At 38.5% G+C, this 72,089-nt stretch overlaps 4 protein-coding genes across 10 annotated transcripts in view; 2 read left to right on the top strand and 2 right to left on the bottom strand.

The window, feature by feature from the left end:
- Positions 1 to 27,246: 27,246 nt before the first annotated feature.
- On the bottom strand, positions 27,247 to 28,140 carry NPQ6 (YCF20-like protein (DUF565)). Of its 2 annotated transcripts, none has more exons than XM_078579019.1 (3): positions 27,797 to 28,140; positions 27,604 to 27,654; positions 27,247 to 27,522 (listed from the first exon to the last, which is right to left on the bottom strand). In XM_078579019.1, exons 1-3 carry the CDS (start codon positions 28,133 to 28,135, stop codon positions 27,484 to 27,486), a joined length of 429 nt encoding a protein of 142 aa, XP_078435145.1. In that variant the 5' UTR covers positions 28,136 to 28,140; the 3' UTR covers positions 27,247 to 27,483. The 2 variants fall into 2 exon arrangements, with proteins under 2 accessions (XP_078435145.1, XP_078435146.1); XM_078579020.1 differs by having other exon boundaries at positions 27,247 to 27,498.
- A 3,350-nt stretch (positions 28,141 to 31,490) lies between these two features.
- LOC144705862 (uncharacterized) lies at positions 31,491 to 33,818 on the bottom strand. The gene is made up of 2 exons (XM_078578701.1): positions 32,867 to 33,818; positions 31,491 to 31,681 (listed from the first exon to the last, which is right to left on the bottom strand). The coding sequence occupies exon 1, from the start codon at positions 33,699 to 33,701 to the stop codon at positions 32,883 to 32,885; it is 819 nt and encodes a 272-aa protein (XP_078434827.1). The 5' UTR covers positions 33,702 to 33,818; the 3' UTR covers positions 31,491 to 31,681; positions 32,867 to 32,882.
- Positions 33,819 to 41,469: 7,651 nt separating this feature from the next.
- Positions 41,470 to 45,222, top strand: APO2 (APO RNA-binding protein (DUF794)). 5 transcript variants are annotated; one of them, XM_078578371.1, is made up of 6 exons: positions 41,470 to 41,556; positions 41,715 to 41,782; positions 41,891 to 42,081; positions 42,170 to 42,516; positions 43,547 to 44,384; positions 45,005 to 45,222. In XM_078578371.1, exons 3-5 carry the CDS (start codon positions 41,911 to 41,913, stop codon positions 44,379 to 44,381), a joined length of 1,353 nt encoding a protein of 450 aa, XP_078434497.1. In that variant the 5' UTR covers positions 41,470 to 41,556; positions 41,715 to 41,782; positions 41,891 to 41,910; the 3' UTR covers positions 44,382 to 44,384; positions 45,005 to 45,222. The 5 variants fall into 5 exon arrangements, with proteins under 5 accessions (XP_078434497.1, XP_078434496.1, XP_078434499.1 ...); XM_078578370.1 differs by having other exon boundaries at positions 41,475 to 41,626; XM_078578373.1 differs by having other exon boundaries at positions 41,479 to 41,636; positions 42,173 to 42,516.
- A 20,519-nt stretch (positions 45,223 to 65,741) lies between these two features.
- The window catches only part of LOC144705623 (2-isopropylmalate synthase A-like), a 12,881-nt gene continuing 6,533 nt past the window's right edge, over positions 65,742 to 72,089 (top strand). For both annotated transcript variants that reach the window (XR_013582068.1, XM_078578388.1), the window contains exons 1-9: positions 65,742 to 66,450; positions 67,139 to 67,352; positions 67,437 to 67,517; positions 67,615 to 67,704; positions 67,772 to 67,858; positions 68,063 to 68,163; positions 68,792 to 68,825; positions 68,898 to 68,972; positions 69,046 to 69,129. Coding sequence is in view for 1 of the 2 variants with exons in the window: in XM_078578388.1 (XP_078434514.1) it covers positions 65,804 to 66,450; positions 67,139 to 67,352; positions 67,437 to 67,517; positions 67,615 to 67,704; positions 67,772 to 67,858; positions 68,063 to 68,163; positions 68,792 to 68,825; positions 68,898 to 68,972; positions 69,046 to 69,129 (1,413 nt within the window). In the remaining variant the exon portion in view is untranslated. The remainder of the gene's footprint in view (positions 66,451 to 67,138; positions 67,353 to 67,436; positions 67,518 to 67,614; positions 67,705 to 67,771; positions 67,859 to 68,062; positions 68,164 to 68,791; positions 68,826 to 68,897; positions 68,973 to 69,045; positions 69,130 to 72,089) is intronic.

Here is a 72,089-nt window from a genome sequence, read left to right as displayed (position 1 = left end):
AAAATCCCTCCAAACATATCAGTATAGCTCCGATTCAAAGATGATTAAAGCTTTGAGATAAGTTCTTATTCTTGATTATTAATTTATCAATATGTTGTATCCTCGAATATGTATACCCCACAAATCTGGACTCAAACTGATCATATTTTTTTCATGCTTTTTATTTTTTAACTCTATTTTAATGATATAAACTTTCATTCACTGCAAACTTTGAGCAGTCTGCAATCCGATGCAGTCTGCTTTGTCAATGGGAGCCTGAAGTCATCCCACTGACGTGTCTAACATGTGAGAGGGATGGACAAAGATCTCCGCCAGCCAGACTAAACCCAAACGCCGCCCTCTTCAAATGTTAGAAGTGTTAAAAAGCCAAGTGTCCTCCAGGTGAGCCACGAAATGCATCCCTGTCATTTGTCACGACAATGTGGATGCATCTGATGACTCCCATATATTTGCATCAGGCCATTTCCTCAGCCCTGTTGTCATTGGAACACGCAACCACCATTGTCTTTTTATCTGATTCGAGTTTGAAGAGGACATCAGGAAGGCATGGAGCCGCACCACATGGACAATTAATTGATCCATCATGCATACATATTTCTGGATTGCAGAGCAAACGGGCAGCTCCCATGATCACTATCCACTCTCTATTCTAAAGTGCATTGGCTTCCTTGGCCAAAAATCAAATCTCTTCACACCCAATGCCCTTGAATCATTGGCCAGCACTGTAGGAACATTTATACATCTTGACAAAGACGTATATTTGTTCAATTACCTTGGATATGCACAAGTCTATGTTTAGATTGACCTATTGGAACCTCTTCACCCTATGATCCTCATTAGGAATGGAGAAGAGCTGATTCATCAGCCCATTGTGTACAAGAATTTACCACAAGTATGTAAACACTGCACTCTTCTTGAACACAGTGTCCACACATGTCGCCAAAGGGCAATGTAGGCTTCCTTGCTGACTACAATAGAGTTTTTTTCCCCTTACCTAAAATGAGTACATCATAGAGGCAAAGAACACTATCCAAGGGTGTCACTCTAATCACAGGTCGCCTCCCCCTACACGACCAAACCCTACGCCGCAGAGAGACGAGCGTGCTGCCCACCCTCATTCATGGCCTTGTCTCTGCCACACCTACATCTATAGCTCAATAGTGGCTGAAGAATTGTGCTACCAAGCGTCCCAAAACTCCCCCTCAGGCTAAAGATGTACCATCTACTACCTTCCCATTGGGCAAGGATAAAAAGAATAAGGTCCCAACATTGACCCCATCTATTTTTCCCTCTTGGAATCACTAGATGGGCATGATTTTACAGACCGCATCAAGATAGGGGAGAGTCGTTCTACCATTGGACGCACTCTGAGTCATTCGCCCCTTAGACCTTCTCGCCATTCATCCCCTCATACATCGCCATCCAGTGTTGTTAGCTCGTCATCCCCAACAACCCCTATATGTACTCCCTGCTCCCTCCCAACATCCCCCATCCTAACCACCTTCCTTATTCATCCACCGCCACATCCCCTCCTCGGCATCTAACACCCCTTCCTCCTTCCATCATCACACCCCCTAGCCACTCGACACTCCTTCCTCATCCATTCACCGTCATATCCCCTAACCACCCAACGCCCCTCCCCATCAATCCAACCCACTTTCCTCGTCCATTTCCTCGCCTGATTTTCACCCATCAGATATACCATTTGCTAGGGAAGAGCACTTAACCAATCGTCAAGCCTCTCTCCCTAGTGATGATACCTATGAGGATACTAGTTGTCTCACCTCCACGAGCCAGGAGGAGGATGTTGAATCCATAGCTAAGGATTCAGATACTGACAGAACCCTTCCACCTGGCCATTACTCGGATACCCTACACCCACGTCGCATCAAATAGCACCTGATCGTGGGTGCGCCATGTGAGCAGATAGTTTTATGATTCCAAGTGTAATCTAGAATTGTAGATGAATTGGCAACCCTCTCACTCAGTCACATCTCCTTTCACTCATCAATAAGTAAAAACTAGGAATAGTTGGGTGTATGGAGCGATGACTACATCATTTAATACCCAATCCATCATGATGACATTCAGAATGGACCATGTCTATTGTCATTATACTTCCGGATCATCCCGGACGAGAACGATGGATGAGACGGGACAAAATTTGTCCCGGCTGACGTCCATCATTTCCCCCGGGATGAAGGACAGGATGGTATCTCGTCCGGGACCGTCCCGTCCTACCTCTCTTGGACGAAGTTTCGGACCCTCCCAACTTTCCTGGATGAATTTTCGTCCCGTCCGGACAAAATTAGAGAGAATTTCACGCGGCCAGCCCTAGTATTGTCCTTCGAAAGAAATTCGGCGGGAGCACGAGTCGTACCCAGTACCTTGCAGAGACATCGGGTTGCCTTCTGAAAACCACCCTTGTCATCCTCCATCTCTGCGACTCGCCCCTTGCCTTATTCTTAGAATCTTCTTTCTTTTGGAAGTCGACGTCATCGTCTTCAACCTCGAGCGAGCTCGTGACAGAGAAACGAGGGCGCGCCACCGACAAGGTACCTATCTATCTATCGATCTTTCTATCGATCTTTCTATCAATCTTTCTATCTATCTTTCTATCTATGTATGTATCTATCTGTCGATCTACCTATCTATCGATATTTCTATGTAGCTATCTATCTACCTATCTATCGATATTTCTATCGATCTTTCTATCTATCTTTCTATCGATCTTTCTATCAATCTTTCTATCTATCTATGTATCTATCTGTCGATCTAGCTATCTATCGATCTTTCTATGTAGCTATCTATCTACCTATCTATCGATCTTTCTATCTATCTTTCTATCGATCTTTCCATCTATCTTTCTATCGATCTTTCTATCGATCTTTCTATCTAGCTATCTATCTATCTATGTATCTATCTGTCGATCTAGCTATCTATCGATCTTTCTATCAATCTTTCTATCTATCTTTCTATCTATCTATCTTTCTATCTATCTATCTAGCTATCTATATATCTAACAGTCAATCTAGCTATCTATCGATCATTCTATGTAGCAATCTATCAACCTATCTATCTATCTACCTATCTATCTACCTACCTATCTATCTATCTACCTATCTATCTATCTACCTGCCTATCTATCTACCTATCTATCTATCTATCTAGCTATCTATCTATCTAACAGTCGATCTAGCTATCTATCGACTGTTGGATAGATATCAAAATGGGGTAATCTAGTCGATCTCTCTCTCTCTTCCTCACTCTCTATTTCTTTATATTTCTGATTTTCTTTCTGGCAGCATCCCACCCTGAAATATTTACCATCAGTTTGATGTTTTCTCTCTCTCGTTCTCTCAATCTATAAATCCATCTAATCCATTCATCCATCTCTATCTCTCCCTATATATATATATACATATATATATATATATATATATATATTTCTCTAGATTACCAAGGTTATCCTTCGTAATTTATGGGCTAATTTTAATCCGTGTTACTTAGGGTTCTTGCTTATAGTGATATCTAACTTGTGAAATATCTTCTAAATATGTGCCATCACTCTCACTCACTCTCTCTTTTTGTGTTTGTAAAAATTTATCTTTATCTAACAAGATTAAAATAGATATTTTCGGAAAATACTTATCCATGACTAATTTAGTTTCAATGTCTATTGGCTAAAAATTGACTAATTTAATTGGAATATCAACAAATTAAGTGGAGACAACCCATTTCTATCCACCTCCCGTTCTGTGCATCTTTTCTCTGTTTCCCTCACCAACCAGCACCATATTTCTGTATGGAACACGGCGTTGTTTCAAAATATCAGTTTTTCTGGAACTCTAAAAATATAATTATCTCTGAATTTTTTCTTATTAAAAATTGTTTTCGCGGTTCAATAAAAGTTTGGCTTATGAAGGTTGGCGCAGGTGCAGGGCTTGGCTGCGTCGTCTCCTTTCTTCTAAGAAGCTCTGCTTGAATATTAAGTGTCTCGTACTTTTTCTCATTTTTACCTGTGTGCCCATTGCTTCCTCTCTCCTTTTCATACGCATGTGTATGGATAAATTTGTGTTAATATAGGAGAGATATATATAGTTTTGTTATCTATGATCTGCACATTTTTTATTTCATGAATCTCATAAATTATATAACCTTATGATGACTTCTGTAGTTTTGTGACACTCAAAAGTTGGATTATGAAATACACAATTGTATGTGACAAAGATTTCATTTATTCAATTGTATAACTTGTAACAAACATCTCTCCTTCTGTGTAGCTATTCTAGCTATCGATCTAGCTATCGATCTTTCTATGTATCGATCTAGCTATCGATCTCTCCTTATGAATGTTGATTGTTGTACACATCTATTACAGTCTCCATTTGTTTAATCATACTTCAGTGTGTCTTTAGTACGGTGTTCAAATTGCTATGTTTGTGGTTAATATGAACGAATATGTATTGTGATTAATTCTGCTATAGATATGGAGTCCACATCCGCTACCACGCCCTCGGAGTCTGCGGAGTGCTACGCGGTAGAGATCGATGACATGTGTCATCTCGAAGTGTTAGACGCAAGCGGTCAAAAGTTTTAGATCGATTTGTTGAACTCGGCCCAGACGAGTACCAATGTACGCTTTGTCAAGCGCAGAACCCCGCTCATAAGGTCATCATCAAGCGGAATAAGGATAGGAGCACGAATGTGTTCTGGAGACATATAGAGAAAGCGCATCGTAAATATCACGATGAACTGAAGGGCGTCCACACGAATCAGAGGAAGCTAATCCAATATGACTTTCTGTCACCCAAGCATTACTTACGCGGCATCACCAAGGAGCGTAAGAAGGAAGAGTTTGTCAGATTCATTTGTGACAATGATCTTCTATGGCGACTTATGAAGAAGAAGTCGTTCCGAAGATTATGGTTCTACGAGACGCAGTTGGTTGGCGACGTCCCTGGCCCTGATGCGGCGAAAGCTACGGCTTCTACCATGTATACAGAAGTCCGAGGGAAACTAGTAGAGATGTTTGCTGAAATTCATAGCGTCTCTCTGACAGTGGACGTGTGGACGTCAAGAAATAACCTCTCCCTTCTAGGTGTAACCGCCCATTGGATCGACGGCGATTGGAAGCTCTGTGATCTACTACTTGCTATCCGGCGGATCAAGGGATCCCATTGCGACACCAACTTGGCGAGGCTCGTCGTGGAGGTTGCATATGAGTATGGAATAGAGTCGAAGCTTTGTGCCATCACGACGGACAATGCGTCTAACAACAGAACCATGATGGCGTCAATTGTAGATAAGCTGAAGATTGTAAATCCACAATTCACTATGGATAGACATGTATCGTGCGTTGCACATGTTCTCAACCTTGTAGTCCATTCCGGACTGAGGATCATATGTAACCCTGAAGCACCAGAAATTAGCATAGTATGAGTTCGAGATCTTCAGCCATATGCTGCGTTCGTCATGGATGAACATATCGACTCGCAAGGCGACGAATTCAGTTCAACAACTTATGCACCCCTGGGAGTAGCCGTCTCACGCGTCAGAGCCATCGTCAACGCTATTCAAGGGTCCACGCAACAGATGGAGAAACATGTTGATATGTGCAAGATGTTTGAGCTTCTGAACTCGAACAAGATAAAAGTGGACTGCCCGACACTCTGGAACTCCACATTCAAGATGTTAGAGCGTGCTCTTGCGAAGAGGAAGGTACTCGACCATATGGTTGTGGGGTTTCTTTCCACATCGTGTAAGGACTACACGCTATGTCAGGAGGTCTGGGATTTAATTGAGGAATATCTCAGTATCTTAGGGCCACTGTGTGAAGGTTTTGACTACGTCTGTTCTGCTAAGAGATTGTCGATCACTGACATGACGTCATTGATCTCGGACCTGAAGTCCCAACTTGAGCAGGCTATGTATAGTGTCGGGGCTACCTTGGATGACAAGCGGAGGGAAGCATTGCGCTCGGCGTGTAGTACCATGTATAACAATTTGATGCAGTACGCAAAGGTCATTTGGGTCAATCACAAAGTGGCGACGGTGGGAACCCTGGATCCATTCTCCAAGATAGATGTCGTGCATCTGTCATATCGCGAAGGCGTGCTTTCCTACCTCGGCGGTCTTCTCGACAGTGCGTGTACAACGAGTGCAACTGGGTGTGATTCAAAGCAGGACGAGTCAGCTGGAAGACGCCATCCGGATAACTTTGTGTCCAACAAGCGACAATATACCCGTTCGTGCAAGTCTCGGCGCCCACGCGCAACGCCTCGGCAGGAGCTAGAAGGGTATCTGAATATCCCGTGCAGTGAGGAGGAAGACAGTCCACTAAGCTTGTGGAAGGATGTTGGAACTCGGTACTTCCCAAACTTGACGAAAATTGCATCCCAATTTCTGGCCGTAAGCCCCACAAGTGCACCAGTGGAGCGGTTATTTTCAATTGGTCGAGGCATCACCACGTACCGTAGAGGTCGCCAAGATGCAGAGTGCATAGAGACACTGATGATGCTCCATGCATGGTTCCGTTGCGTAGAGCAGTGCTCGTCTGACTCCGAGGATGACATTGATGATGATGACAGCTCTTCTGATGGTGAGTTACGTTAAAACATTTTTTGACCTTTTGTTTTTGCATGTTTTTTTTCTAACTCGCTCCTTTCCATGTGACAGCGTAAGAGCCGCAAAAAAGAAGGTGGCCCGCCCATTTACATCCCTCTCTATTTACAGTAAGTCATGCTTCTTACCCCATATATTTTGGTCTGAAATTTAGTTTAAATAACTTGGTGAAGTATTTTCCCCTAAACGAAGGGTGCATACTATTAGCCTGCTCCCAGGCTTAAGCGAAGGGTGCAAAAGGGCGTGTCTCTCTTGGAGATGAACTAGTACTGTCCAAACTGGGAAATTTGCGCTGATTTAATTATCATGACGTCTTCAGTATGCAAGTCATGCTCACCGGCCTAACAGTTCAACGTGTGAAATTGTTGGGAAAATAAATGAAACAGGAACAAGATTTCAGCTGCCAGTGTTTATTCTTATATCTTCTATGTTTCTGTTTAATGTGGTTTCTTCATTCCATCTAATTCTGTTCCTTTTTTCAAGTTTATTCTTTATGTTCGTTCGTTCCTTCTCTTCCTCTTCTCCCTCGCCCTTCTCGTTTCATGTTGTCCTCTCCATTTCTCCCCCTTTTTTTATTTTTCCTATTCTTCTTCGTCATTGCTGATATTTACTTGGACCGGTTCCTGAACCGGCCCAAACCCGCCCTTCTCACCTCTCTCAACGTTCATCGCCTGCTCATCGCCTACGTCGTCATCGCCGCCAAGCTCAACGACGACGCATGAGCTCAAAATCCCATTTTTTTTCTTTCTCTGATCATGTTTCTTGATCGTCTGATCTGGCTTGAGTAAGTTGTTGTTTAAATTTTTTGTTTTTTTTTTGGTTTTTGAAAGAGTGTTATGATTATGGTGGCCTGTGTTTGTGAATTCTTGTTGTCAGATCGTTTAACAATGGTTAGTTTATTATCCGAGTAATCTTTGATCATGGGTTTTCCAACGAGGCTTGAGTTAATTACCGTTTCAAATATTTTTTGTGATTGGTTTTTGGGTGGGCGTTTTGTTAATTGTTTTTTTAAAGAATGTTATTATTATAATTGCTTGAATATATTTTACTGAAAGAATGTTATTATTATGATGGGTTGAGTTTATTAATTATTATTGCATGCTTTTTTAACGAAGGTTAGTTGATTATTCAAGTAATCTTTGTCTAATTATGTTTCTTGATCCTCTGATCGCGGGTTTTCAAACCAGGCTTGAGTTAATTATCCTTTTTTGTGATGGGTTTTTAGGTGGGTGTTTATTAATTGCTTGATTTTTTAAGGACGGCTTAGCTGATTATCCGAGTAATTTTTCTCTAAATAGATTTTGTGATATTTTAGAAATGGGTTTTTGGGTGTTTACCACCATCAGGTTTTTGAACGATGCTCGAGTTAATCTTCCCGATAATCTTTCTTTAAATGCATCTCTGTATAATTTATGATGGGTTTTTGGGTGTTTATTTCTGTCAGGTTTTTTAAGGTTTTGTGTCTGTCATTTATGATGGGTTTTTGGCTGTTTATTTATGTCACGTTTTTTAAGGTTTTATTGCTGTCATTTATGATGGGTTTCTGGTTGTCTATTTCTGTAACGTTTTTTAAAGTTTTATTCTCGTCATTTATGATGGGTTTTTTGGTGTTTATTTCTTTCCTTACGACTTTGATTTGATTTCAGTTTGAACGGATTACATATGGGACATGTGAGACGGCCATCTCAACACGGACTACTTTTGCCCGAGGTGGATGGATGGGTGCATGAACTCTGCCTCAAGATTCTGTCCCAGCTTCTGAAAAAACACTCACTATTTCTGTTTCACCTTTGCTGTTACTGAAGCCTGTTTTTTGAACAATTAATTTGTGTTAATGTGGAAACTCAAAAGATATGGATACAAGTCATCAATGGCGCACAATATTCAAAATTTAAGCACTTCTATATAATGATTCAGATGTGGACTGCCATCACCACGATCAAAGTGTTGAATGTTGATAGTACCTGCTATAATGAATCAGTGAACTTAATTCAGAGCTGTGTATTAAAAATACATCTTTGACTGTTATGCATTTGACAATAATATTGATTGGAATTTGATTAATTCTAATGTAAAATATCATCGTCAAGGGTGGGCAATAATTGTGCATCTCTTGTTACCAGACCCTCATGCCAACTCACTAGGAAGTTGGTGTGCGCAGTATGAAATAAATGAATAATTAAAGAAGAAGCCAACAAAAAAAACTCCAAAGATATGGATCATGGTGCTGCTTTTTGTAAAAAATTCACAGTTCAAGATGGAAATCTCCAAGACAGAGTTGTTTTCTATTAAGACAGAAGTTTTTATCTCTTTTAAATAACTTGGGAATATAAGTATTTCAGATCCCCATAGAATACTCATAAATCATCATCATGATGTTATTTGAGAGCCATTGACAGGTGAAAGAACTGCTGGAAGGATTGATTTAGTCAAGTGTTTGTCATGCAGCAGCCAATGCTCCTTTCTTGTTTCATGTGTCAGTTGGTAACTTATTATACAGGGAATAAATGATCTCCCCATACCACGTGTGCAATGGTTCTAAGTATGATGAATATTTTCTACAATTTCTTCAATTAAGAAGCTATAATTAAGTATAGTTGTAAGGGCTTCATTTGTTACTGTCACATTTTTAGAACAGGGTGGAATTGTTTTCAATGAATGTATTTTGAATATTTTAAATAAACTCTGCCCTGGATTAAAATGATTTGAAGGTCATTCTCACAAAAAATAGAAAAATTAACTAAAAATTATCGTCCAATTCGGACGTCCACCGTCCGAGTACCCCGGACGAACGAACTTCCCACCCGATGGGATGAGATTCGTCATGTCCGGGGTACGTCGGACGATTTTTTCGTCCAACATTTCGTCCGCCCCCGTGCAGGGGACGAAAATTTTGTCCCGGGATGAAATCTTTGTCCCGTCCGCGTCCCAAAAGTATAATTGTCATTCCACGAATAACCTGTGGTTATTTTAGATCAAATATTATTCGTTGGCATTCCTTGCTAAAGGGACTCACTATGTTACCTTCGCAATATAGTACACCCACAGCCTTACACGCTCACAATAGTGTGTGTTGCATTAAAACCTAGTGAGGGAGTCCCTATGGGAGAAACTCACACAACATTTTCAGGACTGCCCTCGGCTAGTTGCTCGCCCATGGTTTATAGCTGGGGATTTCAACTGCATATGCGCAGTTAGTGAACGTCACGACAGATGATCCCCAAGAGAGAGGTATGTATACGCATTCAATTACGTTATAAACCATGCATCACGCATGGAACCACCTACTATAGGCAAGATTTGGACATGGTGCAATGAGCACCAGCCAGTCACGCATATGTACGAGCGTCTTGATCGTTGTTTCACAAAAAACATTGCCCTGATGCATTGCTTTATTATCCTTACACTTTTACCGGGATATTATTAGAATCATTCACCAATCCTCCTCCTCCCTGACACGACTGCAAGAGCCAATCGGCCTCCATTTCAATTCGAAGCCATGTGGCTCCAGCATGTGATATGTCCATATAGGATTTAAATGTCGTTGTTTTCATTCGGACTTAACCAACAATATTTATAAAAATTTCCACTTAAATACTCCATCATTAATGTAGGGCGAGTAAGGCGTCGCTCCAAAAAGAGGCAGAATTTTAATTTTAAAATTTTTCTCGAGCTTGAAATAAAGGAAATGAGTTTAAAAGCCATAAATATAAATTCGGGGATTTTTCTAAATTCTTAGTCAATTTATATAATTTCCTGTGATTTAAATTGAAGCAGAAATACAAACAAAAACACAAAAAAAAATTTAAAATACTTTTTTAATTTTAATTAACACCAGAAATCAGAAATAAATATTTTTTAGAATTTTCTGGAATTTAAATTACACCAAAAACCACGATACATATTAAAAATGAGAGTTAGATATTTTTTAGAATTTATGTTAGATGTTAAAATATCTAGAAATTTATTATATTAATTTAAGAGGGTTTTCCTAATTTTTTTGGAATTTTTAAATGTAGAAAATAGTTTTTTCTCATTTTCCTATTTTTTCCTATTTTTATATTTTTAAAATGCTAAAAATAGAGGAATTACTTGGTCCGGTGATCACTGGCAGCGGCGGCTGTGGCGGAGCAGCGGTGTGGCTGTGGTGGCAGCAGCAAAGCGGCGGCGCACGAGAGTAACGGTGGCAGTGGCGACGCAGAGTGGTGGCGGCAACAGAGCAATGGCGGCGACAGCGACTACGGTGAGCCAGATTGGGCTAGTGGGCTTGGGCTGGCCTGTTTAGGTGGCCTATTGGGTCAACCCAATTGGTTCAGCCCAGTTGGATCAGCCCAATGGGGTCAACCCCATTGGGACAGTCCAATTAGGTCAGCTCAATCGGGCTTGGCCAAATGGTCAAGACTTAGTCAATTTGGCTATGTCCTGCTCAAGGCTCTACTGTGCCTTGCAGTCACATATCCTGCCTGCATGCGGACTGGCAGGTAGAGGGGTATCCCTGCTGCACAAGTGACGCACAACACCGCACGGCAGCGCACGATAGTGGCAAGAGGGGAGCAAATGATTTTTTCAAAGGATAAAAGTGATTTTTTAATGTGATTTTTTCGGGATTCTAAATGGAAAAGATAGAGGATCTAGGGAGGGATAGGAATGGATTTTATAGAGAGAAATAAATGGGTTAAAGAGAAAAAAGGTCGAAATGAGAAGATAGAGAGAGAAAGTGAAGAAGGGGGTAGAGGGAGTTTGAGATGGCATTTGAAGGTGTGAATCAAGATTATTTTATGAAATTATGATTTAATCAAGTAGGGATATGGATGAAGGTCTAGAAAGAGAAAGCACTTATTCTAGAGAGAGAAAAGGTCAAAATGAGGAGGTAGAGAGAGAAAAGGAAGAGAGAGTGAGTAGTTTGAGGTAGAATTTAAAGGTACAAATGAAGAATATTTTTTATAAAAATTTTAGGGGAGTAACTAGAGATATAGAAAAGGGTATAGAGAGATAAAGGGCTGGTTTTAGAGAGAGAAAGTAGGGAAAATGAAATTTTAGAGTGAAAAAGTGATGGATTTTAAGGGTGAATGGAGGGATAGTGATGAGGAAAATATAAATCCAGGTTCCTAAAACCCTAACTCAAGTTTACTGAGCCCTCAATGCTTCCTCTCAAGTCTGAATCCTTATATTTTTCCAGCATCGGGCATTTTTCAATGCAAACAAGAGATGGATTAGGATAAAACTTCAATAAATTTACATTAAGCAGGTTGAACAACCTGGATTCTGAAAAATGCCTTGTCCTTCTGACCAGCCACTTGCTAGAGAAGGTCTAGAATAAGGTAAAATGAGGGAGGAAAAGTGTATGTATAAATTGAAAAAATTACTAAAATACCTCTTTGGGCATTTTCTATTCTCTTTTCTTGCCATTTTGCCTGTTTTTCTTTGTTGGTTGAGAGCTTCCCCTTGTAATATTTAACTTCTTTCTTTTAAAGATTTTTGAGAGCCCAATGGGCATGCTACATTGTGGCCTATCTACCTCAGACTTCTCTTTTGAAGGCACACAACACCTTTTGCTCCTTTTTAGCCCCTTTTGAGAATCACTTAACTCTCAAAAATTCTCCAACTCTTTAAGAATTACCATCTTCTTATTCCTGTAAATTTCTGCACGTGAAACAATAGAATACTCATCAGTACTAAATTGCTTGACTTCAAAGAAGTCAAGGAATTTAGAAAAAATAAACATAATGTGCAAAAATTAGAATTTATAGCTAGTGCATAAATATTTAGTTAATTCAAGTGACAACATGATAAATTCTAAATTAATAATACCAAAAACATCTAAAATTTATTCAAATATACATGCATTCATCATGTTATCAGCATGAAACTTTTCACAGCTTTGTGCACCATCAATGGCATGGGAACATCTCTACATCGCCTATGGAGAACTTCAGTTATCAACTGAATAATTTATAACTTCACCTAAAATGCTAGAGTAGACATGTATTTGGGGATGTGCACACACAGGTTGAGGAGCTCAAGACAGAGCTTACATCAACTGAGGGACAACTTCAAGGAACTTGGACTGATGTAGCAAGGTAGTGCAAGATTCTGATTAGCAAGCACCTTTGAGGATACCATGCGACGATAGGAGATATATTATCTCTAGAAATTGTGCATCCAATGGCTTCGAGAAGGTGATACAAATACATATTTCTTTCACACCTTAATTCATCATAGAGCTCAACCTAATTATACAACCCTATTATCGGTCTATAACTAGGATCCAGAACAGTTAGCGACAATTGGTGTCACGTACTTTCGTTCCCTTCTTACCTCATAGCCAACTGAGGTGACTGCGGATCCACTAGCCTCTTCTCACACTTGGTGACCGACCAGGAAAATATCATACTCACAGCCCTTCCTACACACGCAGAGATCAAGGAGGTGGTCTTCTCCTTTACTAGTAACAAGGCCCCAAGGCCATATGGGTTTTTCAGTTGAATTCTACATCGTTTGTTGGGATATAATAGTCACATATTTAATGCAAGCTATCAAGGAAATCTTTACACATAAACCCTTCCCTAGAAGTTGGAAATCTGCTTTTCTTGTGCTTATCCCAAAATTGGATAATCTAGTTTCTTTTCGAGACTTTCGACCTTTTAGTTTTTGTAATATATGCTACAAAGTTACATCCAAAACCATTAAAAACTGACTTGTGACCTTCCTTGATAGACTCATCTCTCTAGAGTAGTGTGGTTTTGTCAAAGTCGATAGATCCATAACAATTTCATGGTAGTCCACGAGTTAGCCAAGTCAATGGACACTCATATTTCGAGTTCGAATGTCATTATCGAACTTGATATGGAGAAGGCCTTTGATAGAGTCGAGTGAACTTTCATTACCATAGTGTTACGACGCTTTGGTTTCACCGATGCATTCATCGGTCTAGTTGATGCTTGTAATAGAGAGAATCATTTCTCTCTCTTGGTGGACAGAAACTCCATTAGTTTCTTCACTAGCACGTGAGGTCTATGGCAAGGTGACCCTATCCCACCCACCCTGTTCATATTGGTGGAGGAGGTCATTAGATGATCACTCGCACGAGCGATCGCTAGAGGCCTCATCTAACCATATTTTTTGGAAAGGGGTTGCCCGATTATCTCGCATTCTCTAATTGCATATGAAGTTATCATTTTCCTAAATGGCTCTAAAAAATCCATTAAGGAGCTTATGAGTGTACTTACAATGTCTGAACGAGCCTCTAGCCAGCTTGTCAACGTCTCAAAGAGTAGCTTTATGTCCACCACCATAAAACACTCACATATCATCTAGCATTCCACACAATACTCAGAGGATGTCTCCCTTTCGACTATTCTGGATATCTCATCTTTCTCGGCCCCGCACGAAATCATTATTTTGATACCTTGTTGGCCAAGCTGAGAAATAAACTAGATGGATGGAAACTTCACTTTCAATCCTATAGGGGTGCATCCAACTTATATGACACATTCTTATGAGCATCAAGTTTCATACCCTAGTGATACACTCATTGTCTCTCACTATTGAGAGCATATGTGTGCATTTCCTATGGTCAGATCACCTTAAAGGAGGCCATAGACACCATTGGGTCTCTTGGTAGAAAGTATGGTGATCGACGCTTGAGGGGGGTCTAGGGATCAGGTGCCTTCAAGATGTCCAAGACATGCTTTACAAGAAGTTTATGTGATGTATGCATACCACGAGCTTCCCATTGGGATGCTTCATATCGGCTAATACAACAAGTGTGCTTGTTGGGAGTCGGATATCAAGGGCCACAAAAGGTGGCATACTTGGTAGCGTTATTGGCTAGAGATATCAAATTTGACACGTTGGCACGTCAGCCAAGGCAAGATCAGTGCTTAGTATGATACTTGGCTCGCCGACACACCCTTTGCTCACCGCCCTAACTTTATCTGCCATTGCCTATGGTTAATCGTGGCATAGTTATTCATGGGGAACATGTGACTCCTATAGGAGGGACATGGTCTTTTGTTAAATTCATTATCGACGGCTATGGCTACTGCAATAGGGACCTCCCATATCACCCTATCTGGACACTCATGCTTGATGGAAATTTCTCATGTCGGTCCGCTTGGGATCACTTTCAAGAGAGATTCCCTGCCTAGACCTGGGGTCCACGCATTTGGCATCCAGCAATTATTACTCACTTCTTATTCTTCCTTTGTAGATTCATGCATCGTGGCCTCCCTACTAATGATTGAGTGACCTATATTGGACACGCACTTAGTTCGCGATGCCATTGTTGCCCAATCTCTCCTTAGGTTGAGACTATGAAATACCTTTTCTTCCATAGTGAGATTGCTATAGACTGTTGGCGCCAATTTACTCATCATTGGCGTCCGTTGTTACTCACTCATACTATGCTAACATTGATAGAGTATTTTGACAAGATCTTTATCTCGTCAACACGCCCTTATCTACAAATTACCATAGAATACTTCTTATGGGATCTATGGAAAGGGAAAAATTATTCTCATTTTGTACGCTCTACCATGAGACCACTAGATGTCATGTAATGCATCAAGCAATGGTTATGGAGAATGCACCACCTTGTACCATCCATTGCCCAATGCTTCACACTTACGTGCGATATACTTTTTACTAGGGGAATCCCGGTAGCTTTGACCCCCATCATCATTTGGCTACAAATTTTTCACCGGTACACACCGCCAATAGGCTTTCTAAAGCTCAATGTGGATGGTGCGGCCAAAGGAAACCTGGGCCCAATAGGTGGAGATTGTATCTTACGAGACCACACATGGAGTATCATTTTTGCTTTCTCAGGTTTCTATGGAGTGCAGACTAATACAATAGTCAAAGCTATGACAATACGTGATGGTTTGCTCCTCTACGAGAAGTAAAACCTTCACAGTATCATCTTAGAACCGGACTCACAGTTGTGGGTCAACATGCTCCATGCAAGCTCATGCTCCCAGTGGCATCTCTAGAGAGTATGGCCAGACATCATGTGGTATCACACACGCTTGACCAGTATTCATCATCAGTTGCGCAAGGGAAGCTAGACAACGGATGCCCTTGCCAACTATGTGATAAGCTATCACACCCCTTCTCTATATATCACTTGGCCGGACCTTCCTCGGGTGGCTCGCAGCTGCCATCAGGTTGAGAGCCTCAACTTGCCCGCTCTCTGCATACGTCCCATCGGGTCGAGTAGCATATTGCATGAAGCACTAGAGACGGGAGTGCGCGACCTCTCGCCCAATTGCTGTACCCTCTGTGCACCTCAACTATGATATCTAATGGTGTGAGGACAGCTCACACTCCATGCATCATCACCTCTAAGGGACACAAGAACGTTGTAGGCGCCTGCGGCCTTCTCCAAGAGTGGCATCGGTATCACTCTTATATCTTTTTCCTTTTGCAACATGGGTGTGGATTAATAGGGTTCGTGTGTAATTGGGACATTCACACTCGCTCCACACCTATAAACGCTTATAAACACTTCACTTAACATATAAAACTCCCCTAGGCACAGCTCGATCAGTCTATAAGCATAACCTTTTGGTTGGTCATACCCGACACTATTTTTGCCAATAAAAAATATAGTTAAATTAGAGTTCATAAGGGTTTTTTAATAACCTAATTCAATCCCACTCATAGATCATACCTTAGCCCCATAAATACACAACTCCCTTGCACCGTGAACCTCAAAAAATACTTAGCAATATAAATGATGGCATTAGACAATACAACACATAAAAATACACAACCACGACTTGAAAATACTTCTCAAACTCCCCCCAACCCAAGGCTTCCACGATGGAGCTTAATGTGTCCGCCTCCTTTCTCATCCACTAATGTGTCCTCAGATATTTTCTCTTACAAATACCTCTTCCACTTTAATGGTAAAATATTAGGTTTCTCTTTGTCTTAGTTTTTACGTATTATTTAAAATTTTCAAAATTTTCTAATACCTCAATAAAATTTGACTATTCATCTATACCTCAATTAATTTACAAATCCATTTAGAAAAACAATATAAATTTTCTACACTTTCCAATCAGTATTTCTAAGCTGGTCTGATCCTTGCATTCAAATAAAATAAATAATATTTTTCCCATAATATGTATCTCAATTTAAAACAAATTTTCCTTCTCAACATGGAAGTTCAATGAAACTACCAGTTCAGAAATATTTCAGTTGTTATTTTATTATTGTGGGTGAAGTGAATTATTGATATCAAACCAATCTACCTTAAGTTTCCGCTTTTTATCCATTAAGTTCTCTTGGAACATTATTAATCTCTAAATCTCTCTTAAATATTTCTTCATATGTGTAAACAGTTATAATGTATCATGTTTATTCTCTGTATTATAACACATAAAATTAGATTATAAATTAAAGTAACTTTAATTCAGAATTTTCCTCCGTGCTCAAAACTTAATGATTATACACATTCTTTATCGGCTTATTTCCTCTCAACTAACATCTAATTTACATCATTTTTTCCTAAATTTTTGGTCGTTTTTTCCTAAAGATTTGATATTCTTTTCATGGAGTTTCAACTGAAGGCTTATCTAAGGATAAAAAAATCCAATCTCAGAATAAAAGGAATTTCAATTTACAATTGATCAAGATAAAATATCAATAAAAAATAGAAGGATGACAACAACTGTTAAAACCCATTAAAAATGTTGGTGTTCTTTGATAACTATGATTCCTGCACACAAAAGTGAAACAATAATATGTATAGTCACTTTTAATGGTAAAAATTTTATGATTCACATTTCCTGAATGATATCTGTTTTTAAATAGAGATAATAGGAAGAGCTGAGAGATTATCTCTTAATATTGTGACATATTTTCTTGGGAGACATTATCTGTATCAGAGACAAATAGTGAATCTGTATGCAGGAACTCTTTTTCATTTTACCCTTGAATGGATTAATGACCATTTTATCTCATTCAACAAAATAGATTTAATCATTTTTAGCTTCACATCATGATTGCATGGTCAAGATGGGATCATCCACCTCTATGTAAGATGATGGATTCAAATCCCTCTCCATTGTAGTGGAAACTTTAGATAATATGTTCCTGATGATTTTACCACACATTATAAAAATCTATAATGATCAATTATACCTTGATAATCAATAACAAATTATAAAACCATGACTTGTAAAAGAATAAGAATTGTTATTCATGAGCAATGGTCTTCTCCACATGGAACAGATATTAGGGAATTAATTCTTTTAAGAACGATTAAGAATACGGTGGGAATGATGATCAGTATGGATATATGTGATAATTAATGTCAATAATTGGCCACGGTGGTTTGTGGAAGGATATGGATGGATGGATGTGAGTGATGCAGATGGAACTCAAGAACAAGATGATGATGTATCTGAAAGGAAAGTCATCTTAGATTATTCTATTCCTCCAAAATCAATAAAACTTTTGACAATGAGAGAGTTTTTACACTTCCCTTTCACCTTTTTCATTTGATACATGCTCAACACCACAAAAACACAATGGCTCTCTAAATCATTTTATTTCACTCCACCCAATAAAGTAGGAGAAATTCTGATGTAGGATGGCGGTGGGCGGAGACGATACAAATGACAGCAACGGGTCGTCGCAAGGGAGAGGAGGAGGATTTGCAGTCCTAGTGGCGGCGCGGCAGTAACGCGGCGGCGGCAAAGAAGGCAGGAGTGAACATGAAAAAAAAAATCTATTCCAAAATTCACCAACGTTTACGTCAAGGGAGGAGGGGGCCTTTTATAGCCTTCTCCCTTGAGACGTTTGGAATTACGATAAAAAAAAACCGAAAACTATTAAAAGGAAGAAAAGGAAATAAAAAAGGGATAAAAGGAAGTTTATCTCGTTAAGGGGGGGGGGGGGGTTCCCCTGTCGTTCCCCAACCAAATTCAAAGTTGATTTTTACATGGATACATGGGTCTACTTATAAATAAAAGGCTACGGAGGGAGAGAGGTAAATATAACATCAAATTTCAGGCCAAACTCCTCCTAGATTTCTAGATGTGGAAATTTGAAGTTATTCCCAGCCATTAGAATTTTTTTCCACATTGATCCATGTGTTAGATTACTAGTGTGTCACATAATTTTGAAAACTTAGAAAAGGGATAAAAGGAAGTTTATCTCGTTAAGGGGGGGGGGGGGGGGTTCCCCAATCGTTCCCCAACCAAATTCAAAGTTGATTTTTACATGGATACATGGGTCTACTTATAAATAAAAGGCTATGGAGGGAGAGAGGTAAATATAACATCAAATTTCAGGCCAAACTCCTCCTAGATTTCTAGATGTGGAAATTTGAAGTTATTCCCAGCCATTAGAATTTTTTCCCACATTGATCCATGCGTTAGATTACTAGCGTGTCACATAATTTTGAAAACTTAGAAAATACACAAAATTCCTTAAATAATTCAATAAAATATAATGCAATTCATAAAATACGTAAAATAATCCTCACTTAAAAAATATATCCAAATATAACAACATAAAGTATGAATATATATATCCACAATTAGAATTTATATATTAAATAATTCAATGTCATAAATATCTAAAATATTTATTAACAGAATTTAATAATCATTTCATTTATTAGTTTAATGTCATAAACTTATCAAAAAATTATTTTTCCACTGTCAGAAGATTATTCTATTGACAAATTCATAATTAAAATATATATTCATAACTGGTCAGCAATTTTACTTATAAAGTTAATTTCTTCAAATTCTAAATATATATATTCCGACATAAAATTTTATGAAATTTACAAATTTAGTGCCAAAAAATTCTAAAAATATATATTCCAACTTAAAAAAAGAAATTTAGAAATCTTCCGTCGTAAAATATAAAATATTTTCTTACATAGAAAAATATTTTATTTATGAATATCATGTTGGAAAAATCCCTAAAAATTAAAAATAAATCAATAAAAATGAGAACATAATTCTAAAAATATTTTTTAATAATTTTACGCTGGATAAGTCATATATATAATTTTTTTAGTTTAAATATACATTGATGCTTCATGGTAGGAATCGAATAAATTAGGGCGCTATCAATTATCCTCATCACATTCCATAGGTTTTGATACCTTTTATTTGTATTTGACATCAATCTTCAAGATGATATCAGATATATATATATATATATATATATATATATATATATATATATATATATATATATATATAAAGTTTGATATTTACTGCATATCTATTTAATGGGTATTGGATATCGTGATATCCACTAATGGTTTCTGTATACAAATATTTTTTTCAGCATCACCCGCTATACCAGAGTTATTGCCTCATCCACATGTGACATCTCCTTATGCCTATCTGACCATTAGCGCTTCCATTATTTTTTCTAGCAAGGCCTTCTGAAAAACACAAAAAAATACAATTAGGGATTTTAATGTCGGTCATTTGATCTTCTTAATAAATATTTAAAAATCAAGATTACACATGTCATTTTAGGTATCATCCTTACAGCTCCCAGTTTCAGGCCAACAGGTAGAACTCGTAAAATCAAAAGGGTAGAGTATAACTAATCATTTTCCCCTTTAGAAAGGTAAAGAATGATTGATGGACACATGATTTATTGAGTCCCTGACTTTGAGTCCTGGTAGGCATTGAGGTTGATGTTACCATTGGGGTAACCAGAAAGGCACAAGGGTTGGGCCCACTATGCTTTCACTTGGCATTAGCCCAAAGCCCTCATGTCCAGATTCCCTTTTTGCTTTATCTAGGATTGATTGTTTTGGCCATAATTCCTTTAATATAATGTATGCATTCCTTGACTTCTTCAGATATTCTTAAGGTATGCATTCTTTCTCTTCTTCGTATGTGTGCGTCCTTAAAACAAAGTGTTTGATCTACCTTATCATCACTTCCCATACATTCATTTTTCCTTACTCCTCTTCTTCTCCTTTCTAATTTTTCTCTAAAACCTATGAAAGTTTCATACACGCTTCGAAAGCCTTTAGAGACCTGCAAGGTCAAGAAAATAAAGAAATGTGGTGAAAATCAGTGGAATCTTTCATACACACTTTTAAAACCTTTTGTGACTATAAACGTCAGGAAAATAAGAGGTATATTTTTACAAGTATGGAAACCTAATAATGAAATGCCTTAGACAATATTGACAGTATGCATATATGATTGTGTCCATGTTACCTGCAATACTTTATCTGAATCAAAGATTAAAACATGCATGTTATCATTTTTATATATCATTTATCATGCATCATGTCATTCTGGAGCCAATTCTGAATCATTTTCTTAGTGATATATGGTGGACTATTTTTGCTAACCCCATTGGTTTCCAAGAAGCCAAGTTGTTGCATTCTAACATTTTTTGATTTTTAATGATTTTAAGGACTGTAGTGGTTATGGAGGACCAAGAATAAGTGAACAAATTATGCAGCCACCACAGGAATTATGTCCCCACCAGTGGGAGCAATCTCTTCGAGCCGGCATAGTGATAACATCCAATGAAGACAATAAACTGTGCTTGTATACTTGATTTTTCTATTTATTTTAGGTTTTCACTTGAATGAATAACCATTCAGGGTTGAAATATGAAAATTATAATGTATTTCCTAAGGTCTATTTTCATTATTTCATTGCTTACTAAGACTAACCCACTGGACATAGAGTCAAATAGATTTTTCTCATATCTTCTTGGTGTTTTAACTAAAATTCAAGACTAAGTTAAATTAAATGGTGATTTACACATGAATGGGAGAGAAAAAAAGAATCTCAAGCCATGGAACAGAACAGATAACCTAAGAAATGGCCCATACAATAAAACGATGCCCCACACAAAAGAGGTCCATTTTTTTAGCCTAATTAAGGTGTTTTAAGAGCTGGATCAAGTAAAGGCAAGAATTGGGGAACTAACCCAAAATTTGAATTTGGAAAGTCTCTCTCTAAAACTCTGCAATAAGGGACATGGATCCAGGATGGAGATTGATTCATCCTATCCCTCCACACATTTGGAGTCAAATAGCAGGGCTAGGAGAGATAAAACATGTATATTTAAACTCTTCCCTTCTCTCTTTTTTATCTTATATTGGATTTCTTCTCCCAAATTATTTTTTTTCACCTAATGTATCAGGCTTATTTGATCCATCCTTACTATACAAGAGTGTGGGAGAGAGAGTTAAATTTGATCTGGATTCTTGGAGAAAAAACACCACTCAGTTCTTGGGGGAAGTGATGATAAGGTTTGTGCAATCTCCTATTTTTCATTTAAATTTTCTCTTCATGTGCTGGAAACAAAAATTCTAGAGGATACTCTAGAAATAAAGCTTTCCAACACCACAAACCATGTGTAAAATTTCATTTCTAGCTCAAGTTATAGATAATTTATGACACACACGTCATCACTACTCACTTGTACCTACTACTACTCAATCGGACCACAATGCACGCATCCAGCGGTTGACCAGTTGCAGGCTAAACTCACATGTTGATCAGCAATACTGACAAACATATTTTTCTCACTTGGCCACTACTGAGTCAATTCTATCATCTCCAGCCAAACTAAACTAAGTAGAGCTGAACCAAACAAAAACAAAGGTATTTTATTTAGTATCTATTTTTTTAATTGGGAAGATTTCTAAAAGGTCATGAGATTTTCCTTAAAATCAAATAAAAGATATTATAATATAATAAGAAAAAATAAATATTTTTCATAAATTAGTGTGAAATAGTTTCCTTTCATATTCATTGAAATTAATACCTAGAAAAATATTACAAAATCCAAAAATAAATAAATAAAATATGAGGGAGGATGGGGAAAGCTTGGACCTACTTATCCCAATAAGACCCCAACAAGGTTCTACATGAAAGAGGTTACATATGATATTGCTGAGCTGAAAGGGTTATTTATGTGATTGTAGTATGTCATTTTGTCTCATCCCTAGTGAATCGAAGAGTTTGGAGGGATAGGTGACATAGAGAGGTCCCCAATTTTGATTCGCGTCCCATTAGCATTTTTTATCTGAGTCTGTTAGATATTTTCTTTTGGTTTGGATTCAGAAATGAAACATTTTTTTAGGTGATTTCTTCTTTTCTAATTTCATCAGTTCTTTGCCGCTCTTAAACTCGCGCTTGATCTAGATTTGTTTGTTATAATAAATAATAAGACTTCTAAATATATTGAAATACATTGCTTAACAAACCTTTTAATTTTTCATTGCTTCCTGTTTCTGGATTTTACCCTCATTTTGTATTGAGTGATGAATTTTTACAAATATTATTGCATTAATCTGAGCCTTAAAATGGCATAGTTTAACCTAGTTTGTGGTCTACCATGCAGAAAATTGACACATGTGATTATGTGCACGATAATTGTGTACCCTTTTTTGGTGTTCATAAGCATGGGTACCTAGTTTGCTAGGAAACTTCTTGACAATAGGTACAAATCTTCATGTATCAAGTGTATTGCTTGTGCCAAAAACTGATGCCCACATTATAGTTGAGCCTACAAGTGAATTCATGGGTGGGTTAGTTCACGAACCCAGAATCAAGCTCATGTCAACCCCATGTCCAAACTTGTTTCTGAGCTAGTACATGAGCCTATTTCCATGATGTGACAAAGTCCACATGCAACACATGCCGGAAGTCAGCACAGTGCATTAGCATGTACTCATGCCCACACGCAACCCAACCTACATGCATGACAAGTGCCTTTTCCATGACAAAGCACGTGCCAGCACTCATGCCTACCCCTTGCACTTTTTCTCTTGATTTATCTCACTTTTTATCTATGGTTCTAACTGATGGAAATATATGTGGTCGGCAACCCAATCACACATTTCATGTCGTGTTCCATGTTCATTAATAGAACATATTCATTATATGTGTGATGCTTATAATGAAGTCCATGAATACATGATCAGACTTAGTGAATTATGATGAGATCGTAATACGGAGATCACTAGTCTTAAAGCATGTGTTCTAAATATTCCTATTCAAAGGATACGCGAGAAGGACAGCGAAGTATCAGGATAGAATAGCACTATCTAGCCTCACTCATACGATGAGTAGGGCCGGTCTCATAGCCATTAGTGTGGAGACACTAAGGATAGAAAGTGGGTACTCTTTAGTGGAAAGAGTTCACTGAATCCATGAATGGTATTATACCAAAGTGTCAATCAAGTTGATTCATGTCACAATTGTGTAAGTGGTCCTTAGACCTAACACACCAAAGACGTCTTGTGGACAAACAGTTGTACTTTGACTATGACCAACGTGTCCCTAATCATGGGATTCTAAATAGTCTGAGTTCAGTGCATCGAGAAGTTCACGAAGGTGATCAAGTGGTCAAGATGGGATCACCCACCCTCAGTATAAGAGGTGACAGCTCAAGGAAGACGATGTGATGAAGTCCTTGGCCAAGGTAGTGAAATATCAGAGAAGAGTTCTCCGATGATTTTCAAAAATGCATCAGTACTAACTCGGATGACCAATTAGGGTTTGACAATTGGCCATACTCTAAGTCATCCAAGGAGCATCAAGTGGATGAGGGACTATATGTACACGGTAACTGATGACAAAGAGGTTCTACGAGTGAGTCGATACACACTCCTTTCTATCTTGTAGAGCAGAAGGTGTAGCTTGGTTCCCCACATGTTGGAGACTCAACCTATCGATTGGGTTAAATTGGTCTGATGTTGATTAATCTATATGATGATATAGTTTATTAATTTGGAAGGCCAATAAAGGTCATTGGGCCTTTGGAGTCATTAACTAGACTGATACATGGCCCTAGAGGGTCACACGCGAATGGTATTTTGGATGTCGGAAGATATACTTAAGTTTTGGGAGTTTTATGAAAAATACCCTCTCAGTATAAATATGAGAAGGCCCTGAATGAAATTCACCCAGGCAAAAATTGTTCAGGGGCCTTCCCCTTCTTCTCCTTTCTCCCCACACTTCCTCTCCATTCCCGATGCGATTGGGATGGCATAACGACGGTGACGGAGATTAAACGGGGCTCGTCAATGAGGATGAAGAGATCTGACGTGCCGAGGACCGCGTGGATATTTCTAGAGGCTGAACACTTGAGCATCTCAACTCATCTCGCTCGGAGACCCAAGAAATCACAGATGCGATCCGTCCCGAGGTACTTCATTTCAATGGTTTTATTGATACCGTACAATTTTGCTTAAGTCTTCCGTTGTGTATCATTTTGATTTCTTCATCCAGATATAGGCCTCTAGAACCCAACATGAACCAAGATTATTCTTTATTTTATTAAACAAGATTTCATTTTTTAACTCTATCTCCCTATGGATTGAGTCTTCATTCATTCTATACCTGTTTTTTTATAAATTATGGTGAATTAAACATTTATTATATAGTTTTTTTAACAACCACATTTTAACCCCTAACTATTTGGTGTACATGAGAAAAAATTTTAGAATGGCATAAAGACATGGATAAAATGACTTTGGTCAATGAGAGTTAACTCTACTACCAGACGGTAGACTGAAACCTTGTGGTATGATACATTATAACATCAGAATGCATCCTTGCAATATCACATTTCTCATCATTTGATGAGTATTTCTATACGAATGAAATGGAATAAAAATCTATCTAATTCTATATAGTTTCAGATATCTGGAGAACGCTTTAAGTGTGAGTAAATTATGTAGTGAAAATATTTCCTAAAAATCCCTAGTATTTAACTACTAATGGTAAAGGTATCCATGGAATGCAGATAGGGAGCAAGAAATAACACATTATTCAATTACAAGTTTGGAATATTCCCTAATAATGTTTTGGAAATTTTCCCATGATTGAGACTCAGTATCAAGCTATCATAGTTCATTAATTAAGGCCGATAAACTAAAAATAATTTCCCTTTGATATTTCTCATTTCTGTTATGGAAAACAAGGCTTCTGCATATAGGTTGATTCCACATGTATTAACAAGGCCATCATAGAATGTGATACATATAATATTTTCCACCTAGATCCGTTTTGGAGCATTAATCTATTGACAAAAAATGCAAATACTTTATCTCAATCTCAATAAAATTTCATTAACAATTTAAATCATCTCAGACTCCAAATTTTATAAACTCATATCAATAAAATTAATATTAATAATTTTATTTAGTATAAGTACAATGTTAATTATCACACACCATTTGAAATCTTAATATATGTCTGAATCCATTGCTTATGTGTTAATTTATCCTATCCCTCGTCAATGTATGTGTGCCTATATTAATTTATTAGTTCTTTTTAGTTCTTTGTGCCCATTTATTTGGAAACTTAAGTTATTAGTTCTTTTTAGATCTTGTTGCCTATATTAATCAACTCTATGGAAATAAAAAAGTGTCTCTCCTCCCAACATATTCTGCTGGTGCTAAGCAGTGATGTTGCATAGTAATAAGTGTGTATTAGTGACATTTTGTTCATAAATTCATTTTTGAATTGGAGTGCTTCTAAAATACTATTATTGGTTTTTCACGTATTGAATGAAGTTTTTGTTTATTGTTTTATTCTGCTTTATATGGAAATTGAATTATCTTCATAGAGTTCTAAGTTTCAAGAGAATCATCACTTTGCTTCATAATATTAGAGGCCTGGGTTGGCTCTAAATAAACCCTCAGTAACTGACATGTGTCCTTAGTGAATTATGGTTGATTCCTTTGTAATAAGAGTGTAGCAAGAAAAAAAAAAATAATAATAATGGTTATCTATCATTCCCTGAACCGAATTAAAGAGCCTCAGATTCTCTCCCCCAACTCTCATTTCCATCAGTTCTCAAAACATAGATATCTTCCTATTTATAATAACATATCTATATTCCCTTCATTTTTTTGATCCATCAAAATCTTTCATGAAATGTCACTGAAATTTCCATAGTTAGGACTTGAATTCATTTCATGGATCTCAGAAAAAGGTATAAGAACTAAAAAAAGTTTTACATTGATTCTGTAAGTAGAGGTTATTGATCTCTTTTGAGATTGATCTCCAAAGAGAATGATAAATACCAGATCCCACATCCTAGAGAGAGATTCCATTCCAGAGCAATAAAGGAATATGTGGGGTTGTTCATTCATAAGGTCCTGAACAAACCTCCTAGAAATATTTGTACAGTATTTTAAATTCAAAAATGAAAGGAAAATATCAAAACTTTATAAACTGTTTATATGCCCTACTTTCCTAGAAACTAATCTCGACGTCACCTTCTTGAAGTCCTACTTGGCATCCAGACTTGTCCAGCACACCTTCTCGACAAAATCAATTCGTAGCTTACAAATAAATACTTGTGAAGAGAACCTCCCAGTGGCTAACTATTTTAGTTTGTAGGTAGCTTCAAAATGTTTCATAATTTAAATGCCCAAACAATTAATCACGGGGTGCTCATAATTACATGGTTCACATACACCCATTTCCATAGCTTTGTTACGAGGTGATATTTTTTCAATCTCTCTACAGATAATCATTATAAAAAATTAAAATACTATAATATGTGAGGAAATTTTGAGTTTTTTTCCTCTTAACCATTCAAGGGAATTTCTCATTCAAGGCACTGTTGTGGAGCTCAGTAATATTCTTTTATTTTTTAATTCTTGAGGAATTTTTATTCAATACATTTAAACCAAAGTAAAAACTTTTGTTTATATTTTGCACTAAATTTGGGACTAAACTTGGGTGGTGTGCCTCCTTAGCTAAGTGGGAGCCGGCTTATTTTTTTGTTATGAAAAAAAAGGGAGCCTGCTTCTCTTGGGCTTCATCATGGATTAGAGCTTTTCATCTCAACTTGTGGGAGCTCTTTCCAATTCATTCACTAAGAGCTACGCACCTGGTTGGACAAACAAAACAAGCCCTACTTGAGATCAGAAGATGATCTCCATCCAATTTTCTTCCCCTTGTTCAAAAAATGCTGAGAAACATTTGGGATTCAAACCTGTTCCTTCCAATCCAAGAGCAAGCATCCAGCCCAAAACTCTAAGAAACTCTATCCACAGAAGATGGGTACACAGGAAAAAAGAGGAAGCACCCATGAATCAGATTCAGCTGGCGAGCTTGAAGGCGTCGATGAAGAGGCCATAGGTGAAACCCATCTTGAAATTATTCAGGAGAGCAAGAGGGAAAGTCACCTTGGGCCGGCTGTAATAGAACCGGGTCAAGTACTCGGTCACCAGCACGCAAACAACAGCAGCAATCACATCGTTAACTCCCAAAGCGCCGAAGGACAAAGAGATAGTCTGGGCAACGTAGAAGCCGCCGAGAAGAGAGATACCCCCGTACAAGGCGCGCCTGGAAGGGCTCTTGAAGTAGTTCTTTGATATTTCCGGTACGAGCCGGACTATGTCAACGAGCCGCCGCGGCGCGCCGCCGTCGGTTTGACTGGCTCGCACAGTGAGAAGTGGCTTGGGACGCGGCAGCCGGGGAGAGAGCCGGGCGGCGGCGCCGCCGGGTATCGCCAAAGACGCCATCTTGGGAAGAACTTGGAGGCCAAACAGATGTGTGGTGGGGTGAAGGAAAGTTGGTGAAGGCCAATCGTAGCTTGCCACGTGGAGGGCTCTGGTGGGGACATCGGACGGCTGAGATCTGACAGCTGGCCAGGCTCGTTGGAAGACAAGGGAAGTGGGGAACGAATAATGAGAAAATGCATTTTTTGACATAACATTTATTTCTCCAAAAGTCTATTTAAGATAAAGTTTGGGTCTTTGCTAAAAACTGGGAGTGGGCTCGGACCCTCAAACCTAGACATGGTCGTTCTGTTCGCTTTGTGCGAATTGGTGCGAATTGTGTGTTCTGTTCGGATTTCCAAACAGAACAAAATCAAATTCGCACAGAACATCGCACAGACCCGTGTGCAGTTCGCTATGTGCGAATTTGGAGCACAGTGCGAATTTTGTTCGGGTTGTGCGAATTTTGTTCGAATTGTGCGAATGTGCGAATTTGTGCGAATTTTGTTCGAATTGTGCGAATGTGAGAATGTGCGAATTGTGCGAATTTTGTTCGGATTATGCGAATTGTTCGAACATCCGTTCTTATTTATGCACAAAAAAGAACAAAACAACAAACAGACCCCTGTGTGGTTCTTTTGTGCGAATTTTTTGTTCGTTTGAAAAGAACAGAACAGAACTACCGTGTCTACTCAAACCCTAATAGTAATTGCTCTGGTGGGAAGGTCGGATGGCTAAGATCTGTCGTGTGCCCCAGGCGGGGATCGTTGGAAGAAGACGGGTTGGTTGATGGGTGTCAGCCGGAGTATTGGAAGAGAAATTCCGGATTTGGAGGAACCTGAATTTTAGATTAGGGTTATGTCTTTGCTAAAAACCGTGATTGGACTGGGACCCTCAAACCCTAACAGTAATTGCTCTTATTTGTATATCTGTAGAGATTCCTTGCTAATTGCTGCTGATATCTGCCGCGTAACTGCTAGCCGGGCTTGTTGGAAGTCGATGGGTTTGGTTGATGGGTGTCAGCGGCAGTACTGGAGGAGAAACTCCGGATTTGGAGAAACCCAAATTTAGATATGGTTTAGGTCTTTGCTAAAAACCCGGATTGGACTGGGACCCTCAAACCCTAATAGTAATTACTCTTAGTTGTATATCTCTCTAAATTCCTTGGTATTTGTGGTTGATTGCTTACCCATGAATGACAGAGTGCTTTGCACAGGTTTTAATTATTCCACGATTTTATTTAGGGAACTCTCTTATCCTAGTATTTTATGAAATGTTCTGTCCAGAAACCCTAGGCATATTGAATAAGGACATTTTATACATGTACAAATATTTATGCATTGAGAAGTGTCCTACTTTTCTCTTTTTATAAGGTGGAGAAGATTACTGTTTACTATGCTGAGATGTTTTGGGCATAAATCTTAATCCACGGGAACGATCCCTTGATGTCCCGTAGAGTGAAAGAGTTGATTTAGATATTTAAATCTTATTTTACCTTTAAATGTGTTCTCATGTATAATGTATTACCTTTATTAATCTATTCATATCAATACTGAGAGATTCGTACCTAATCATAGAAAACTATTTTAATCCAAAAGCTTAGTGAAAGTCCTTAACTTCTTAGTGCAATACTAAAAAACCAGCCACCAAGTGATGGATATTTCAAATTACGAGCACTTGGGATGGCTAACAATGTATTTATTAGTCGTAACACATCAGACCTCCTAATGGGCAACGATAGAAGTTCACTCTGTATGATTTTAATAGAATATCACCTTATCTGTAAACATAAAAACATAAATATTAAAATCATTTAGATGTAAAATCTAAATTTCACTGTTTCCCTCTTATGGTTCTGTTGAGGAAAATATTAGTTTTGAATTTTCAATGTTTTTAACTTTTTTCTTCATTCATATACATTGAATGAATACAGGTGACATAATATAAACTATTAATCGCTAATTATATCTATTTTATGTCTAGTAATTTGTAATTTTGGCCTAGAATTCAAATTTTAATTTTTATGCAAACAATAAATGTTAATACTGATTTGAAAAAAAGGATATCAATCTCAATGATTACTTATTCTGATTAATTTTAAGGACTAATTTTACAAGCCATAACAATGGATCATACTTTCCTCCACTTTATAGTCAAATTTTAGAATGAAACTTGTAGAAAGTATTATCATATTTGAAGTTGGCATCCTATTTTGAGCATATTCTTGAGAATATTTTTATGGATAATATTTTTGTGTATTTAAATAATAATGTAGACCTTGCAAATTGCCAAAAAGGGAAAAGGCTGGTAACTGAAAACTATGAGCTAGGCAGTGTAAATATTTGGATTTATAAGGTAACATGTGGGTCATTAGGCTGACACATGGCCTAAAAGTGACCGATACACAATGGGTAGTTACAGAAAACTCACGACCCAATGGTCACTATTGCCATGTAGTTGCAGTTGAGGGTGCTGAGTTTTCCTAGTATCTTGACATAGATCTATTTATAACATTTTCTAAAAGAAATTTCTCTTTGATTTCTGAATAAATTAAATTTATGATGAGTAAAATATCGCATTTCATCATGCTGGGGTTTATTTCAAACGTATAAAAGTATCATAAATGTATGTATTTCGCTACATGATATTTGAAGATAATTCATACTTTTATGAATGATTGTCCAAAAAAATATCAGGTTAAAAAAATTCATTACTATTTCAATGATCCATGGTCAAAAACTTTCCAGAACCTGCCTCAAAATCAAAAACTCTGTTAGTCTATTATTTGTGTGTTATCATAATTATTCTCCATCTATAAGACTTCTGCACATGATATCTATTTTTGTTGTGGATTGAATTCAAATATCTGCGGCTTGAAAGAAATATCCAAGCTATTCTATTTGGATAGTTTGATATTCATCTTGTGGGTCCTTCCAATAAGAATATTTAGAGTACAAGTTTAAACATTAGAGATCGTAGTATTATGATCTTATCATAATATACTACGTCATCTCATGCGTTCATGGACTTCGTGATAAGCAACATTCTCACAACAAAATGAATATATCGTATGAAATATGTGATTTTCTTTTTGGATGTATATCCAATGTCAGAGACCTTCGCCAATCAGGCAGACATGAAGATATTAATTTTCTAAAACTTAAGAGGACTTCTGAAAATGGAACAATATTTTCTCATCATGAAAATGCAGATTATTCTTGTAATATTTGTACATATGCTACACCCTCGCAGAAGGTGATTATAAAAATCCATATTTATTACAGTCACCAACATGAATAAAAACTCAAAAGGAATTTCATGCGCAAACTCTTTTTTTCAAAAGCAGGTAATCAAGTTAACGGTATCTAAAAAGCCAATAAACTGATAAAATTGTCATTCCAAAACAAATTGAGTTCCAAAAAAACTCCAAAAGACTGTCTCTATTACACCATCACAAACTCAAAATACTTACAGCAGGCGAAATATTTCCTTTCCAAAACTTTTTCTAATCCAGAAATAGATGCCCATGATTCATCCTTCCAACTAGCAGATCCCAGACATTTTCTCTTCCTAAAAGAGCGACAAAAAAATGTTATCTTTTCTCTCCCCCAGAAAGAAAAGAACCATTAACCCACCTGTAAGTGACCACCCACCCAAATTTAACTCTCAAAAAAAAAATCTCTAACATTCTCTCCCACAAAAAAAGCAAAAAAAAAGGTTATCTTTCCTCTCCCCCAGAAGGATAAGAACCATTAACCCACCAGTAAGTTACCACCCACCCAAATCTAACTCTTTCTCAAAACAAAAAAAGAAGATCTCTCAACGCAGCGAGACAAACAGACGTACACACGACTAGATGTTAGGTCATGGAGGATACTTAGTAGGGTTTAAGCTAACTAATGGGCCCGAGGCCTTGTACTCTGTAATAGCCTAACCCTAGGAGATATTAATAAAAATAACTACTTCAGGCCCAACATGGGCCGCCTAACTTCCCACTAAGGGCCCATTAAGGGCCCATTAGTGTAGGCCTAGTAGGGCCCATATATTAGGCCCAGTAGGGCCCATATATTAGGCCCAGTAGGGCCTAATATATGTTGGGCCTGACCACAGTCAGGCCCAACTCTCCAACGGCTGAAACCCAGCCGTTGGAGAGTCTAGCTGCTTTAAAAGCAGCTGGACCTCTCTGTTTCAAACAGTCATATATTCAAAATATATGACCGTTGGAAACAGGGAATATTCCTTAGGAATATTCCCTTTCTAACAAGTGAAGTTTTTCTTATATAAAAGGGGGCCCAGTTCAGCAATAAAAATTATTCCTTCTTGCCCCAAATTCTTCTCTCTTCTTTTTTCTCTTTCCATTAATCACACTAGACATGCTTGTTCAGTTCCTTTTGTGTGAATTCATGAGAATTCTTCGTTCTGTTCAGTTTTCCGAACAGAACAATATCAAATTCGAACAGATCATCGCACTGACCTTGTGCAGTTCTATTGTTCGCTTTGCGCAATTTTTGTTCTAATTTTGTTCGAATGTGCAAACTTTGTTCGTTTTTGTACAAAAAAAGAACATAGCAAAGAACAAAGCCCTATGCAGTTCTTTTGTACGAATTTTTTATTCGTTTTTGCACAAAAAAAGAACATAACAAAGAACAAAACAGAACAACCATGTCTAATGGCGAACGGACACAAGAGAGAGGAACGCAGCAACATGTTAAACCCATCAAAGAGCAGAAGAACAGAGATGAACACACAACTCACAGAAACCCATCAAAGATCAGATGTAGGGATCGGCAGAGCTAGCATCGCTCTTCCCATTATCACCACCCATGCTAGGAGGGTCTTGCTGCCGGTGTAGCTGCTGCGGCTGCTGCTGCTGCTGCTGGTGGAGCTGCAGCCCATGAAAAACCTGCGAAGAAATCCCAGCAAACCCACCATCGGCAGCGCCCAAGAACTGCCCCACAAACCTCACAAGAAACCCCACAATCTGCGCTTGCGCCTGGCAAGCCTCCAAATGCATCTGCATCATCCTCTTCTCGTGCTCCATCTGCAAACCCATCAATCTCTCCCTCCACTCCATCTCCTCCTCCTCCCTTCTCCACCTCCTCTCCGCCGTCTCCTCCTCTTCCCTCTCCCTCTTGCACCGCCCCTCTTCCCTGCCCAGGAGGGCCTGACCCAGATCGGCGGAGAACCCGCCCCCCTCGTCGCCGTCCGATGCTTGATCGACGACGGAGATGGGTTCGGGGTCGTCGCCGAAGACGAGCTTGTAGCGGAGGAAATTGGGCCAGAGGGTGTCGCCGGAGGGCCAGTCGAAGGAGGGGGAGTGGGATGGGGAAGAGGGGAGGCGGATCTTCTGCTTGACGCCGAGGAATTGGTGGCGCATGTTCTGGATTTTGATGGAGACGTCGCGCCAGGACCAGCGGAAGGGGAAGGCGAGGGGGTCGCGGAGGTGGTGAAGGGAGTTGACGCGATCGGCGATGGGCTGGAACTTGCTCTCTCTGGTTTTCAGCGTGGAAAGAACGCCGGAGGCCGCCATGGCCGAGTACTCTTCGATCAGCGCCGCCTCCTCCTCCTCCGTCCACTTCTTCCTCTTCATCCTCCCCCTCCGATTGCTGAAGATCGATCGATTCCCAGCTCGGAAGTTGGTCTTTTTAGCGGCCTGATTCGCGGCAGTCGCTCAAGATCGATCCTTTTTTTCATTAAGCCTGTTTGCAGGATTGGACGTTTAAGAACCTGCTAGCTGGACTTAACCGGAAGTAAATTATTAAATATTTATTTAGTATTTTATTATTAAATATGGATTCCCGTTGGTCTTTTTAGTGGTCTGATTCTCAGTTTTGCTTACCCTGATCCTATTTGTTGATTAGGACCTGGCTAGCCGGGTTTAGGCCCGAGGATCGAGCCAGACCTGGAGCGGTAGTAAATTATTAAATATTTATTTAATAATTGGTTTGATTCCCAGCTCAGAAGTTAATTATAAAATATCGATTCCCAGCTTGGGGGTAGGTCTTTTTAGTGGTCAGATTCACAGTTTTGCTTGCCCTGATCCTTTTGTTTCTTTTGTTCATTAGGACCCGGCTAGCCAGACCAAACCAGAACCGTAGGTCTTCCATTTTAGCATGGTTTAGGTCCAGCTTTAGGTCCAAGGGTCGAGTCGGACCAGGACCGAAAGTAAATTATTAAATATTTATTTAATAATTTATTATTAAATATTGATTCCCAACTCGGGAGTTGGTCTTTTTAGTGGTCTGATTCACAGATTTGCTTGCCCTGATCCTTTTGTTCCATCTGTTCATGAGGACCCGGAAAGCCAAACTGAACTAGAATCGTAGGTCCTCCATTTTAGTGTGGTTTAGGCCTGAGGGTTGGAGCCAGACCAGGACCGGAAGTAAATTATTAAATATTTATTTAATAATTTATTATTAAATATCGATTCCCAGCTCAAAAGTAAATTATTAAATATTGATTCCCAGCTCGGGATTTGGTCTTTTCAGTGGTCTGATTCACAATTTTGCTTGCCCTGATCCTTTTTGTTTAAATTGTTGATTAGGACCCGGCTAGCCGGACCGAACCAGAACCGTAGGTCCTCCATTTTAGTGTGGTTTAGGTCCAAGGGTTGAGTCAGACTAGGACCGGAAGTAAATTATTAAATATTTATTTAATATTTTTTTGATTCAGAAAAATATTAAATGCAACTCGCAGAGAGCTTTGTATTGTGCTTAGCATAGCTATGACACCTTCGGCCGTCTCCGGACACCCACTTGAGGAAGAGGATTTCCTCTTCAAAACCAGGCTACAAGAACCCATCAAAACCTCAATCTTTATTGAGTGTTTCTTCCTTCCCTATTTATCTTGACAATTATCCATGAAGAAAGGGAGGTGTTGAGGGATAAAGACCTAGAGAGGGAGATAGAGGGAGAGAGGGAAAGAAGGGAAGGGAGGGGATGGGGCATTCGTTTCTAGAAGTTCTAAAGATGGCTATATTGATAATCAACATAACCGTCAACATAAATATCTTACTTTTACTTTGACATTGACTAGTCAACCTTACTAGAACAGGATCAGACCAAGACTAGACTAGAACCAAACAAGAATGTTAAGGAATTGGACCAAAATTTAGTAAATGTTTTGGTCTTTGCTAAAAACCATGAGCATACCGAGACTCTCAAACCCTGCCTGTTAGCCTATTCAAATAAATGTACAATATTAATCATTTGAGCGGGTTTTTTTTGAGAATCTCCACCAACTTCCCCTTGTTGACAAAAATGATTTGTATTGTGCATAAGGTCTTAGATATGGATGATAAGAACATCCAAAAATTTTCAACAAAGAATATTTAGGTCTAATTTTAAGTAGTACTTCATATGATGATTTATTTGAAGAATAGATGTCATTTTATTTATGAGATATGCAACAGATTCTACAACCCCATCCCATAATTTATTGGACATCCTAGCTTGATGAGTTAAATAAGAGTTTTTTCTACGAAGTGTCTATATTTTCTATCTAAAATTATATTTTGTTCTCAGGTGTGTAGACAAGACGATGGATAAAAAATTGAGATGAAAAATTCTATAAAATGAAGAGGATATATACTAAAATCATCAATAAAAAATCATAAAATGAAAACTCATAATGTGATTAAGTGGGTGACAATCCCCACAAATGAGAATGAATACCTAGAGGGATTCATTTGAACTGTGATGTGTAAGAGAATGGAATTTTATGAGACTTAGTTCTACATGATTCAAAACATATAATGATTGATTTAGAATTTTTAATGAAGAAAACTATTGATAAATCTGTTGGAAACATATGTGGCCTGAAAGAAAAGTGGATCTTCCACTTATCTTTCAATATTCATTAAGATAACATACTCCTTAATATGTAATTACTAAGTTATCATGATAAGATGATAATACAGTAATTACATGTCTTTACACATGTATTCTGAATATTATTATAGGAATGAAACTCGAGAAGGACATTGAAATATTCAAAAAGATCAACATTGGTGTGGACATATTAAGAGATGGTGAGTTCTCTTTGGGGAAAGAGGTTACATAATTAATCCATATGGATCATTGAAGGGTATTACATCTAACATCAATCAGGTGGATTCATGCCATGATTGTGTAAGTGGTCCTTAGAACTAACACACTAATGATACCTTTTGAATGTGACCTATGTTTCCTAATCATGGGATTCTAAACTTTCTTAGCTTGGATGTTGCAAAAAACACACAAAGGTAATTGTATGGTCAACATCAGGCTATCCGTCCTTGATACTAGAGGATACAGACTCAAGGAAGAAGATGGAATTAAATCCCAAGCCATGTTAGTGTAAATATCAGAGAATGTGTTCTCTGATGGTTTCGCCATGATCAGTACTAAATAGAATGAATGGTGAGTGCTAATAAAATGAAATATTGAATCATGTCACATAGTCATATCACCAATGAAATCATATAACGAATGAAATATAATTTAATAATTGAAATAATTCGAAATTCTTGTAAATAAACATAACTTTCATGCTTTAAAATTCAAGAAATAATTATTTAAAAAGTTTAAGTAATTTATAGAATTTAATTGAAGCCCATAATAATTTACCTCCTGAATTATTCCCTTCAATAAATCTTAAAATTATAATTTATCAATCTCAAATAATTTTAATGATTTATTTTCAGATTATAAAATACTTTTTCAAAATTTTCAGATTTTTTCCGCAATTTTTTTTTTCCTTAAATAATTTATTTCTAAATTACGTAATTTAATAAATTACATACAAAGTATATAATTATATTATGTGCATATACACTCTCCAAAATGCGGAGTGTAGTGGTAGTGCCCCCCTTTACACTTGGAGAAGTGTGGGATCCAAGTTGAAGTCCCGGCCATCAATTTGAATTTAAATAAAGGTTTTTTGGAATTGATGCAATCCGACCCGATCTATTTGGATCCAACCTGGTCAAGCCGACTAACCCGGCTGACCCTAATCCGATCCACTTGGTACGGTTGACCCCGTTGACCTAGTTGACATGGTCGACCTGATCTGATTAGGTCGGACCCAGTCCTGGGCCATGTGGGAGCTGCCTGACATATGTGTGCCCATCCCATGATAGCAGCCAGTGTGAGCCGCTACCAATTACCAGTGGTTATCAACACTCCTATGCAACGGGTGCTAGCGGCTGCAAGGGGCGCATTCTCGATCACGTGTAGGGCTGCAGCAATTGTGTGTTGCCACTACGTGTGGCTCCATGAGCCTATCACCAGCACTATGGTTAGCGCTACCACTGGTGTTGGTCTGCCTCCCAATGTTGTGGGTGACATTGTTGTTGGCCATCGCTGGTGCTACAAAATGCCCAGTTGGCATTCAAAATCAAAATTGTGGACGTCGTCTTGGGCATTTTTTTTTCTTTTTTAATCATGGCTCAAATTGGCTCTTAATGTTAGGTTCTGGTTGATTGAATGATGGAAAAAACTTTTCATGCAACAGAAGCATTGATTGATTACAAATCGATCTCTAAAATATTATGCATCTCATGTACCTTATGGGGAACTTGTTCCACCCTTTAGTTTCTAATTTTGAGATTGTTCTGAATTTATTCATCTGCCTGACCTTGAGAAGTATCAATTTTAACCCAATCGATAAGTCAAGTTTCTAGCTCATGGGGTGCCAAGATACACGTCTTGATCTAGAAGATACTGAATAGTGTTCAAACTCTCTCATGGAACATTTACCATCATCGGTTACCATATATGTATAATCCTTCATCCGTGCAAAACTCTCAAATGACTTAGGGTATGGTTGATTGTCAAACCCTAATACTTCATTCAATTGGTACTAATGTGTGACGAGGATCATTGGAGAATGCCTTCTCCATTATCCCCACTACCTTGGCCTAGGATTTAGTTGCATTGTCTTCCTTGAGTCAATCTCTTGCGATACCAAGGGCGGATGAACCCGTCATGACTACTCAATCGCCTTTGGAGGCTTATAACTATATCTGAGTTATGACTTGTTTGAATCCCATGGTTAGAGACTCATAGGCTATAGTCAATACATTGGTGTCCATCCGTGAGATGTCTTTGGTATCTCAAGATTAATGGATCACTTATATAACTGCGACTTGAATCAACATGATTGACATTTAGGTATAATACCATTGAGGGATCCATACATATGAATTTAGTGAACTTTCTCCAAAGAGCTCCCACCATCTATCTATGTTATCTCCACATTAACGACTAGAGGATCAACCATACTTATTGTATAATTAGGACCATATAGTGCTATTATATTTGGATAATTCAATGTCCATTTCGACGATCCATTGAATCAGAATATTTAGAATGCATGTTTAAATATTAGTGATCATTGTATTATGATGCCTTCATAATTCAGCAGGTCATTGCACGTATTCATGGACTTCATTATCAACATCATTCATGAATAATAATGAGTCTCTAGCCATGAGAAATTTGGGACTCTCGCATGGAAGAAGGATTATATGTACATGATAACCAATGATGGTAAAGTTTCCATGAGAAAGTAGACATCTCGTTTATATCTTCGCATGCACAGGGTGTAGCACAGGATCGAATATCAATTTTTTTACATCCAACATATAAATAGAAATATTTTAAAATAATTTATCATTTTAATGGGAAATATATAAATGAACATATACATACAATGTTTGAGTATAGATGATATTTATTAATGTAATTCACCAATGTTTAATTAATTTACACTTATTTTTTTAGTAATAGTTCATAATTAATCCAGCCTGGCCCAAAATGAGCCCGTAGTGTGGCCCAATATATGTTAGTTTATGTATTTATTACAGGGAGAATAGAACATAATGTTTTTTCACTTTGTATTTCTTTAAAACCATTTATATTTTTAATTTTTTTTCTTTTTTCCATATTTAGCGATGGATTTTTTTCCATATTTGATACCAATTTGGTACAGATTTCAATATCCGATATTTGAATATCAGATTTCAATGTCAGTTATTGGATACAATGTTCATATATCTATATTTAAATATAAGATATTAGATCTGATATTTGATACTGACATCTGCCATTTTCAGAACCCTACAACAACCCTCCTGATATCCAGTGCTGGATGGATATTTGATATCCATCTGATATAAGGTACCTGATATTGTTTCATGTCATCCAAATATTGGATATCAGTTGATTGATATCATATATCAGGTTGATAGCGAAAGGCCTAACACTACTTTGCACTCTATAAGTTTGCAACTCAACATATCAATTGTGTTGAATCAATTTATGATTGATTAATCTATATGTTGATAATATTAATTAATAAGGTTGGTCACTAATGTTATCAGACCGTTAGAGTTATGAACCGGGCTGAAAAATGGAGGTCACAAGCATAAAATACAAGAAGTTTTCTACATGAATTTAATTTCAAAAAATCCATAAGATACAATAAAAAGATGAAAATTAGAAATTTATTCTAAAATCATAAGAAATCATTTTAAGATTTGATAACATGCCTTTTTAATAATGCAATGATATGCATTATTTATGTAAAATTAGTGCAATAAATGATCTGTGGGTGTCTACTTTAAGACTTATTATACATTGTAGAAGTATTGCCACATAACTTTTCCTTTGTGAGGGCCAATATTTTGAAATTCTAAGCAAGCTATGTGATAGGCCATCACAGCTGCCTATCACAACTCACCACAACCTACTTTCTTACTACCCAACTATTCTTTTATCTATATTGTTTCATTTAGTCTCTTTATTCTTCATCTTTTCCACATTGAACCTAAAAATATTTCTAAAAGTGACACTGTACGGCAGGTCTGGAAGGCAATGGAGCTGCCTAACAAATTCTTGAAAAGGTATATGGCCCCTTGGGCATTCCATCCTTATTTTCTATTCTTCAACATTCCCTCTGTATCTAGGAAATCCCAACAAGCAATTTATCTTCCTCTACCATTTGAAGCCTTCCCAGATTCTCATTGAACCTTTGCCAACCTGAAGGACTGTTTCTTCCATAAGAAAATTTGTAGAATCCTACCTAGATTTCTGAGCCAAGCCCAAGCTGTAAAAGACAAGTAGATGAATGCTACCTAATACTGTATACGAAACCAGGAGGTTAAACATATATCCTCTAATTCAATCTTTTATGCTTCACGGACATAGGACAATGACCTAATGTAAGGGCTGACCAGCTATATTCCATAGAGATGGGTTATGATGTATTTTAATGCATCATGCTTTAGAAAGATAAATTATTTTGATTTTATCAGGTAGCTATAAACCATGACTTTATTTTGACTGGTGTTTCACTCTATCCGGATTTTACTTGAGGGGTGAAAGTTGTGGCAAACCTTGACCTAATTTAGGTAAATGTCCCTCTATGGCTTAATGTTCTAACTTCTCTAACTACTCTCTACACAGTATTTTGGAAAATTTTCAATTGTGATTAAAATTAATGAAATATATGTTTGACCACTATCTAGCAGACCCTAATATTAAAAAGTTTTGACAACCTCTGTCCTTCTTTCAACTTACTTTCTAAACTTGCAAAATTGTCAAACATGACATAAAAAATAAATGGGATGCTTACACTTCCAGGCCATAAAAAATCCATGCGTAGATTGAGAGATAGACATCTAGAGACAAAAATAGATGGATAGATGGATGGAGGGATGAATGGATAGATAGATAAGTAGATAGATAGATATATAGAGGTGATAGAAGACAATGAAGGTATTTTTGGGAGATGCCGTGTCACAATGTTAATGTCACTGTCACATCTTCGTCACGTCTGGACTTGCCGACCCGTAAGTATAGTGCACGTTTGCCTAGGATGGGACGGGAGGAAGATCATCCTATCCTACGTCCGAATTTTTAGAAGTTTGTCCCATCCCTAATATTTTAGTCCATGTCCTGTCCCATCCAAGACATTCTCGTCCTGTTCCATGTCGGGGACGAAGTAGTGCATTAGGGCACTTGGAATTTGACACGTGGCAAAACACTTGTCGATACATGACTCTCGCAGGACGCAGAAGCCCTCCAAGTTCCCGAATGGGACGGTTATTTTGTCCATGGACGAAACAAAAAAAAATGAAATCAACCCGTCCGAGGACGGGTGGACGATTCAACGTCCCGTCAATCGTAGAAACTCCGAGGCAGGATGATTTTTGCATCTATGAACGAAATTACCGTCCTGTCAGCGTCCATGCACTATACCCGTAAGTTATTGCCGAACATAATTAATTAAAATGATAAGTCGAATTTAACTCATATGAATAGAATCAAAATGATTATTTAATGATACGATTTAATTTATAAAGACAAATTTGCAACGGATAGACGAAAGGTGAGTGTCTTATCCCGCGCGGAGTTTCCTCACCTTCAACTGAAGATTTACACTTCGCCGCTTCCGCACGATCGGTAATTTAGTCTTGTCAATTTGTTCTGGCGATTGATCCGAAGATCCTGTATCCGATTCTTGGTCTGTTAGGTCTCTTGCTGTGAGAATCCAACGCAACATCGAATCGCGTTACGAAGTGTTCGACTCCTGATTGATTTTTTTGTTGTCTGATTTTCAGGAAATTCGCAGGTTTTCACCAGCTGTAATTCTCAGGTTTTTGCGAAAAGAGGTTACGCGAACCCTACTGTACGCGATTTTAACCCGATTCATCCTTTTTTCTGATATTTCCAGACACTCTGTGACAATTTGGGGCAACTCCAGTGCCACCGGCTTAGTGTTTAGTTTATTCTTCAGGAAGGAACAATGCGCAGTCGATGATTAGTCTTCCGAATATTAGCCCAGGACCGCGAAAAATGGGCACCGTTTTTGTTCCTTGTTCTTCTAGCCTTCATCCGTCTATGAGACTTGATTCAAGAGCAAGATCGAGTTCTCTCGTCCATGGCCTCCGTGACGGAGCACAGTTATCTTCCTCTAGTTGCATCTCTGTAAGTCTTCAATCGAATAACTGTACAGGCAAGGAAATCTCAAAATTCGTCAACTCTCATTTATTTGATTGGTACATATCGCGATTAGCAGGGAAATTCGTTGCATAATCGAAGATCTTCAAGCTCCCATTGGAGATTCAGGGATTCTTCTTCGTTGATTATTAAATGTTGCTACCCTCAAAACTCTGATTTCCCTCGGTACTACTCGAAGAGAGAGAAGAAACCGTTTCCAATTCCTGTGTTGGAGCTGAGGCGCAACGCTAGAGAACGACAGAAAAGATTTCAGGGGAAGAACAGGAAGCCATTGCCGCCTCCCAAAAACGGGATGCTTGTTCCTAGCTTGATTCCTGTGGCCTATGAAGTGTATAATGCTAGAATCCTGCTCATCAACAACTTGAAACGGCTGTTGAAGGCGATCCCTGTCCACGCATGCAGGTAAATTAACCTTTTTTTGTGGGTAATATTTCTTATTCTTGATTTTTTTATATTCATATTTATCCTGGACTTCAAATTTCTTGTCTAACTGCTTAAGATTTTCTCCTTTCCTCGATGTGTTAACTTTCACCTTCTTAGTTAAGGATACCTCAGAATTCTAGGTTTGTCTATCTTTATCTCCTTGTAATCTTTAAAACTTATTTTCATCGTGTCCCAAAACTTCCATGTTTCAGCCGATTTTTTCCTCTCTTGTTCAACATTTAGAGCTGTTTTTTCTTCTTTTTAAAGTTTGTAATACCCAAGCTTTGCCCATCTTTCACTTCGGCTCGAGTTTCCTCATGTTAAATTCGCTCTTATTTCCTGTTATTATTAATATTATCTTCATCTTTTATATTTTTTTTGGGTTTTATTCTGTTCTACCCTATCTTCTCAAGCTCAAGATTATCGCCCTTTGCCATTCTTATCCTCAATTCCATATCCCCTTAGGATCCTTCAGATTCCGTGTTTAACCTACTCTTCCATGACCAGGTTTAATTTACCATTTTGAATATTGCAAAATCATATCTTCCAGTTCTTATATCCTGCTTAACATATGTCGATCACCAACCATCTTCTGCCTTATTATATCATCCAATTTCATTTTTTCCCAAAAAAACTCAAATTTCATAGTTTTAAAATTTGAATTCGGTTTATATCCTACAATTCTGGAGTATGTTTATATCCAAAATTTGAATTCGGTTCAAGTCACGGTTATTTAGAAACCTTAACTGGTGATCTCGGCTGTTTCCCTTTGGTCGATGAAGCTTATCCCCCATCGTTGAACTGGCCGACCTTTACCTCTGTTATTTTGGGGTCATATCTTGCATTCAAATTTGAATTTTGTTCAAGTCAGGATCATTTAGGGACCTTAGCTGGTGATCTGGGCTGTTTCCCTCAATGATGAAGCTTATCCCCCGTCGTCTCACTGGCTGATCTTTACCTCCATTACTTTGGGATCATATCTAGTATTCAGAGTTTGCCCCGTCCGCAGGCACTGCAACGAGGTGCACGTGGGGTCGGAGGGCCACCCGTTCCGCACTTGCCACGGCTGGCGGGCCGAGGCCCGGCGTGGCGAGCACGAGTGGACCACGGACGCCAAGGTGGAGGACCTCCTCGTCCCGATAGAGGCGTACCACCTGGTCGACCGGCTCGGGAAGCGACTCACCCACGACGAGCGCTTCGCCGTGCCACGGGTCCCGGCCCTGGTTGAGCTCTGTGTCCAGGCCGGGCTCGAGCTACCGGGCCTGCCTACCAAGCGCCGGAGAAAGCCCGTTATCTGGATGGGCCGTGCGGAGTTCATTGACGCTGACGAGGACGATCTGCCAGACGAGCCGGACCCGGGTCCGGAATGGCCAGTCCTGGCCGAGCTGCCGGACGGGGAGGCCGGGCCGCCTGGGTCAGAGGAGGAGACGGTCCGGCTGGCGGAGGAGGCGCTGGCGGCATGGGATGTGGTCCGGGACGGTGCGGACCGGCTGATGCGGAGGTATGCAGTGAGGGTGTGCGGGTACTGCCCGGAGGTGCACATTGGGCCGGGCGGGCACCGGGCGAGGAATTGTGGGGCGCTGAAGCACCAGCAGCGGAACGGGCAGCACGGGTGGCAGGCAGCGGTGCTGGACGACCTTGTGCCGCCACGGTACGTGTGGCACGTGCCGGGGGGCTTTGAGGGCAGGCTGGAGAGAGAGCTGCGGAGCTTCTACGGGCAGGCGCCAGCTGTGGTGGAGCTTTGCGCGCAGGCGGGCGCCGCCGTGCCGGACCGGTACCGGCCCACCATGCGCCTCGACGTCGGCATCCCCTCTTCCCTTGGTGAAGCCGAGAAGGCCATTTGACCGGTAAGACCGTTTCTTTCTTTCTTTTTTAATTATTATGACTAGGTAATGATTCATATCTATATGTATGTATATATATATATATATATCCTCTAGGTGGTGGGGATCGATCGGAAAGACCGATTGATTGATCATGGATCTTTTTGCATGATCCAATATATCAACTTTTTAGTGTCCAGTCAGATCTGATTGCAATGATCATGATGAGATGGCTTAGATCAGATCTGGACAAATTAGTTGATGATCTGGACTGCCAGCTGGCATTTTCTCGTCTTACATCGTATTGATGATCTTTGATTCATATCCTCTTATCTTGTATGGGCCTTATTGTCTTACATCGTGTCATCTCTCATCAGTCATCCCTTGTTTTGCCATCGCGGTTCGTCACTCGCCCTCTCATATTGTACTGTCGTCTCAAACTCATCTCATATTGTGCTGTGTCTCACGTCATACCATCTCATATCATAATATCACATATCGTACTTGTGTCTAATATCATACCATCTCAGATCGTACTATCTCACTAAGTAATGTATCAAATTGTACTGTGTACCATCTGGTGTTGCAGTGTATCTCATATTGTAGTATTTCATGTAACACGATCTCATCTCGTAATTTCGCAGATCTGATCGCAATGCCTCAGGATCGGATCAGATGGGTCGTAATTATGATGAGATGACTCAGATCGTTAAGGGGGGACCAATCAGTTGATGATCTGCATAACGGCCAGTTCGATGTATCACAATATTTGGGTATGATTGGATCTCCTTCCTTTTCTTTTGGCTCGATCTATCTCAACTTTCATGGCGTCCCTAGTATCTCATCCCTGTATTCTGTCTCATATCTCATCTCCTATCTTGTCTCAAATTTGTGCGGAAATTCATATAGCACATGGCACAAATTCGCACGAATGATTGCAAATTGTAGAGAGAGAGTGGTCAGTCGCATAGAGAGGAGAGAAGAGTAAGAGAGAGAAGAACATTAGCGAGAGAGAGGAGTGAGAAAGGAGCGGACGAGAGAGAAGAGGGATAGAGAGATGGGAGTGAACTAGATCGGAGAGAAAGAGAGAGGAGCACGTGTTTAGATCTTGTATGTTGGCTGACACATATCTTACTCTATATTATGGCAAGTAAATATGATTTTAGAAGGATTGGTATGAAGCCATTATTCATTGATGGGTAGTTTTGTAATATGACATGCCCATATGGATCTATAAGTAATGGTTGTAGCAAGGGTTTGACATTTTGAACTGGGGACCGGTCGGACCGGACCGAACCGGGACCGCCGGTCCACCATTTTAGGGTGGACCGGCCGTTCGGGCCGGATCCAGTCCGATGGTCAAACCCTGCTTCCCCCTCCACCCATCGTGTTCCCCTGCCTGGTCGCGTCCCCCCCCCTATCTTTCCCTTGCTTTCTCTCTCTCTCCGTCTCTCGCTTTCTCTCTCGTGCTCTTTTTTACACCCGCTCTCTCCCGTTCTCTCTCTCTCTCTCACACGCTCTCTCTCTCGCGTTCTCTCTCTCTCTCTCACTCTCGCTCTCCCGTTCTGTCCCGCATGCTCCCTCTCTCTCTCTCTCAAGTTCTCTCTCTCTCACCTGTTCTCTCTTTCTCTCTCCTGTTCTCTCTCTCTCTCTCTATCGCACTCTCTCTCTCTCTATCGCACTCTCTCTCTCTCCCGTTCTCTCTATCCCGTTCTCTCTCTCTCTCTTTCTCTCGCACACGCTCTCTCTCGCACTCTCTCTCTCCCGTTCTCGCTCTCTCTTTCTCCTGTTCTCTCTCTCTCTCTCTCTCCCGTTCTCTCTCTCTCGCACACTTTCTTCTCACTCTCCCAATCTCTCTCGCGCGCTCGCTCTCTCTCCCTCTCACGTTCTCTCTCCCACTCTTTGAGTCCCTCTTTCTTGCTCTCAATCTTGAGTGTTTAGTTTAACCTTGTTTTTTTTTGGGTTAATAACACGAAATATCCCAAACTTTTTCAAAAATCTGAGATGTAACCTAAACTTTTTTTTTTGGCACGGAATATCCCAAACTCTCCAAGTCGACGCCGACATATCCCGGTGATGACGTGGAATCCATCGTGGCTGCCAGGTGGATTTCCGGCCAGATTTTGACCTGGCGGAATCCACCTGGCAGCCACAATAGATTCCACGTCATAACGGGGATTCCACCTGCCAGGTGTTTTCCGATAAGAGAGAGAGAGGCATTCTAGAGAGAAAAAGAGAGGCATTCTAGAGAGCGAGAGGCATTCTAGAGAAAGAAAGGGAGAGAGAGAGGCATTCTAGAGAGAGAAAGAGATGCATTCTAGAGAGAGGAAGAGAGGCATTCTAGAGAGAGAAAGAGTGGCATTCTAGAGAGAGAGGCTTTCTAGAGAGAGAGAGAAAGGGAGAGTGAGGCGTTCTAGAGAGACCCGACCGAATCGAATCGCACGGGAGAGAGAGGAGGCGCAGAAACAGAGACATAGACAGAGAGAGAGGGGAAGGTTATCAGCGATAGTCTTAGATGTTGGAGAGAGGAGAGAGAGACGTGGAATCCATCATGGCTGCCAGGTGGATTCCGCCAGGTCAAAATCTGGTCGGAAATCCACCTGGCAGCCACGATGGATTCCACATCATCACCGGGATATGTTGGCGTCGACTTAGAGAGTCTGGGATATACCGTGCCAAAAAAAAGTTTAGGTTATATCTCAGATTTTTGAAAAAGTTTGGGATATTTCGTGCTATTAACCCTTTTTTTTTCTCTCCTCCAACTCTGTCAAGTTTGTTTCATTGTATTTCAAGGTATGTTAGGTTTCTCCACTCTACACTCTACTTTGTCAAGTTTTGTTCATTTCTTTTAGGCTTCTTCTCTTTTTATTTTATTCTTCTTTTCATCATCCGTTCTTCTTTTGCTTTCTTTTTCTCCTCGTTTTTATTATTCTTGTCTTCTTATTTTATTCTTCTTTCTTCTTCTTTCCATTTTCTTTCCATCTTCTTTCGTTCTTATTTTATTCTTCTTATTCTTCTCCTTTTCAAGTCTTCTTTTATTTTTTCTTCTTCGTTACCTTTTTCCTACTATTTCCTTCTTCCTCTTTCTCCTGATTTTCTTATTTCTCATTATGTTTCTCTACCTTCTTCCTTTTGATCTTCCTTTCTTGTTCTTTAATTCTTCTTCTATTGTTCAATTATTCTTCTTTCAACCTTCTTTTCTTCTTCTATTTTCATTTTATTCTTCTTTTCATTTTTCAAGATGGGCTTCATAAGTGACTTTGAAACAAACTTTCCCTTTGATGAGAAGTCCATACCATTTTTTTATCCTGACTTTTTGTTCTTCGACTTTGACTAGTCAACATGACAGGACCGGAACCGGACCGGGACCGGACGAGACCGGACCGGAACTGGACCGATCCTTAGGTAAGGTTTAGGTCCTTATTATAAGTACGGACCGGACTGGGACCGTCAAACCCTATTTGTAGCCCTTGAATCAAATAGTACGTGATACCCTCCACTCCCCATCTGCATCAGAGGAACTAATCCCATCTGCTTTGTTTTATAAGAGTCACTCCCATCCCTCTAGAAAAGATGGATTCCGGTATGCTTATGTAATAATGTCATTTCAATCACAAGTGTGAGAGAGAGAACGCTAAAGGGAGAGGAGAGAGAGAGAGAGGTAGATGATATAAGGGGGGATAGAAAGCTAGAGGTAGAGGAGAGAGAGGGAGAGAGAAGTGAACAAGAGAAGAGCTAGTGAAAGAAAGAGAGGTACAAAGAGAGATGGAGGGGGGAGAGAGGAAGAGAGAGTTGCGAGTGAGAGAGAAAGATAGAGGGAGATGAGAGAGAGAGGCTGGGAAAGGAGCGAACAAGAGAAAGCTAGAGGGCAATGGACGAGCGAGATAGAAAGTGAGGGAGAGGAGTGAGAGAGATAGAGAGTGAGGGTGAGAAGAGAAGAGCAAAAGAGAAAGAGAATGAATAATCAAGAGAGAGAGGGAGAAGAATGAAAATTTTAATTTATATATTTTAAAAATATACAAATATAATTGCACATTGGCACCACACTGTCTCTGTGCGGTGTGCAGCATGATTTTTGGTGTGTGTTCAATGTCCAGTTCAAAATTTGAACCAAACTTCACATCACACCAAAATTGTACAAGTGGCATGAATTGCACCACTATAGAAGCATGGTACTGCTTCTAAATTTATTTCGTTGATTTATTTGTAGATTTATTTCCTTTTAGCAAGTTATCCCTCAATCATATATTGCCTTTTACCAAATTATTTAGCCAGGGGGGATGTTCCCATGACATTGGTTCGCATTCCACACCCTTAGGTCAGATATTCCCAAGAGAGGATCAAGGGACTAGCCTTAGTATAAAAATATTAGTGAAATATTTGTCTTCTATTCCGTTCACTAGTAACTCCAATACTTGGTCATAGACCAAATACCTATGTCTTAGTTAGTAAATTTTGAATGACAAGTTCATCCTCCTCAGGTTATACCTTAAATATATAAACCAATGGCTCAATTCTCTATTTATCCTTTGACAGGTGACTGATTTATGTGCTTGGGCTCAACAAAGCATAATGTTCTCAGTTTTCCTAATGAATCTAAGAACACAATATACAATGAAAACATATTTTTCACGCAGTCCAAAATACATGTAATAAATTGGAGAAGACTTTGAGAAAGAGGATACACAAATAAATAGATTTGGGTTGAGTGTCTAATGAGGATTAGTACAAAAAATATTCACACCCTGCAATATTCTTGGTCTCTATTAATGTGGGCAACAAGTACTCCCACACAATATATTTTCTAAGTTAGATAAGGTATTGTCTCATTCAGAAGGGGAAGGCTATTTCTAGTATCAATACCAATTCTGATAAGTTTGAACTGTTGATCTTGTTGAGATGCTCTAGCATTTTTGCGAGAGGAATTTGAACTCCATGACCTTAAATATTGAAGATTTATTCCCTTTGATATGACTTAATGTTTTTTTCTCTATTTCCATGATTTGAGTGGAGTTTGTTGGCACTCAATAGGTGTTTTAAGACAGTTGAGACCTAAGATGATTAGAGACTTACATGTAATTTGGATTTTTATTTAGTTAGATATTTAGCTTATCAAGATTAAAATAATTTAATATCTACATAACTTGAAATTTATGTAATACAAGAATTGGACACAATATTGTGAGTGTGTTTGATTAATGAAACAAGTGAGACTCTGTTTTAATTAGGTTCTATTCATATGGCATAATAATTTGTCAAATTTTCATTCTGTCATTAGCTTTTTTTATCAAATAATAATTTCATCAAAAAATATTTTATGCGAGGTGAATTTTCACAACTAGTAAAAATAAGATTAATACATAAATTAAAAATATTAATACTATTGAACATTGACTCTTAGTTTACCCACAAGGTCCAAAAAAGCCATAGCTTAGTTCGTTTTCATAATATTATTACATCCAAATAAAATCTTCTAAATATTAATCATTACATCCAAAAAAAGTTTGACTTTAAATAAATTTGATCTGATTGGATCAAGACCATGAGCCTAATCAATAATGGATTAACTCAATTTCTTAAAATAATTATTTTTTATGGTGCTTAATTTGTGGGTGATAATTGAGTTAATAATAATATTTATAAAATCTAGATTCTTCAATAATATTTAAATGGTGATGAGGAAAGGTCGTCTCCCTAGGAAGCAGCAATTAGGAAATTAATGCTTTTATATATGGCTATTAGGAGATCAGAATATATGTTTTATAAAATATGAAATTTGCTGCAGCCCATTTAGAGAGTATGCCCATAGCAGCAAACCAAGGGCTTAATATTTTTCCCGATGTCTCATATTTTGTCACATCGAGTCTCAAATTTTAAATTTTAGAGTATCTCATATTTTGTATCACATTTCGTCTTGTATATCATCTCCTTTGTCTTATCATGTATACTACCTCCTCCCATCTTGCCTTGTACCATATCTTGTAGTATTATAACATGCAAATAAGAGTAAATAAAGTGTGAATTTCATCATATTTTTGGGCTTTTAATGCTTAAAAACATTAATTCTTAAGGCCTGTTATCATGATTTTAGGTTAAAAGAAGAATTTCCTTAAATTTCAAGTTAAATAATATGTTTGATAAAAAATTAGGTCAATACATACTTTTTAAACGTTTTTAAAAATAATTCTAAAAGAAATTTAATGTTTAATTGACCTGTTTCTATAAATAAAAAGAAAGTAAACAATAAAACAAATTTTAGAAATGAATAAATTAGTTTTTATGCATTAAGAAACAATTTTTACAGTTTATTTTAAGTGTTTTTTTAATAAAAACTTTTTTTATTGAAACTGGCCCTCATTGGGCCGGTTTAAGTGCTAAACGTTTGTTAAGTGCGCAGGGAAAATCACAGAGTGGTGTGCAGACGAATCAGAAGCCAGATCCAGAGTTTGGTGCGTGACACGCACCGACGCAGGGTCGTGGGTGTCACGCACCACGTCAAGCACGACGCGCAGCACACGCCGTGCGACGTGGACCAATCACGTTCGACATAATGCTGTTGCCTGCATCACACAACGTGAAATAATAGAAACGCAGATCGAGATTAAGCTGGCGAAGTTTCTTGTGTGTGTTTCATACGCATGCACCGCCATGCGCATGACGCGTGATGCCCCACTGTGCGACGTGGACCAACCGGTGTGCTCTATGCGACCTGTGTGAAAAGCAAAAAAGACAAAGTTAATAACAGAATCAGAAGAACAAGTTCTTCCTATTCCGCGGCGATAAAAGGGCAAAACAATAAATTAAACAGCCATTCTTGATTTTAAGCTCGAGGAAAGAAAACCTAGCCTCCTCGAAGACTCAAGAATCATCCAGGAGTAATTTGGAGCTCAATTTGGACAGGAAATTTGCAGATTCGTCGCTGCATTTCTTCCCAAAGTTCGATCTAAAATCTGTAGAGAATGGGGCATTCGTTGCGCAGAGTCAGCCTGGATTGATTCTCCGAGTATGCCTGGTACTACTAGGTTATTTTTGCAATGATTTTAGCCTTTATTTTGCACTTAATTTCTTCAATTTTATGGTTCCGTTCATGTTCGCCGTTTTCCCTTAAATTCCAATTTTAATCCCCTTAGTTTTGAAATTAGCCTTGTTTTCAATTTAATTAGTTTTCCTAGAGTAGCAATTAACAATTTCAAACTATATTCATCCCTTAAATCATCCAATTTCATATCATATTTCTTAAATTAGCAAATTGGGAATCATATTCACGATTTGCTAATTTAGGACATTTCTACAATTTCGAAGTAGTTAGGATAAAATAAAAATTGAATTAAAAAAACCTTCCTATTCTGCCAAAACCGTGAGAAGTTGAATTGGATTGTACTAGATAATTTCATAAATCAATTTGAACTTACTAAAATTGCTTCCCAATTTAACTATCAATTTCCATTGGAATTTACTAAAACATATTGATTCCACTAAGTCTAATTAGTTAACAATTCAGAGATTACTTTGTGATTCTAACTAAAAATTGTTAACTAAGCATACATCCGAAGCTTATTGATAGATGAATTCTGAAAATTAATCTCCGTTAATTGATATGTTTTGAGCTCAAAAATATAAGGTTGAATACATCTTCAAGCATAATTTTCATTTTTGGGTAAAAAGGATAGCATCTTCACCAAAATTGGAATCTAAACCCTACGTTGATAAACAGTGAATTTTCCCTATTGCCTCGCTAGGGTTCGATCCCTTAAACACTGAGGGATACATAAATTTTATTGATTAAGTTCAGAAAACCCATAAATAATGATATATAAACACACATTTTTTAAACTTATCACTCTCCCATCTCTTCACTTAAATCATCCTGTCCACTTTTTTTTCAACATGTTCTGTCTCACCATTGGCTTGATTTGTCTCTTCTATTTCCCTGTCTCGTCATTCTCTCAATTTTCCTAAATCGTCTCATCTTTTGTTATAATTATGTATCTCGGTGAATATTATTCTCATTATTTCCATCCACATCATTCACTCACCCATAATCTTTTCTCGCATTGTCTTTTATTTTTTCTAATATTGTATATAAGTAACAATACTAGACCTAGGTTCAATTAGCTCTCACTCTCATCAAGGACTGATCTGGTCCAGTCATAGAGAAATTAGGTTTACTTGATAATCACATGTAAAATGACAAATTTAATTGTAAATTATATATTTTATATGTTTATTGCTGTGAAACGGATCATAAATGCATATCATCTAAGCGTAAAATAATTTATTATATTGTTATTATGATCTACACAAGTTTATGGTGTTTTGTGGAATTATCTAATGTTAAATGCATAAATAGAATCATTATAAATAATACTAATATATATTGATTTGTTTAAATATTTTAAGGGTTTTATTATATTTCTAGAATACTTTTTTCTTAATTTTCTGATATTTTATGTATTTTTACGTAAAATTCATGAATATTTTGTGAAATAGTTAAAAAATTTATGGGATATTAACTATCTAAAATAATTATAAAATAGCTTTTCTTTGCTCAGCCAGGTGCAACCAACGATTGGCATCAGCGAAGCATTGGTGAAGATTGAAGACCATTGACTTCAAGTCAATCTATGGATTTTGATGAATTTACCTTATGAAGTCTACATGGAATTTGGACAACCCATGAAACTCTGTAAACCAATGACAGTTCTATTTTCAAAACCAGTTGAAATCATGTCCAGAGTGTTTTTGAGTGAGTTGGAAATTCAGAACAATCTGATACATGCACAAATCATGCATGCTCATGGAATGCCCAAACATAGTGAACTTATCAGGTAAGATCAAAAAACCAGACCAGTAATTTTTGACTCCAAATTTGGGTGGGGAAATATAAATTTCATTTTTTAATAGATCCCAAATTTTTTAGATAAGTTGTAATTTTTTTGTCAGTCAAAAATATCAACCAAGATATGTCTTCTATTTACGGGTAACATTGAGTGATTAAATTGAATATTTTCTACAGGAAAATGTACATTAAATTAATGTTTGATTTGAAATAGAAGTTTCTCTAATATGAGTTAAGAATCCAAGGATTTTAATTACATAATTATATGAATAAATATGTAGCAGAGTAAGGCAGATCAAATAGCAATTAAGTTATGCACCTCATTTTCCTATCAACTATACATGCATTGATTGTACATTTTTTAATGTTTGATAAAATTTAATCAATGGAATTTTTCAAAATAAAACTTGTGATAATTAAAATAATATTTAGAAAAATATTTTTTTTGTAATTTTCTGACAAGTACTTGAGAAGGTAGGTTGTGCACATCTGATGAACATCTATAAGTTAACGGTTCACCTTGCTACCTTGTCCTTATTTTATACCATTCATTTTCTTCTTTACCTGGACCATGTGATGTCATTTTATGGAGCTCAGAGGTTCTATTGAAATCTCAAAATACCCTTCCATGAAGTTGTACTGGTAAGAGAAAGAATAGGAAAGAAAGGTAAGACTTCTCACTTTAATTCAAAAGTTGTGTACATTTTATGCTGCCACCGACTCTCTCTTAAAGGGGAAGAATGTCCCCCTTTTTAGCCCTATCTTTTGAAGTTGAAAGGTCTCTCCTCAAGAAATCTCATGGAAGCAAGATCTCCTAAGAAAGATAGAGAAGGCCTTCAAGCTTTTGCTCCCATAAGGCAACCAAGGCAAGAGGAAGAATCAAGGATTTATTCTAAAGAAGAAGAGAAAAAGGGAGAATTCAAGGGAAAAGAGAAGAGGCAAAGATCTGAGGTTTGAATCATCAAAAGGTGCACATGTCCATTCTTATGTGTCATAGGTCTTATAGGAAAGGGAAATATCTTAGATATATATTGAGAAAAGATAGAAGAGATTGAGAAGGAAAGAGGTGAGAAAGAAAAGTAGATGAAGTTGAAGATTGACGGTTGAAGCAAGAATATAAACAAAGGCTATTGAATAAGAGGGATATATATATATACACTTGAAATACAATGAGATATATTTCATATCTTGAATAAATATCTTGTTGAGTAAATTTACTGAATATATATTATCTTCCACACATATTATCTTGAACACAAATTATCTGTCAAATACTTGTGCATAACACTTGAAAATCATTGATATCTATTTGCGAGTTTGCTTGATTATTACTTGAATTATTAAGAAATTTTAGAGGATTGTGGACATCATCTAGGCTAGGCTAAGTGGGCCAAGGAAAAATCAACCTGTGAGAAGGTGGAGGACTCACACATCATACAGACTTAAGGGGGCTAAGACGTTGAACTCTTCACCAAATATTTTATTTTGATATAGCGTATTCACTTTTACCAAGTGTTTTTTCTTGCAGGGCATTACACTTGGGTTTGGGATTTCAAAAAACTCCGGTAGGAAATATCTGGCACAGTAGTAAGGGACTAGCCCTAACATGTATAAAAATATGTGTGTTGACTTTTTTCAACCATATTACACTAGATAGGAATAAAATCAAATAGATACGAGTAACTTAAACCAAAAAAAATTAAAAATATCCAATTCACCCCCTTCTTAGGCATAACCTAGGCATTATTAACTAACAAGTGATATCAGAGCCTACCTAGACTTATAACCATAACTGTTATCTAAGAGTAGATCCTCTCTGACTAGGGAAAGTGACTTTGGGCCTCCTACTTTTGATGTCACAAATTTCTTATATTGGAAGAACATGATGAGAATGGTTATAATCGGAATCAATATCACACTCTAGAAAGTAGTGCGGGATGGATTGGGAGCCAATCAATCCCACACTATTTTCCAGAGTGTGTTACTAATTCCGATAAAAAGAAAATGTCACTTAACTTTAAGTCCATATTATATTATGTTGCTTGGACCCTTCAGAGAATGGTAAGATATCATCTCTCAACACAACTAAGGAAATGTGGGATAAATTACCAGTTATCTAAGGAAATGTGGCAAAAGGAAATTTACAGTTCTCTACTTTCACAATAACATCTTCTGATTTTTCATAAGGTTGCCTAATTGATCCATCGGCTAATTGTAATTCAAGAAAAATAGGTTCAAGTTCACCAAATTTAAATTTATCATACAAAGCTTTAGGCATTATGTTAATACTAGCAACTGAATCAAGAAGGGATTTGCTAAAAACCATTCCTCCTATTTCACATTTAATGAGAGGAGCCCCTGGATCTCTTCTTTTTCTTGGAATATCATTCAATAAAATTGAACTAATATTTTCAGAAAGTTGTACTCTTTTCTTCTTCCTAGAAGGGATGCACAATTCCTTCACATATTTTGCATAGGAAGGAATATTTTGTATTGCCTCAGTAAGGGGAAAAGTTATGGTTGCATTTTTAAATATTTCAAGCAAATTAGACTTTTCTGGTTTTTGCTTGGTTATATTTAATGCACTAGGAAATGGAATGGGTGGTCTATAATCAACTGGATTAGGGTCTACCATTCTTGGATGCCTTTCCTCATCCTGGTAACCCTTATCTTGTTGATCATTTTCCATCTCTCCATTTTGTTTCTCTTTAGCTTCATACAATCCTACACCCTTTTCATGAGAATCCAACAAAAACTTTCCACTTCTAAGTTTTGAAATTGCATGCACTTGCTCATCATTATTTTTTTCATTCATATCTTCTTGACACCTATGTAAAAAATTATTCGAAAAACCAGTGCATGATGCAACATTATTATTTTCACTAATGCAAGATTCATTCGCATTTTTGGAAGTTACAAAACATGAAGATTCTAAATTCCTATCTGCACACAACATGATATTCTTGGGATTAATACTAGGTTGGGTAGGGAGTTGACCTGGATGGCCTTCTCTTAGAAGGACTTCTTCTGATTTACCTTTCATTCTGAGAGCAGGTTGTTGTGCTTGAACGCCTTGTCCTCGCTTAGCATTTCAATTTATTTTTTGTGTTCTTCTAAGGTCTGCATCAACATCTTCCTTTCTTCATGCATGCTCTTTCTCTCTTCCTGCATTTCCCTGATAAAATCCATTAAAGTTGAGTTAGTGCTTTTGTTATTGTTGTCAGGATGAGAGTAAAAAGGCATGGAAAAATTTTGAAAATTTTGCGGATATTGCTGCGGAGCAAATTGCTTTGATGCGAAGTTGTTGTTTCCTCCTTTGCTCCAATTCTGATTAGGTCTTGCATTCCATTGATTATGTCCTGCATCTTGTCTCCCAAATGCATTAACCTGTTCAACCATAGGACAAGACTCATCAGAATGTTCTTCACTAGAACGAAAACAACAATGGGTGTTAGTGGAATTGTTGCGCTCGTATGTATTTGCCTTTCCTTTAGTTTCCCACAAAAAAGATTTAAAATTATTGCTCATATCTTCTATTAGTTTACCAATCTTGCTCATGTCTCTTTCCAGTTTATCCATTCTGATCTCCGGCTCAACTGCTTTAACATCAATGATTCCTCCACGCTTTGGACCTGCATTTCGGTTAGTGTACGAAAAACTTTGACGATATGTCCAATCTTCCACTAAATTTTCCAGAAGTTTCATGGATTCATCTGCATGAGTGTCAAGGAACATTCCTCCACTAGATATATCCACTAGGTGCCGTTCATGATCATTCAATCCACCATAAAAAATTTGAACTAATTCATGAGGTGGAATTCCATGATGTGGGCACTTCCTAGTAAGTGACATAAATCTCTCCCATGCTTCTCCAAGAGTGTCAGTTCCTTGATAAAAATCTCTTATAGCTTTCCTAATTGAAGTGATCTTTTCATAAGAATAGAATTTCTTTAAAAATCTAGATTGCATCTCACTCCATGATTGAAATTCTTGACCTACCCCTTTGAACCACTCTTTGGCCCTATCTTTCAACGCAAATTGAAATAGCCTGAGTTTGAGAATTTCCTGAGGAACACCTGCATAACTATAAGCAGAACATTTCTGGTTATACTCTTCTAAAAACTCATAAAGCTCATCATTAAATCGTCCATAAAACGTAGGTAATTGATTCATCATATTCGGGTCAATTCTAAAGTTAACATTTTCAGGTAAAGGAGCATAAATTTTAGTGTAAGTTTCACTCTCTGCAGGATCAGAAAACTCTCTCAATCTCATTCTTTTAATTCCTTCTTCAGCTCCACAATTTTGGTTATCCTCCATTCTCTCACAAATGTGTTGATTTTCCCCTTCGGAGCTCTCAAAAATATAATCAAGGCTAGGACTTCCACTGATTGTCTCAAGGTTCACTAGATAGGGTTTTAAGTACCTCCTATTATTCATGCAATGTCAAACACACAAATAGCAAGACAATCAGCTTAGACGAACAAGAAAAATCAAATATAAGATAGAGAGAAATGGTAATTTTTCTTTTTTCTTCAAATATGCGTTTAAAATTCACAAAAAATTGCAAAATTCAATTCAATTCAAGAATTTATAAAAATTGGTGATCACTCCTAAACAGAATTTTTAAAATTCAAACCGTGCCTCCCCGGCAATGGCGCCAATTGATAAGCCTAAAAATGCGTGTAAATATGTCGTTGATTTGGCGTTTAGACTTATACAATAAAATTTATAATTTCCCTTAATCACTAAATATAGAATATAGAGCAAGCAAGGGGTCGAACCACAGGGCGGCAACAAATAAGAATTTTAATCCAATTTCAATGAATGAATTCAAAGATTAACTAATTTTGTAATTAATAAATCTTAATTATGCTTAATAATATTTTTAAATAATTAAAATCAAGTAAGACTTAATTTTGATTTTAAATATTTCGTCAGAAAGCTCAAGATAGAATTATTTCAATGATAAGATCAGATTAATTCAGATTATTAATTTCCCAATTATTATAAAATTTCAGGATAATTTTTATGACTTAAAATTGGGAACTAAATTATCAAGAAAGGTATTTTAAAATTGGAGTTCAAGATGGATGAATTTTTTAATCAAATTTTATTTTTAGGTTTTTTATATATTCAATTAAATTCCTAAACAATAAAAGTCAAAATATAGAGAGAGAAACTAGACAAATTAACCTAGAGAGAGAAAGTGAAGAATTTGGGGAAAAGATGAAATCTGACCCTAAATTAAAAATCTAATGATGCATAAATGTTCTAATTTGATCTAGAATTAAAGATAAAAAATCATATCTTGAATCAGAATCAAAATGTAGTGCTAATTTTATTCAAAACCAACTTCTAGGGCATGTACATTTTGCCCATGCCTAGGCATTTTAGAATCGTTCAAGAAGAAGATTGAAATACAAATCAGAAACTTACAACTTTGAGTGCAGAATTAAGAACTATCGACTTCCAAAGCATCTCTTGTGTCCTTCCTGGCCAAATCCTTGGAGAGAGCTTCAAAAAGTGATTTTTTCCCTTTTCCAAACGTCTATTTAAAGATCCAACCATCTGGATTGTAGAGGGAGAAAAGACGAACCTACGCTCAAAATTTCAGCCCAATTGGATGTCTAGATCTCAAGATATCAAGGTTTTAGTGAGGATAAATCTGGGCCGTTGGATCTCTTTTATCTTCTTAAAAAATAGGACTTTTCTATTGGCTGGCATTGATTTTCTCGTTTTCCCCATCCTCGGATCACGTGTCAACACGTCGTTGTGCACGTCCACTGTCCGCAATCATTGGAGAATAATACATCTATTTGAATGGCTACGAAGAAGCCACGTCACCCCTCTTCCCGTTGAGCCGCAATTTTTGACATGTAATATAATAAAAATTGCAGTGAGCTTACCATTTTTTTATTTTTTATGCATTACGGCATTGATTTCCGCGTGTATGCGGAAAATTAACGCTGTAAAATGTCGATTCCTAAAAAGGATGTCGGTTAGCGAGTGCATTAAATGCACGCACTAACGACTTGTTTTATTTTTAAATAAACTAAGCCTGCATGTGTGTGTCGGTTGCCGTGTGCATTAATGCACGTGGCAACTCGACACCGCATGCACGCTGCTTAATTTTTTTAACGCACGTGCATGCCGGTGGCCTTATTTTAAATTTTTTATACCTTTCGCCGACTGTGGTGTTTATTTCTTATTATTATTATTATTATATATCTATAAAAACGCATCCACGTATTTGCCCGAATTTTGGGCAAATGACGTGGATGCCCCTTGATTATATATATATAAATGCTAAATAAATGATAAAAAATCATTTCTTGTCTAAATATTGGTAAAAAATTATATAAAAATATGGGAAAATTCCAGAAAATTTATGAAAACACTTACCAACCTTTAGCCAAGTATTTAAAGCCTTGTAAAAAATATGTCTTCACTGAAATGAGGTTAAATTCCATGTAAAAATTGATAAAAAATTAGAAATAATAAAATCAAAGTATAAGTCATTTATCTTTATTTCTATGTAACATGCAAATATAGTCATTAAAACACATAAATATAATGTAAAATTCATCAAGTAATGATGTTAATTTGTAAGTTATCAATCATTTTATATTATTAAGGAAATATGTCCCATGTGGAAGAAAATAAAAACATAATGTGGTATAAATACTTCGTTTTGAAAATTCTAACGTTAATCAGTTTAACCTGAGTCAAAATCACTAATTATGCATGCTATTCCGGCTGGGCTAAGTTTATAAATATATTATTCACTTTTTCATATATTTCAATTTATATGTCAGATATAAAAAAACCTATCTAATACAGATATTTGATAATGCCATCCAACACCCGAGATGAGGACATGTGTCGATATCAGAACCAATCACTCAGACAGAGATGGATGTCAATATCAGGATGAAAAACAGTAGAGGATACAGTTACGATAGCCACTAATATCAGATATCATCATCTGATATCCAGGTCAGTACAGACATCCCAAATTTCCCCTTATCCGATATTGGGTTCCTCATATATCCCAATATCATCATTCAATATCAAGATTGAGATGCACAAACAATAGTGGCGAATGGTTGGTTTCAGCCAATCATTTCCTGCAGATAATGATTCAACCACGTTTCTTAAATAATTTATTCTAATTAATTTTTACATGTGAAAATGTGCAATCAATAGAAGAAAAGTTGGTTATTTATCAGTAAATGTAACTTACATTCAGCACAAGGCATCATGATATTTATTAATGAAAAAATGCATAAAAATGCCAATTGTTTTTAACCTTTTGCCTTTTTAGGTATTTGTGGCAGAATGTGATTGGATGTGTGACTACACATTGATTCCACTCTAGTCATTAATATTTTACTGGCAAAATCTGTGGGATTTGAAACTCATACCAACACATGATTCAAATTTATTTCATATGTGGATTTCAATGCAAAACCTTTGCGAAATATGATTTTGTACCATGCTAATGATCCATCATGAGAAAGAAGAAATCAATGACCCAGAATGTTCCAAACTTTTAAGCGTGATGTCTAAATACCTCAAACAATTTTCACATTGAAATTTAAGGGTAGTTACATATTTGACTCCTCTATCCATCCATCCATCATCTTTTATCTATAAATAGACCTCCGTCTTTTTAAGGGTAGTTAGATCTTTCATCTTGTATTTTATTCCTAATTATAACCAACTTAGTGACTTGGTCATTCACAATTCCTTTTGGGTCTGTTTTGATTATCAAGAGGGAAGGATTGAAGAAAGAGCATTCTGATCAAGACTAGTGAAGAGAAAGATCCACTTGACTTATTGGGCATATGACAACGCGATTAGTATGACATTTGAACTTTTTTATTCACATCTTCATCCGTCCTCTTAGCTTATCATTTTTGGAGGATAGTCTAGGTTTTCACCATCTCTCAAGCCATCATAATTCCACCACTCACTAGTGCATACCTGTTTCCATATCTTGCTATCTGCAACAATTAATTTGTATCACTTTCCCTCTCTACCTCTCATCGGGGCGTATCTTCTGCCACCAATGCCATATTCCACAAGAAAATAAAATCACTCACTACAGTCTCCACATTTCTCCATTACCTAGATCTATCAAAGAGAGGGTTAATGTAATTTTATTACATTGTATTATTATTTTCTAGAACATCTCATTGTTGGCACATGTTTTATTTTTATTAATAGTATTTGAAATAATGTTTTTATTAAAGTTTGATTCATCAATTGATAAATTTTTATGCATTGATTATTCTAAGCATGAACTGATAAAATTTTGGCCAGAGTGAGAACATTTCATGAAACATTCTTCTCATTTAACTTCATAGTTTCTTAGTTTGTTTGGATTCATGAAGAGGGTGTAATGATGTTTATTCTAATATCCTATAAATATAGGGGAAGAATTAAAACAATAAGATATAAAATTAAAATAAATCTAGTTGTCCATCTGTGTTGCTTTATCTCCATTTGTGTGTCTCAGCTCTCAAGGATCTGAAAGCCTCTAACAGGAAGTGTCTCTGAGGCTCCAACTCTCCGCAAGATCATGTGCCAAAAGAAGCTTCTGCAAGTTATCCAAACTCTCAAGGATATCTAAGATCATTTGATTAGATATCATTTCCATAATTTGTCTCCTAGTTTTATAATCTCACACCTCTCATTCTCTCAATCACTGGTTCGCTGAGTTGTTTCATTTTTCTGAGACTTGTTTTCTATAAGGAGCTTGCTAAGTTTATCAGTTTGCCATTGGTATATTTTTGGTGAACGGTGAACATGTTTTTATCATGAGTTTAATTTTTTGTTAATATACATCTGGTACATTATTAAATATACTCATTTAACCAGTTTCTATATCTAGAACTTCCTTCCTTGTTTATCTCTCTATCCTTCTAGAAGTTAATTACAGACAAGTCTTTCCCGTTCATATCTCTCTGTATTTTATTGTAGTTCATCAAAAACAAGGCTTTCCCATCCATTTTTCTCCTTATCATCATACCAGGTCATTCTAAATGAGATTTTCTCCCCGTCCATCTTTATCTCTCTATCTTAATGGCTGATCATCCCAAACTATATCTCTCATTTCATCTCTCTTTAAATCGATTTCTCTCATCAATATCTAACTATTTTAATCTATGACGCCCAATGTCCTGTTTTACATCAAACTCTAATGCTCTCAATCTTTGATTAGATCCACTACTGTGCCTATCCATTTTTTGGGTATTTCTGATTTCGAACTTTGACACCTCACATCATTTCCTCGATTCAACTACTTATAAAATGTTAAATTCATATTCCTATTTTCATATATAGATTTATTTCAACACCTATTGCTGGTTAATGGTATTTATCTTCTCATTGTTGTCTACTTGTCTTTTTCTTATTTCCACTAGTTTGAATATTTAATAGTAAGTGAATTTCAACGCTAAGTCTAAGTCAGCCTGAATTTAAGTCAACTCCTGGTCAAATCTAAGTCAAGGGTCGAGTCAAAGTGTACCAAAGACACGGGTCTAGTCAAGGTCAACCCCATCAAGGTTACCTGATTTGGATCAACCTTAAGCCAAAGTTGACTCTAAGTCAGAGTCAACCCCATGTCAAAGACAATTTCATATTTTCAAGCAAGTTAACCATGTTTCTAGTTTGATTTGCACGTCTAGAGCGATGTGAGATCTTAGTGAGGAGTCCAGCCCGAGGAAGTTGGGCGCTCGGCAGCACAGGAGGTCAAAACTAGAGTGGGTAATTATATAAGACAATAGAGTGGTAGAGATCCCCCTTGGGCCATTCTCTCTGTCTTGTATCAAGAGAGTCCTGAAACTTGAGTGAGGGTGTAGAGATCATGATTCCCTAGTGAGAATTGAAGGAGCTGAGGCAGACATACTCTCGATTGGATTAAGGGATTTTTAGATCCCTGGATAGGACCTGTGTACTTTGAAATTGAATGGTGAACGATATCTCCCTGAATCCATAAAAATAATTTAGAAAAAAGGAAAAAGAGTGATACTAATTCAATCCCTCTCTTAGTTACATCACCACCACCTTAGGACTTCACCCATAAAATTCATTAAATTAGTCTAGTAAATTTAAATAAATAAGATTAATAGTAATACTATTTTCTCAGCTTCTAATGAACCCTAATTTATGTTAATAACTAGTAACCATAAGATTCAAAATTAACAATATAACATTTGTTAATTCATCCTTATTATAATTTGTTCAATACATAGAAAACATCATCAATCATCAACCATTTATGTAAACCATTGTGCATCATTGGTCATCTTCACTTGTACTCAAAGTCTGTTGTCATAAGATGGCATGTTTAATTGAAGAAACTTGAGTTGTGTATGAAATAAATGGTAGATTTTATTTTATATAGAAATATTTTAATTGGTACATATTAAAAATAATGAGCCAATTAAATACATACCTATCTATCAATTTATCTATATTTATTTCTTTCTCTTAGACCTCCATTCTCCTTATTTTATTCTAGATTTATGTTTCCCTCTTATTCTCTCTCTATAGAGAATAAAAAATTGTGAAAAAATATTTGGAGATAAAAAATTCATAAGGTAATGAGGAATGTCCAGAGATGAATATAGAGAATGTCCATGTTAGTGTCAACTGCCTCTTCAAGTCCTTGTGTCGTCACCATCAAGAGAATAGCCCGACGATGGGGAGAGAGGTAGAAGAGAAGGAGATAAGTCTTATTTTGTTAGTGTCAGAAAAAAACATTTGAAGAGCAAATATCTCTCAAATCATGTGATACGACACATCTATGTGGTTCGTATATGCGTGAAACATCTAATTATTTGCTAACCATATGGAATGGTGAAAATAAAAAATCTAAGGAACCTCTCGTTTTAGGATCCTTATCTCATTTATGATGAAAATATATGCTGCCGACAAGCCAATAACACAATCCATACCTTGTGACATGTTTATTAATATTATGTATTCATTATAGTAAATGTGTTATGGTTATAATGAAGTCCATGAATACGTGATCCGACTTAGTGAATTATGATCAAATAAAAATATGAAGATCACTGGTCTTTAGGCATATATTATAGATATTCTTGAGTATTCAAATGATACTCAAGAAATATATCAAAGTATCTAGATTGAATAACACTATCTAGATTGATGAGTATAGTCAATTCCGTAGCCATTAGTGTGGATACACTACGAATAGAGAGTTGGTTCTCTTTCGAGGAAAGAGTAAACAAAATTGATCCATGTGAATTTCTAAATCCTATTATACCAAACTGCCAATCAGGTTGATTCGAGTCATGATTGTATAAGGGGTCATTAGACTTTAGATACATCAGACATCTTGTGGGCATATAGTTTTACTTTGACTATGCCAGGTGAGTTCCTATTCATGGAATTTCCAAATGCCTTAGCTCGGGTGCGGCAACAGGTTCACAAAGATGACTGAGTAACCAAGTTGTGAACAGATCACCTGTTTCACTCAAGGAAATGAGAAATCATGGACCTGATCTGTGCACATGTGATTTGATCAATAGGTTTTGAATGACTTTATGATTACGTGCATAGTCTTCAATTGTGCGAATCTCTTTAGTTTCATCCCAATCAAGGCCATAGAACCCAACAATTTATCAATCCCTTTAAACACAAAGCCTTCTTCCTTCCATCGTAGATCTCTGATTGGGTGGTAGTAGATTCAATATTGAATTCAAGCTCACAGGTCTACTAGTCGCCATATCGACTTAAGCCATATTAGATATCTAATGTATGAAATCACCGCCTTATCACTAGTCATGCCAAAGAGATCAACAATCTTCTCAAGGTTACCACTCTTAGTCAGCCATAGGAAATCTAGCTCCCAGTCCTTATGGATCTCCTCACCAAGAATGGCAATCACAGCTCTGAAATTCTTCACGTCAAATTCCTTCCCAATAGTGCTGCACCCACTCTGCGTTTGGCACGCGATCAACTCACCCTCTCGCTTAAAATGGTTAATCAGAGGTGACCCAACCCGTCTTCTTGGTTACTCTCTCACATATAATTAGACAACAATTTTTTTTTGGCAAAAAACCAACCGTACGGTTGTGCCCTAGACCCATCCATCCGTGCCCTGGACGCCACCCAAGGGGGTGTTTATTGATTAAATACATTGTTTATCAGCATTTATAGGCGTGGATCGAGCGTACATGTCCCAATTATATACGTACACACCCATAATGTAGGAAAAGAAAAAAATACATGAGTGATACATAGTAAAAGCTGGGAGGGGTGGAGCCTCGTATCGGTGATGATGCTCGGAGTGATTAGACAACTATAACATGTCCTCTTAAAGATCTTGGGTTGGGCATGGTTGACTTTCTACATAAATTGAAATTGCATCATTCATTTGAATGTGGTGGCCTTTAATGAGTCCCAACAGTGCAGGGCAATTCTTTTAATAAGTATCAAAGAGACCTAACTTAGTAAAATAAAAGGTGGATCCCAGTACTTAGAGAAATTTCTTCTTTGGGGAGGGGGATTTACAAGGAGATAGCCTAAAACCTCGTCATCCGCAAGGTCTAGCTAGCCGCCAGGCATGGCGTCGTCCCTCCTCTGCCCTAACCCGAAGCCCAAGCAATGGTCGTCCTCCGCAAAGCCCTCAACTTTCCACCGACCCGGCTCCGCGTTCTTCAGCAATCCCCCGATCAGACGATCTTCTTCTCAATCCGTGAAGTGCTCGATCGGATCTCGGCCGGAGTACATCCCCAACCGCATTTCCGATCCCAACTATGTCCGGATCTTCGACACCACGCTCCGCGACGGCGAGCAATCCCCCGGCGCCACCATGACCAGCGCCGAGAAGCTCGCCGTGGCCCGGCAGCTGTCGCTGCTCGGCGTGGACATCATCGAAGCGGGCTTCCCCGCATCCTCGCCCGACGACCTCGACGCCGTGAGAAATATCGCCATGGAGGTGGGAAATCGCTCCTTGTCCGAGGATGGGCATGTGCCCGTCATCTGTGGCCTGTCGAGGTGCAATAAGAAGGACATTGACGCGGCGTGGGAGGCTGTTCGGCACGCGCGCAAGCCGAGAATTCATACTTTCATTGCTACGAGTGATATTCATATGCAATTCAAGCTCAGGAAGACGAGGGAGGAAGTTGTTGACATTGCCAGGGAGATGGTGGCGTATGCTAGAAGCCTCGGTTGTGAGGATGTTGAGTTTAGCCCGGAAGATGCTGGCAGGTTGAATGAATCTCTCTCTTTCTCTATTTATATTGTTAATTTTTATCTTTTTCTTCAGAAAAATTGCATAATTGATGATCACTCTCGGGTTGATGGCCGATTTCGGGTGATCTTCCCTCTTTTTCTTCAGTAAAAAGTTGATGGCCACTCAAATACATTTTGGTTTCTCTTGTTTTCTTATGGAAACTGCGTTATTAAGTTATGTTGGTTCACTATCTCCCTCGATTTCTCTATCTCTATGGTCTCACACTTTCATCATCACGAGAATTTCAATCGTTATCTCTTTCTTCAATAATCTGGAAAATGCATTTGTTAGTTGTGTTCATTAATTCTCCCTCTTCGTTTTCTCATTCTTTCATCATCACGAGAATTTCAATCACTATCTCCTTCTTCAATTATCTGGAAAGTACATTCCTTAGGTGTGTTGATTCATTCTCCCTGCCTTTTTCTCATTCGTTCATCATCTCGAGAAATTGTTTTAATATCTCTTTCTTTAATAATCTGAAAAATGGATTCTAAAGTTACTTTGATTCCTTCTCTCTCTTTCTTTTTTCTCATTATCCGTCATCACAAGGGTTTTGATCGGTGTCGCTGTCGTGTTTAAAATCAAAGTTGAATAGTTAGATTGGGGTTTTTTAACATAACCTTGAATTTTTAGGTCTAATTTTGTGTTTATCCCTTAATTTAGATCGGACAGGGATTTTCTGTACCATATTCTTGGGGAAGTTATCAAGGCTGGGGCTACCACTCTCAACATTCCTGACACCGTTGGATACACACTGCCTCATGAATTTGGGAAATTAATCAGTGACATCAAGAGTAACACTCCTGGGGTAGAAAATGCAATAATTTCGACTCACTGCCAAAACGACCTCGGCCTCGCAACTGCGAATACGCTTGCGGTAGGAGTTTTCAGATCTGTAATATCTGATTCCTTTGGGTGTAATTGTTGGATTTTAGAAAAAGCTCTTTTTTGGGTGATTTAGGGCGTCCAAGGAGGAGCAAGGCAATTAGAAGTCACAATCAATGGTATTGGTGAACGAGCTGGAAATGCTTCTTTAGAGGAGGTCCGTGCTTTATCTTTGAGTTCCATATTTTATCTTTTATTTATAAAAAAACTAGGATGATGTGAAATTTCCCTTGCTACTTCAATCATGGTTTCAGGTTGTTATGGCAATCAAGATGCGTCATCAATTGTTGGGGGGACTTTACACTGGGATCAATACCAAGCATATAGTCATGACGAGCAAAATGGTATCTTTTGATTGAAAAAACCCGTTGTGATTTAATGGGAACTGAACCATGTTATGATAAATCGTAGGTACAAGAACACAGTGGGCTGCATGTGCAGCCACATAAAGCTATCGTTGGAGCAAATGCATTTGCTCATGAAAGTGGCATTCACCAAGTATGTGCAGATTATCTTGAAGATGCGTGCCTTTTTTTGTTTTTGATGAGAAAAATGTGTTTTTATAAATACCTTGGGTTTGACTTGTCTCTAGGATGTGTATCTTCATAAATCCATGCATGTTGTGCTTCTCATTGTGTTCGTGTGTATGATTTTTACATGGCATTGATCTCCATATATGTGCATGTTATGAATGTTTTACAGGATGGCATGCTCAAGTACAAGGGCACATATGAAATTATATCTCCTGAAGACATTGGGTTGACGCGTTCAAATGAGTCTGGCATTGTCCTCGGAAAACTGAGGTGGGAAAAAAACATTGAATTATTTTATTATAGAAATTCCGAAAACATTTTCCAAATTTTCGCAAGAACCAGATATGTTTATCTGGATGTTCTAATAATTTAAAATAAATTATAATCCTAAAATAAACATCTGGAGCAGTTCTTTCGCTAAAATAAATCAGATTCCCTTATAGAAAACATTCGGTATAAAGTAGTGCTTCCCTGATCCCCAAGCTTCAGTCTGTATCATCCTTCAGTAGAAAATTTTCGGCGACTGAAATAAATCAGACTGTCTAATATTTCATCAGAAACATTCTTTCGGAGAAAAGTTCACTGAAATCAGTCAATTTAAACTAGTACTTCCTAAACCCTAAGCTTCCTTTTTTATTATCCGTCTGAAGCAGATGTTCTGTCACTGCAAAAAATCGGATTTTCCTATAATTTGATGAAAAAATTCAGTATAAAGTAATGCTTCGCTAAAGCCTAAACATTAGTCCCCAAATTTCTCTGTATTACCCAACTTGAGCAGATGTTATGCCTTGAATGTAATGGAAGCGGTACCTCATATTGTGCTACACAAAGGATTTCCATTATAATTTGATGGCATTTTCATTGTACTTATAAAAACTTCATCGACTTCCAACTGCAGTGGTCGCCACGCATTGAGATCGAGGCTTTTGGAGGTACCTTTTCACAATTCTCAATAACCATATTAATCTCGCGAAGCAGTAGCTAAGAGAGATAGACGCTTGCAGTTTGGATATGATATAAACGGAAAAGAGCTTGATGACGTGTTCAAACGTTTCAAAGAGGTGGCAGAGAAGAAAAAGGTAATTGAACCAGTCAGGTTTTGTGATAGGAAAGAAAATTTAACTCATATTTCTTGGACAAATCTCGTGACAGCATATATCTGATGATGACATCGAGGCATTGATCAACGATGAAATTTTCCAGCCTCCAGTGGTTTGGTCTCTGGTCGATCTCCAGGTCAGCAAAAATTACTTGTTTGAATCTATTGTTTTTGAATTGTCATGGTTTGCAGTTTGACGGTGATGATTTCGTCATCGTCATCCTACTTTCAGATGAACGTCGATTTTAAACACCTTGGTCGTTAGTATTGCTCCTAGTTTTGGGTCATTCGGACTTCTTGAAGAAGCTTTATTTTGTCCAACCTGTGTGTTACCGAAATGGACTTGCAATCCCCTTGGAGATGTTGCTGGGATCTGGACAATGCATCAGGAACAACATTCTTCTTTCCAGCCTTATTGTGTATGTTAAAATCATATAGCCCAGGAGCTTTGACACCCATTGGTGATATTGAATCGGTACCTCTTTTTGATCTGATCGAAAACGTTAAAATTGTTCTGTGTAGATTGAAAATTTGTTGAACATAAGGTAGTGTTTCCGTTTTTGAACAGCCCATATTACCGCCAAAAGCCCCCTTTGATACGCGTACTTGAATCGGTTTTGAGAATGAAATGCGTTGCTGAAGTAAGCTATTTGGTGGTTCTCCTGTAATAGCACTGCCCCCACTGCAAGTTCAGATGCATCTGTCTCAATGCTAAAAGGTAAAGAAAAATTTGGTAATCTGATACGAACCTAGCCGGTTCGTACAGAGGAGAAGACGGTGGAGGAAGAGAGAAGGCGCCGGGGTGGACGTCGGCGTGCAGGGGTGGACTACGGCAGGGTGGGATCGGCGGAGTGGACGTCGCCGGAGAGCTCGACGGAGTGGACGTCGCCGAGAGAGGAGAGAATACTTGAAGGAAACACTTAACGATTCATGCCCCCCCCCTCCAACAAGGAGGGCTACATATTTAAAGGAAACGTAAGGGAAATGTTAAGACGGAAATGCCCCTAGTGGGCTTACTGGATCATATCAATTACTCCCCCCTTCGATACACAGCTTGTCCTCAAGCTGGTGAGTCGTCGTCTGTTGTCGGTTCGGCGGGGATGTCATCGGCGCGCGCGGGGCGTCGTCGGGCATGACGATGTGGATGTTGAGCATTTTGAAGCATCAATGCCCGGGCGAGAACTTCTCATTGCACAGATAGCACAGGCCTTGAGCTTTGCCGGCGAGGAATTCCCCTTCAGTCAGGTTGAGCTGGCGAGGGTGGTTGGACAGGCTGCGGTTGTTGGCCGTCAGCGGGGTGTTGAGGCCCCAGGGTCCTTGAGGGCGCCGGCGTCGGAGTTGAGGCTTGGGAAGTCCTCGATTTCCTGGAGGATTGCTTCCGCTTCGAATGCAGTGTCGATGAGGTCGTTAGTGGTCTGAGGGTGACAGCGGTTGATCTCACCTCGGATCTTGGGCTGCAAGGTGGCGTAGGGGGCGTACATGGTGGTTTCCTCGGCAAGGTCGGGGAGGTAGCCCACCAGGCTTATGAACTTGGACACCAGCTCATCCACGGTGCCCGTTTGGCGCAGGTTGACAAGGCGGCGGTATGCGTCGCGGGGTTTAAGACCAAATCGCCGATTGAGTTGGCACTTAAAGTCTCCCCAACTCTGGAACCCAATGTCGTCGAGGTAGCAGAACCACGCCGACGCGGTCCCGTCCAAGTATGATGAGACCAAATGAATCCGTTCTGCATCATCCGCTGGGTAGGCCTGGAAATATTGTTCGACGCGTCGTAGCCAGCGCTCCGGATCACCGTCTGCGAAGACGGGAAGGTCGGCCAAGCGGTGGCGGTGTCCTGAGGGTGGGTGGCCCGCACGTCCACGGTGGCCACGAACTGGGTGTCTTCTGTGTTGGTAGTCAAACTCGTTGTCGTCGTCCCATGCGTCTTCCTCGTCGTTGTGCACTTGTTCGTGGTCGTGGTGGGGCATGACCGGTGGAAGACGAGTCTGCTGGCGGCCCCCCTGATGACGTGGTCGAATATTGCAGGTGTCGCCCCCCGGTGGGTAGAAGAGGGGTGCTGGAAGCCCCGGCTGGCCAGTCCGACAGAACCGGGAGTTGGGCCGCGCCGAGGGCAGTTCTGTGCGGGCAAAACACCCGGGGCGAGAATGACCCGGGACAGCGTCGCGCCGTGTGTATCCGAGGTCGCTCCCCGTGAACAGACCGGCCCTGGGACCCCTGGGGAGGGCCTCTGGCGGAAGGCCTCTCGCCCGGTCGTTGGGGACGGGGTTGAAGGCGCCCCCGTCTTGGTTTGGGCTTGGGGGGGTCCAGAGTGGGCCCCCAGAGGGGAAATACCCCGAGTTGGGCCCATCTTCTGGGTCGCCCACCCGGATTGGGCCCCTTTGAGGGTAAACCGGGCCGGTCAGGGCAAAGAAGCCCCTGTCCGGCCCGTCTTCCCCCAAAACAGGCCCGCCTGTCTCACGCAGGCAGGCCTTCTCACGGCGGGACGGGCCCAACGAGCCCTCCCCAGGGGCCCGATTTGGCCTAGGGCACACGCCCTGGTCAAAGGGTCCCCAGGGTGGAACCCCGACGGCGGCATCCCTCAAGGGGTCGGGGGCGCCGCCCTCGGGGGCAGTCGCCGCCGTGACGGCCCTCCCCCTTTTGCCTCCTGGGGTGGCGGCGCTGCCATAGTCGTCGGCCCTGGGGAGGGCGGTGGCCGCCCTGCCCACCGCTCTGGACATGGCGGGACTCGTGAGTCTGGGTGCCCTCTCGGCCGGCGGCGGCCCGAGGACAGTGGAGGTGGTCGGGGCGAAGGCAAGAGGCGCCAGAGCCGGAGCCTCACCAGCCGAGTAGGGCTCCGAGGGTGGAAGAGGTGTGGGCGGTGGTGGCTCTGTCGGCAGGGGCGGTTGGAGCGTCGCCATAGCCGCCTCCAGTTGAGCGGAGACGACCGCGATGAGCTCGTTGGTGACAGCCCCCTCCACGGCTCTGAGTTGCTCCGACCAGGCCTCACGGTGGCGCTCGAGACCTTCTTTGAGTGCTTGCAGGGTGGTGGCCTGAGAGACCTCGAGGGCGGCCACCTTGGCCACCAGAGCTTCCAAGGTTGGGAGTGGAATTTCGCTGG

Source organism: Wolffia australiana, chromosome 7, assembly GCF_029677425.1.
Source record: "Wolffia australiana isolate 7733 chromosome 7, ASM2967742v1".
Classification (NCBI taxonomy): domain Eukaryota; kingdom Viridiplantae; phylum Streptophyta; class Magnoliopsida; order Alismatales; family Araceae; genus Wolffia; species Wolffia australiana.
The sequence above is the reverse complement of the archived record's forward strand: the minus strand, read 5'-3'. Positions and strand labels throughout refer to the sequence as shown.

Bases quoted from the DNA above. Each gene is read 5' to 3' on its own strand.
- NPQ6 (XM_078579019.1), bottom strand. From the start codon at position 28,135: ATGGCGTCTTTGGCGATACCCGGCGGCGCCGCCGCCCGGCTCTCTCCC. The intron at 27,655-27,796 runs GTGACTTTCCCT...TTCTGTGGATAG, and splicing joins TCTATTACAGCCGGCCCAAG to AGTTTCTTAGAGTTTTGGGC. The intron at 27,523-27,603 runs GTTTGAATCCCA...GATCTCAAGTAG, and splicing joins TCTTGGATTGGAAGGAACAG to GGCTTGTTTTGTTTGTCCAA.
- LOC144705862 (XM_078578701.1), bottom strand. From the start codon at position 33,701: ATGAAGAGGAAGAAGTGGACGGAGGAGGAGGAGGCGGCGCTGATCGAA.
- APO2 (XM_078578371.1), top strand. From the start codon at position 41,911: ATGATTAGTCTTCCGAATATTAGCCCAGGACCGCGAAAAATGGGCACC. The intron at 42,082-42,169 runs GTAAGTCTTCAA...TATCGCGATTAG, and splicing joins CTTCCTCTAGTTGCATCTCT to CAGGGAAATTCGTTGCATAA. The intron at 42,517-43,546 runs GTAAATTAACCT...CCCCGTCCGCAG, and splicing joins ATCCCTGTCCACGCATGCAG to GCACTGCAACGAGGTGCACG.